Source organism: Chiloscyllium plagiosum, unplaced genomic scaffold (assembly GCF_037043375.1).
Source record: "Chiloscyllium plagiosum isolate Xiang-an unplaced genomic scaffold, Cpla_swu_hap1 HiC_scaffold_6, whole genome shotgun sequence".
Taxonomy (NCBI): domain Eukaryota; kingdom Metazoa; phylum Chordata; class Chondrichthyes; order Orectolobiformes; family Hemiscylliidae; genus Chiloscyllium; species Chiloscyllium plagiosum.
In genome coordinates, this window is record NW_028270144.1 from 11,377,655 (window position 1) to 11,449,743 (window position 72,089).

Consider the following 72,089-nt stretch of genomic DNA (forward strand, 5'->3'; position numbering starts at 1 on the left):
GCTCTATATTAGTTTACTTTGGTGGACAAGATTTTTAAATATTGTTCTTTTATTACCATTCTGTATTGTAGACTCTTCCTCTCCTAAAAGCTTTGTCTAGTAGCTACAGTGTGACTATTGTGTTAACAGGCATTCTCCGGTACCTTGCATAAGTGGCAGTTTGATGGATGTGGAGGAGATAGTGAGTACTGACATGCTATTTTACCAGGATGAGCATCATAATAAAGTCTCAGTTGGTCAACTTATAATGTTGACACACAAGCCCTTTCAGCGGTGTGTGTGTGTCTGTGTATACACACACATTTTGTAATCAGCTTGTACACAAATATTATCATGCAGACTTACAGACCTCCTGACCCAGAGTTGGGGACATTACCACTGTACCACAATAACGCTGCATGTGTTAGAATGTGGTCACTTGAATGGTAGTGAGGAACTAGGAGGTAGTGAAGACTGCAGATGCTGGAGATCTTCAACCACATCCTGAAATAATCCTGTTTCCACAGCCATGTCTCCTTTCTTAGCACCTGCCTATGAAAGTGACTTATTTATCATGGACTCCAGACAATATTCAGATTGTCTCAGTTTGAACCAAACTGAGATAACTTTGATAGTTAGGAACAAAATGTTGGATCATTTCCACCTGCGAAATCCAATGTTCAGAGACCCATTACATTTCCTGATTGAGATCAGCTAATCAACACAAGCTGGAGACCAAATTTGTGGGTTCTCTTGTCAGCATGGTACAGCCTTACACCAAATTTGTAAACCATTGTTTTCCCCCTAACTTTCTAGAATCACTGAAGGTATATGAAATAACTCAGCAGAGGCTGGTGTTCCATTACCAAGTCACCGTTTATGTATGCTTGCACTGTACATGGACTCACTAACTCAGACCCAGTTCCTACAATGAGACTCCTATCTATGACAGCCAGCCAAGCTTCTTGATTGACTCAGGTTAACAATTCCTCATTCGTGAAGAAGGGCTCATGCCCAAAATGTCGATTCTCCTGCTCCTTGGATGCTGCCTGTCCTGCTGCGCTTTTCCAGCAACACATTTTCAGCTCAGGTTAACAATCCCAATCAGGGATCTTGTACTCAACGAGATCCACTTGGCCTTCATTCCAATCACGACAGAATAGAAACCTGGGATAAAGATTGGGCGGCACGGTGGCACAGTGGTTAGCACTGCTGCCTCACAGCACCAGAGACCCGGGTTCAATTCCCGCCTCAGGCGACTGACTGTGTGGAGTTTGCACATTCTCCCTGTGTCTGCGTGGGTTTCCTCCCACAGTCCAAAGATGTGCAGGTCAGGTGAATTGGCCATGCTAAATTGTCCGTAGTGTTAGGTAAGCGGTAAATGCAGGGGTATGGGTGGGTTGCGCTTCGGCAGGTTGGTGTGGACTTGTTGGGCCGAAGGGCCTGTTTCCACACTGTAAAGTAATCTAATCTAATCTAAAAAATAATTGTACACCTGTTGTCTTTCACTGTGTCTCACACCTGCACACACAAAACATGGGTGCTCGGGAAAATATAAGCACTACTGCAGTTAAGTGGTAGTGTGTGGGGAGGGGGGTTAAAAAACAGAAAAAAAACTTTTAAAAAAGAAAAAAATATATAACCAGGCAATTTAGAGCCTCCTCAGGTTAGGGCACTGATTCTGCACTGGCTGGTGTTACAGAAAGCAGAAGAAGAAAAAGAGAGAGAAAAAAAGAACCCTCTGATATTTTTATTATCTGGCTCTGCCCTTGTTTCATTTTACAACAATAAGACTCACAAAATCTCTTTTAGAAAAAAAATTCTCCTCCTTTAGTAAGACTCATTTGGTCCCTAAGAAATTTGTTTTAAAGTAATGGCAAAAACAAATTCCATTCAGAAGAAATCCAGCAATCGATAAGTATTAAAACTAATTTGAATGAACTGGGTTTATGGGACGTGAGATAACATCAATCAAAATATTGTGCTTGCTTCATTCCTAGCAGTGTTAAATAACTAATATGAAAACCCAGCCTAACAAAAGGGACTTTGCATAAATTAAAATAAGCAAGGTTATACTTTGAAAATAATTCAGAGAAAACAGCAAACCTTCCATTAAAAAAAAGTATCTTCCTCCATGAGCTATTTTATTTTTCATGTAAAACGCTATTGCACTAGCCTGCCTTATGCTTGGAAAGTTGTGGAAGGCACTCAGTTGTTTAATTAATAGATCATTTCTAAACCTGGCCAAATTGGAATTCATAATTTATGCTTTTTGTCAACATGCAAATTGTAATTATTTATGATTAAAAACAGTAAATTGCAATATTTGTATTTAAACTATGTTCCTAAATTGAATGTAATTTATGCAACAAGATCATCTCAGTTGCAATACCTGAATGATCCCAATGTCACATTGACATTGTATACGTCTCTCACATACAGCACCAAGCCCAGAGGAATTCTGACACGTTCAGCTGGAGAAAAGGTAAAACAGATGGAGTAAAATTAGGTACTGGAGATTTGAGTTATCAGAAAATTGGTGACTGTGCCATTACTTCCTATCCTATTATTAACAGCAATATCTAGTTATACAATCATTACATAGCCCTGCCTGCTCTCAATGACTTTGTGATTTTGAACTTTGAGTTGTCCAAAATTGAGGGATTTTGTTCAGAATCTCTTAACTCATTGAATTTGATAAATTTGTTAAAATATTTATTTACAAAAAAAATGAAATTGAAGATACATAGCAACAGACCAGTTAGTACACTGTATGAAAAATAAAACACTCTCTCGGGAGTGAAGTTAAGCAGTACTTTTAAAAAAGATATTGCCATTATGCAATATTTCACAACATCGACCATTGCAAGTGAGATGATGAATTTTTCAGGTAACCTTTACTGGTCCAACTGCTAGAACTCATCTGTATAGTATTGAGAATCATACACATTAACTTACAATACAGCTGCCATCATAAGTTTCACTATAATACCAAAAGCAATCTAATTAAGCCAAGTTTGAATATACTTCCATCTCTGATCACTGGAAACAAAAAAGAACTTATTATCAATAAGCGCAACATTTTTTCTCAAAGTCATTTTTTGCGTTCTCCTCCTTTGTTTCATTACCAGCAGTCCCCAGTGTCCCGTAACATTTAACGGACTTCTGACTGCCTCAGAATAGCCTTGTTGTTCAGCAATTCACCCCCTACATTTTTAGATCTATTAAAATATTTTAATTAAATCAGTCATCAGGGTCCCATCTGCCACACACTGCCTCTGCACAGGGGTTGCATTTGGACTCCCCTCAGGGCAGTGACTGTACTTAGTTGCCTTCATGGCTGGCTGCGTAACATACACTGGAGAAGCTATCACAGATTCAGACATCAGTACCTGAATATCTTTCAGACTACTCAGTAAATCACCAGCACAAGATGGCTTTGATTTCTGCTTAGCTGAGAGGAGTCAGATGGTGCTTCTGAATATGAGACCCGATTTTCCTTTATCAAACAGAAAAATGAAATAGTAGTGCTCATTTATTTTCAAGTGTTCTTGTGAGTTAAGGTAAAATAACAATATTTTACACTGGGTTAGCAATAAGGTATAAATATCAGACTGCTCTTTAGGATAAAATGCACATCACATACACAGTCAATGCTATTTTCCAAAGGTGGAGCAGGTAGGGTGGCATCTTGACTCAATGGTTAGCACTGCTGCCTCACAGCGCCAGGGACCCATGCTCGATTCCACCCTTGGCTGACTGTCTGTGTGTAGAGTTTGCACATTCTCTCTGTGTCTGTGTGGGCTTCCTCGCAGTGCTCCAGTTTCCTCCCACATTTCAAAGATGTCTAAGTTAGGTAGATTGACCATGACCACTAAGTTGCCCATTGTTTCCAGGGATGTGCAGGCTAGGTGGGTTAGCTATGGGAAATGCAGGGATAGAGTGGGTTTGGGTGGGATGCTGTTTAGAGGGTGAGTGTAGACTTGTTGGGCCAAATGGCCTGCTTCCATACTCACGGGATTCTATGATTCTTACAAGGTATTGGAGCTGACATACTACTGAAGAACTAGCTCTTAGCTTACAATTGCATGCTAGTACAGGATAACCGTATATTATGTGAGGTTAGTAAGTTATCTCTCAGTCAAAGCACACTCACTTCTGAATTAATTGCATTCAATTACTATTCCATACAAATATCTGTGGCAATAGGGTCTGTTTAGCTGCAGGTTGCTCCTTCAACTGTATCACAACATCAGCAGCATTTAGGTACATGTTGTGTTTTAATCTAATCCAGAAATGAGCAGTACATTAAACAATACAAAATGGCCATATGCACTTGGGACTGGGATCCCAGCCACCAGAGGGCAGTAACATATAATTGCCTGACCTCTTTCTTAGGTGTGTGACAGGATTGTGATTGAGATAAAGCGAGAGCAGATTATCATCAAGTGAGGTGACTAATGGTTGCTCTCCTATGAGGGTCTTGGACTTCCAGCATAGATATAATGAACTGGATCAAACCAGTGTTTAGTCTTTAAAAAAACCTGTTGTTGGAGATGGACATCTGTACATTGACAAACTGCTCTCTCTTTCTCACTATTCATAGTTCCCTTGCAGAAATATTTTAGAAACAAAACTGAATGTGTTAGTGATAGACAGAGCCATGATTTATGGTGTATAAGCCCACCCACCTACCAGCTCCTGTAATGTTCTGTGCCACTGGGTATTTGTTTGGGGTCTTTATTTGCTATGCTTAGTTGCAATGCAGTGTTCATGATTCAGTGTATTTCCTCAGCATGTGAAAATCCCAGGGACAGGAGGAGTCCACATGAGCGTTAGGGTGCCATACCAAAACTAAAACCTGGTGCACAACCAGAGGGAAACACTTTAAAAGTTATAAAGCAGATATAATATACATAAAAAGAACTAAAACTAGTTCAGATAAATATAGGCCCCTTGCAGTCTGAAACAGGGGAATTGTTAGTAGAGAACAAATAAGAGGCAAATCAATTAAATAACTAATTTAGTTTGGTCATCACAGAAAAAGACATAAATAACTTCACAGAAATGTTGAAGAAGCAAAAATCTATTAGGGAAGGAGGAACTGAGGGAAATTAATATCAGCAAACAAAAAGGCTAAAGAAATTAATGGTCCTCAAAGGTGATGTATCCCTAGTGTCTGATATTCAACACCCAAGGAACTAAAGGAAATGGTCTTGAAATAATGCCTGTATGAGTTATTATCTGCAACAGTAGGAGACTCGTCAACTTTAAAGGCATTTGAATGCTCATTGGATAAACACATGGGTGAAAATGGAATAGTGCAGGATAGATAGGCTTCAGATTGGTTCCACAGGTTGGCACCATGTTATAGATATGTATTGATGGTCCTGATCTGGCAGAAAACTACATTTCCCAAGGAATTATTTAGCTGGTCGACAAGATGTTTACAAAATGAGAATGGCATGTATTGAATTGATTAAAGATCAGAATTACAAGTCTGATCTAGTTCGGTGAGGGTGAATGTGTCTGATGTCTCTGGAAGGAGGGAGTGGCAGCATAGAGAGCTTTAACAGATTCATGAATCTCAACTAACAGCAAATCCAATGCTTGCCAGATCACTGGCTTGATGGATGCCATGGTGCATGACCTGAGCTTGCTGTCCGGTCTCTGCTTCATTCAATGTAGTAGACTAGGATGTGTCAGTTCTAGCCAACATAATCAAATTTGAAATATAAGTGTTATGGACCAGGCCAGACTCTCTCAAAACATTTCAAGAAAGTTGCCCAGACCCTAATGTTGCTAATTGTTTTAAGCAGGTGTATAGTGGATATTCTAGGAGAGATGCAGCTGGTTAAACTACTTAGTTTCAAATAAAACAATTTATTTACATAATTACTGAATGAAGCACAAACAATAGAGAACACAATACCGAGTAACTTAACCTATTCAAAAGCCCAACAGATCATCTCAACTTAATAATGCTGTTCTGAATACTTGGAACAATCCCCATAAACACTACTTGGAACAAAAGGTAAAATAAAACACAGGTTCTTACAGGAGAGAGTGAGATGGCAGCAGGGAACACCTTCTTCCATGTAGCTGTTTCTTGGATCAGCATCCTCACAGCACTATTGCTTGCTAACCAAACCAAACCACCAGAGAAAAGCTGAGCTGGGAGAACTTGCCACAACCCTTTAATTGGACAAGTGTTTTTTTTTTTAACTTGAAAGCCTTTTTCCTGAGGCAGTATCTGTTAGCTATAATCAAATTGACCCTAAAGCCCATCCAAGCAGAACTTTTCAGAATCACTGCTTTTACGGCCCCTCTGAAAAAAAAAGCCAAAGACAACATACTCTTGTTAAAGGAGCATCATCATCATCACAAAAGATAGCCTGGAGGTATTGTAGTCTTTGCTTAACTGCCGGTGGAAGTTTGTATTGAGTACATTAATGAAACCTGAAGACAACTTTGATCAATTCTTTGTTCTCAAGTTTTAGATATTTACAGCATGAATTTTGACTCAAAGAAAAGACAAGTCTAACTTCTATGTTTGTTCCTCAAAACAGATAAGCCAATTCATTGCCAATGTAGTCAGCTTGTTGTGATAAACAGCCTGAACTCTCAGTGACAAACAAATTCAAGCCATACATTTCTTTCAAACATGAAAGATGCGAGGCTCCAAATGATGCTGTTTCTTCACTTGAAGATCTATTCCCCAGAAGGCACTCATTACTTACTCTGTAAGCTCTGACTGCTCTGAGAAAGTAATGGACAATCTTGAATAATTTATGTCCCAAACAACAAAGCGCCATTTCCCGTCTGAATGTTGTGGACCCATCTGTAGCTGACAGTTTTATTCTCAAAGAGATGGAATCCCCAAAGAACAGCAAATCCTCCCCATATAGGCACATAGAGTCTTGATGGTTATTGACCTATTGACCAGGATGGTTCAACAGCCTTGCAATACTATTTGTGCTGATAAATCCTTGCCCTAACAAGATTAAACAGCATTAACAATCACAACACAGCATGATCTAATCTTGCAAGATAAGTGGACTTGTTCAAGAGTTTATAATTATTCAGAGGGTGATCTTTAAATCTTATTCTACTTTTCAGCTGCATAGCCTTAAATGCAAGTTTTACTTGTTTGATACTTGTTTTCTTATCTTTCCTTTACTGTCTGTGCTCTGATATTGATTGCTCCTCATTTGTCCATTTTGCCTCTGGTGTAAGAATCTCATTCCAACATGTATACTTTAACAGCCTTCTTAAGAACCCTGTTGTCAGCTGTCATTTGACTCTTTCAATCCTTTAGTTACTCTACTCAATCCCTCATTTTCTCCTTTCTATGCTTTATGCACACCTTTACAATATTTTGAGATATCTCTCGATATAAGGGGAATACGACATAAATATAAAATGTTGCTAGTGCTGTTTCTTTTTGACTTGAATTTATTTGAAAGTCAAGGAACTTATATAGGCTGGTTGGATCCAAGTATACAAAAGGAAGTAGAGGAGGATATTGCAAATGCATTGACAATAATATTGAATTCCTCTTCAATATGAGCTGATGAACATTAGATGACAGACACAAATGTTAGATCATACTTCAAAAAACAAGTGTAATTATGAACCAAGAGCTAGCAAATCTGTCCATTTAACAACATGAAAGTAGGCAAGGCAGGGACACAGTGTTGTCATGGTGATATCACTAGACTAATACTCCAAAACCCCAGATTAATGCTCTGAGGATGTGGGTTTGAATCTACCATGGCAGTGGTGAAATTTTAATCCACTATAAAGAAAACGAGGAATTCAAAGCCAAACTAATGGTGACCATGTAACTATTCTTAACTAATATAAAAATTTGTTTGGTACAAAATAATGATGGCATTCTAAACAGCATGCAGCAACAGATGGACCTGGGCGGAACGGTGGTTTAGTGGTTAGCACTGCTGCCTCACAGTGCCAGGGACCCGGGTTCAATTCCAGCCTCAGTTGACTGCCTGTGTGGAGTTTGCATGTTCTCCCTGTGTCTGCTTGGGTTTTCTCTGGGTCCTCCAGTTTCCTCCCATAACCCAGAGGCATGCAGTTTAGGTGAATTGGCTGTGCTGAATTGCCCACAGTGTTCAGGGGTAACCAAGGGTAGGGGTAACCAAGGGTAGGGGAATAGGCCCAGGTGGGTTACTCTTTGGAGGGTCAGTGTGGATTTGTTGGGCTGAAGGGCCTGTTTCCATACTATAGGGATTTTGATTATAACTCTAATATACATGCACAAAGTGATGAAGGTGACAGGACAAGTTCACACTAAGATCAAAAAGACATGTTGGATCCTGAACTTTAGAAACAGAGGCATAGCTTACAGAAATAATTAGTTACAATGAATCTTTATAACTGCTGGTTTGGCCTCAACTGGAGTATTGTGTGAAATGCTGGTCACCATATTTAGGAATGCTGTTGGAGGTGGTATATTGGCGTGGATGGAGAATTGGCTAATGGCAGCAAACAGTGAGATTCTTTTTCAGTTTGACGACTTGCAACCAGTGGTTTCCACAGGAATCAGTGCTAGGACTGCAACTGCTTATAATATATATTAAAGACTCGGGGGGATGGATGTGAATGTACCGGTGCCAAATTTTCAGATGACACGAAAATAAGTGAAAGGGAAGTTATGAAGGGGGATACAAACTGTTTAGAGACTCATTATTTGGAGGTGCCAGTGTTGGACTGGGATGGACAAAGTTACAAATCACACAATGCCATGTTATAGTCCAACAGGTTTATTTGGAAGCACTAGCTTTCGGAGCACCGCTCCTTCATCAGGTGGTTGTGGAGGTCCTGTGAGCATGATCGTAACCTCCACAACAGCCTGATGAAAGAGTGGCGCTCTGAAAGCTAGTGCTTCCAAATTAACCTGTTGGACTATAACATGGTGTTATGTGAGTTTTAACTTTGTTTAGAGACTGACAGCGAATGACTAAGTAAATGGAGAAAACGTTGGCAAATAGTGTATAATGTGGGAAAATATGAAATTGTTCATTTGGGAAGGGAGAACAAAGGAAGAGAAATTTAGTAAATGGAGAAACAAAATGCAGAAAGCTGCAACACAAAAGTACTTGGATGTATTTACGCATGAAACACAGAAAGCTAGCACACAGGCCAGCAGGTAATCCAATAAGCCCAATGGAATGTTGGCCCTTATTTCAAAGGCATTGGAGTATAAGAGTAGGGACATGTTACTGCAACTGTACTTGGAGCTGGTGAAATCGTATCTGTAGTATTGTGAACAGTTTTGGTCCCCTTATTTAAGGAAATATATAATTTCACTGAGTTCAAAGAAGGTTTGCTAGGTTGATCCCTGGTATGGAGGGATGGTCTTATGAACAAAGGCTAAACAGTTTGGGACTCTACTCAATGAAGTTTAGGAGAATGAGATGTGATTTCACTGTAACATATAGGATTCTTCAGGGGTTGACAGATTAAATTCTGACTCATGCTGGGTCTTGGACCAGAGGGCATAGTCTCAGAATAAAGGGGCGTCAATGTAAGACTGAGGTGGGGAGGAATTTCTTCTCTCAGTGGGTTGTGAGTCTTTGAAACTCCTTGCCACAGAAAGCTGGAGGGGAAGAGTCCTTGTTAATATTTAAGGCTGAGATAGATAGAGTCTTGATCAGTTAAGGAATCAAGGGTTGCGGGGAAAAAGCAGGAAAGTGGACGCAGGAATGTCAGATCAGCCATGATCCTATTGAATGGTGAAGCAGACTTAAGGGGTCGAACAGACCTACTCCTGTTCCCATTTCTTATAGTCTCGTGGTTGTAGTAAGTGTTTACATGAATGGGTTGCATGGCTTTGAGAAGCTGTGTTTGCTTATTTTAAGGAAAAGAACTTTAGAAGAGATTTGATGCAGGTGTTCAAAATAATGTGTTGTCAATGAAATGAACACCTTTTTGTAGTAAGATATTGTCGACAGTGATGCAGAGGCAGATTCAGACATTGCTTTGAAATGGAGATTGGAAGAATGTCTAAAGAATAAAAGACAAATGCTGGACCATGGGGAACGGACAGGTGAGTGGGGTCAGCTGACTGCTTCATGTCTGTGCACGGTGCTATGCTATGGTTCAAGGTGATAACCATATTTGGTCTGATCCTGCTGAATTTTGGTTTATAAACCAGTTAATTTACCAGAATCCACATTTAATTCTAATTGGAGTTATGTTGGGGATAGAGACAAAAGAATTAAAATAATTTTAACTCAGTGTAAGTACAAGATATGGGAATATTACCATTGGTAAGTAAGTACATATATAATGAGTGTTCTCCAAATCACTGAGAGTGTGACTTTTAGTTAGGGAACTGAAAAAGACCTGATATACTTGTGCATTGTTCAATATACAAATTTTACAACTAAATCTCTGGGAAGGGAATGGAATCCATTCCACAATCACAACTCCTGGCCCATTAGATTGGCATGGTTGTTAGCTGCTCCAAGGAGGTCTAGAAGCACAGGGGGTACCTCCCTCTGAGCCAGAAGCTCTAAATTTGAGACCCACTCCAGGAGTTGATGGCCACAGAAAATGCATTCATGATGCAACTATTTAGCTTAATTAACCTGAAATTCCTTCCAGCATGTCTAAGAGTGGGAGAAACTCCCAATCAGCCATGTTTGTTATGGAGTGGTGACTCTCAAGCAATAGCCTCTGGCTTCAGGCTAATAGCCTATTCCATGGGAAAAAGAAACATGCTACAGAAAACAAAAATACACATGTTTCTTTTCTTCCTTCTGTATCCCTAGGTGCACAAAGTATTCCAAGTTTAAACACGTTGCTGTCATAATAAATTTGCAGGCAAACATTGACAAGATGAGAATTGTGTGGAACGGGTTTACAACTTGGAAAGCTGGTTGGAAGAGCAGATGTCTGATTATCACAGGTAGAAATACAGGTCTTTTTTTCAAGACTGACCTTGTGAATGAGGCAGCCTGACTTCCAGTAACTGAGAGAAGAATTGTAAAATCTTAAAGATGAATACAATTTTAAAGATACAGGTGCTTTTAATGTGCCATCAAAATTGAATGGATTAATAATTTTATTCAAGGGGAGGTGATGACTTGGTGAACTGTTCATCCAGAGACCCAGGTAGTGTTCCAGGGATCTGGCTTCCAAACCCACCTTGTTGTTGGTGGAATTTGAATGCCGTTAAAAAAATCTGGAATTAGGAGTTTAATGATGACCATGAAACCGTTGTTAATTGGTGGAAACCACAACTGCTTCACTAATACCCTTCAGGGAAGGAACCTGTCATCTTTACCTGGTCTGGCCTATCTGTGATCCCAGACTCACAGCAATATTGTAGACTCTGAACTGTCCTCTGGGCAATTAAGGATAGGCAATAGATGCATGAACAATTTTTAAAAAATCATTAGAAAGGAACAACTAATTAAAATCTAAGCACGACTTTCTATATTTGTAAATCTGTTTGACCATCCTTGATCCCAACCCCATTTGTGTGACAGAGTTGGATGTTTTGATGGATCAATTTATTACCCTTTTCTCCTCAGAGATCTAGACTTGAAGACCAAGCATCCGCTCTTTAATGACTCCAAAAAGACCCCACCTTTGAACTGTCTGAATTTAGTATCTGTCATGCAACAGTCCAAAATAAAATATTAATTGACCAATCTCATTCAAAGATAAGTGGAGAAAGATCACAGTCATACAAAGGTACTCTTTTGAAATTAGGGTTAATGCACATTACTTTGGAACAAAAGTCATATCTTCTTGGTCCCTGCTGTACAATACAGCTTTGTTTTCCATTACATCATGCGGTATAAGTTTCTGGATGTCAGTGGGTGAATTGATTTTAATTCTGAATGCAATGCGACAGTCTGCATTACATACACAAGTTCTTGCACGCAGCTTTGACTCTCCTGACTCAGTAATGAGAGGTACACTCACTGAGCCAAGTTAACACACATCACGTATTCGTGTCCCATTTCCAAAAGAGTGGGATGGTGCGCCTTGTGTGATTTAGCCATCTTGAGGAATCAAATGATCTGAGTTCTTTACTTTGCAGTGAAAGCCCTGTTCTTTTGTCATCCATTGCATCAGTTTTATGACTCTGAAAGAACAATTGTGGAATCCATATCTTCAAAGTCCAATCAATCAGAATGGTCACCTTGAGGGTTATTTTAATTATGAGAATTGACAATGCAGTCTTAATCTGTATTTGGGTTGGCTGAGCATTACCTCATTTACAGATTGTTGGCTGAAATCCGAGGGAAGACAAAATGTGAAAATGAGTATATTTTGACAATCATCGTACATCCAATTTTTTTTTCTTTTATGAGTCAAAATAAAATGCTGGTAATACTCTGACATTTTCTTTACATCTTAACTGATTTGCAAATTATTCTTACATTCAATTATTTGTCACAGGAGCACGAACAGAAATGGGATTAAAGAGGAGGCCTGAGATCGGGTACTGGGCTGAAACCCAGAGTAAGACTGGAACATGGGGTTGGGCTGCTCCTGATACCTCTGATGCAAAACTTAAGGCTGCATTAGGAGTGGGGGTGAGGGGGTGCGCTGTGCATGGAACAGAGTCATCTTTCTTCCTGTATGACTCTGTTCCATGCACAGCGCACCCCCTCACCCCCACTCCACAACACAACAAAGAGATGGCACTTGACAGGGGGGAGACTCCGATGTTGGTGGGACTGGAACAGGCAACGGAGGGGTGTTTACCCGAGTGTTGTTGGTCAGCGGCTCAGGGCTCATGGTGGAGGTGATGGAATAAAAATAGACTCTTCCAGCATTATCTTTATTCTTAAAATATTCAAATGGTGCTGAATTGTAGCAACAGTTGAAGCTTTTCATTGTACTTAACTGTGTTGTTCATTGTAGAGAACAAGGGACAATAAATCATCATTCATTCAGCTTGTCTCCCTCCTGCCCTGTGTATTCAGCCTCCAGCAGCAGAACTGTTGAAGAGACTCAGGTTGTATGCTGCCCTTGAGATGGAGAGCTGTGAGTGTTTAGGGCAAGGTATGCCCCTGCAGAATATTTCAGAATAGCTCCTGAAATGCTGTCACCATGAAACATGCTGCTGATCGTGCATTGGAGCCAATGACAATGACCAGACAGGACTGCACCACCTATGACAATCCTCTTTGTCTTTGCAGGAGAAGGATGCACGCAATTTCCAGGAAAGAGCTCAAAAGGGAATTGATGTTCCCTACTTTCAGGTCTTCACCCAGGGAGAATCATGCCATGTAAATAGCCAGGATTTCAGTCCAATAATAAATTACTCTGGCAAATAAGGGTCCATGGGGTCGAGGTGGTGATTACAAAAGGCAATTAATCAACTAAGGAAGTACACTAAACTCCACCTGGCCTGAACACTGACTGATCAATTGCCTCAGCACCACAGAGGCATTGGCTTTTCAAGGTGTCACAATCCTTTATTGCGTCACTCACAGGTGTAGATTTCCATCTCTGGAGACTGTTACACATATGAAATTTGAAAGAAAGTTATGTTTTGGGACCATGTAAATGCTCCACATGCCTTTGTTTGTATCATAGCTTGGCAACAATCCTGGGTGGTTTTGTTGCTATGTGAACAGTGAGGCCCTAATTGATTTACCGCAAGATTTTCACGATTGAAGCCAGGCAAACTGTGCCAACAGTGAATGACCTGGATTCTTAGGGGATGTTAAAGGTTAGGCAGGATGAGGGCCCTGTTGTGTTTAGTGGGAAGGGGTCACATCAAATTGGGTTGGGTCAGGTAGGGAGTGACTTTGTTTAGGGTGGGAGGCTGTCAGATTGGGTTGGGCTTGGTCTCGATTGGGTGAGGGTCCAGTCAGGTCAGGCAAAGAGGCTGGCGTCTAATCTGGTTGTGGCATGATATTGGTCCAGAAAATGGGGCAGTGGTTTGGGCGGGATGGTGGTGGTGGTTGGTGAAGGCATGGGTAGTTGGTAAATGTCAAGAGTCTTGTTGGAGTGTAGTTTTGGAGTCTGTGACAGGGATGTGTCAGGGATTCTATTAAATAATTAACCAGGAGTTGGAGCAGAGTTTTAGTCCTCTAGCCTTTCTAGGTAACCGTTAAGCTGAAGAGAGCTGAATTCCTCCAAATTTTTCTGACTTTAATTTCTCAGAGTGGGATCTCTGCATGGTTCCAATATGCAGCTCCAGTCTACATTCCAGGAATAATAATCTCCCCACGGCAATATTTAGGCTTTAATGTTTTGGGGTCAAAGTGTAAAACAGGGCTTTACCAGGAATTTGGCTTAATTCAGCAAAATTCATCACCATCAGTAAAGGAGGGACAAGTTAAGAAAAGACTTACATCTACACCTAAGAACTCTCTTTGGTGGAGTTGCATACAGTTTGACGTAACCTAATTTATCTTTGGTCTACCAGGACCAATTAGATGCCTTCTGTGCAGCATCATGAATCAGCAATTCGTAACTTCTTTATTTAAACTTTCATCCAAATAGATCAATTTTTATCTGGCTGTAAAGAAAGATGAGAATAAAGAAATATTATGCTACCTCAAAGCAACACTTTCTTTAAAGAAAAATCATTAGAATTGTTTTATCGTTGGAAGTTAAGAGGTACACAGTTATGATTAGTCTTGTTACATCTGTCACACACTAGTTTAAAGTTAGTTTACAATTACAGAGTAGGATGGAGATCACTCTGTTTCGGTTATTTAGTTGAATAATATACTCTCAATCTTGTTTCTATCTCAGCTGCCATCATCCATTATAGCGTAATTTTTAGGTTAGATATCTAAAGCAACTCTAGATGCATTTTATAAAATGGTGCAGGAACAACTGTTACTACCAGTTCCCCCAGAGCCATTTCATCAGTTGGAATTATGACTGTGATGTGTTTTGAGGTGCATTTCTCGAAAGTTGTGAGAAGTTTTGGCAACTGTTATTCAGTCATCTGTTTACATCTGAACATGAATATACCATTCCACATTCAATTTTATTTATTGATCTATAAATCAGAAAATTAGCACTAATAACAGCACATCTGCTAATCTTCTCCACTTTATGTTATAAGATTATAAAAGGAGACAGACACAGACTGCTCAGAAGGAATTGTGAAGCTGGTATTTCCTAATAGGCCTTACGAAGAGAAGATAAGCAGGAGTTGAGATGATCATATGGATTTAGTATCGATACAGCAGGATATCATTCATGGAAAAGAAGGTGATGCCTTGTAAATGTCAGAACAGACACACTCAGCTGACTCTCAGCACAGAGCTGAAAATATGTTGCTGGAAAAGCGCAGCAGGTCAGGCAACATCCAAGGAACAGGAGAATCGACGTTTCGGGCATAAGCCCTTCTTCAGGAATGAGGAAAGTGTGTTCAGCAGGCTAAGATAAAAGGTAAGGAGGAGGGACTTGGGGGAGGGGTTTTGGAAATGCGATAGGTGGAGGGAGGTCAAGGTGAGGGTGATAGGCCGGAGTGGGGTGGGGGCGGAGAGGTCAGGAAGACGATTGCAGGTCAGGAAGGCAGTTAGAGGAAGAGCGCCTCATCTTCTGCCTAGGAACCCTCCAACCACAAGGGATGAACTCAGATTTCTCCAGTTTCCTCATTTCCCCTCCCCCCACCTTATCTCAGTCAAATCCCTCGAACTCAGCACCGCCTTCCTGACCTGCAATCGTCTTCCTGACCTCTCCGCCCCCACCCCACTCCGGCCTATCACCCTCACCTTGACCTCCCTCCACCTATTGCATTTCCAAAACCCCTCCCCCCAGTCCCTCCTCCCTACCTTTTATCTTAGCCTGCTGGACACACTTTCCTCATTCCTGAAGAAGGGCTTATGCCCGAAACATCGATTCTCCTGCTCCTTGGATGCTGCCTGACCTGCTGCACTTTTCCAGCAACACATTTTCAGCTCTGATCTCCAGCATCTGCAGCCCTCACTTTGACTCTCAGCACACTCTACTGACCTTTGTAGAGAGCTCAAAATTTTACCAATGATGGTTGATCTAACTATCAGCATCACTCCTGCACAACTGGAATTCAGCATGCGTCCATCTTCTACCTTGAGTAATATCAATCAAAATAAATACAGGTACAGGTACAGGTACAGGTACAGGTACAGGTACAATCCTTTATCCAAAATGCTCAGGACCAGCTGTTTTTCAGAATTCAGAATTTTTTGAATTTCGGGATATGTGACAGCTCAACGGTGAAATTAAAAAAAAAACTTACCAAACAGCAGACTCAATGTGACTAACAGGCCCTAAGTCAGCATTGAGGCCTGCCAGTCTGGGCCACACATCCCCACGTCGCATCTCAGTGACACGCATCGAGTGGGTGAGAAGTTGGATTAACTGTCTGCACGCCAAACAACCTTGTTAATAAGATAAAAACTTCACAAAAAAACCTTCAGATTTTGGAGCTTTTTGGATTTCGGATAAAGGGTTGTCTACCTGTACTTGCTAAAATGGTCACGAGCAGAGCTCAATATGGTTATACTGTGTATAGCTGTATTGTAACTTTATTTTCTTTATCTCTCTGTTCTGTAACTAAGGATTGTACCAAGGTACTCTGTATCTAAGATGGTGAGATGTGATGGTGACATTGTTCCACTGTAACTAATCTGTAACTGGAGAAGCTGTATTTCAGTACCTTTATATCAAAGATGGCGCTGTAAATGGTGATGTACAAACTTCACACTGAATTCATTTGAGTACATGTGACAATAAAGATAATTCAATATATTTCATTATAAATGTTCCCCCGGTTCCAACATCAAAGAGAAATGTCCTGCCAAAGCAAGATTTCCCAATGACCTGTCAGCAAAAAATGGAAGATATGTAGTTCTGAAGTATTTTATAAAATGAAAGTATTTACAATTAATGTAAAGTTTTCAGTGCATATGAAGCTGGTTTCTCTTTGTTGGTCAGAGGCATTTTTGATTTGTCATTGTTGAGATGGTGTTATGACATTGCATGTTGGTCAATAACTCTTGACAGGACTCTTTCTAACAAGTGAATCAGCGCTAATTTCTACAATTTACACCCCACTTCCATTTCTGTTTGCTCAAGTTACACATTGCACAGAAGTTAGTGTGCCAATCTTCCAGGAATGTCCTGGGATTTCCAGGAATTAAAGATTAAATTTTAGGATACTCGTCTAAGCAACCTAGGAATAAAATCACTCAAAAAATTACGACTATTTTTTCTATTCTATTGAACACTTTTGTTTATTATTTATGAACATAATAGAGATTTAAACAAAAGACTGAGTGACAGTCAAGTATTATCTAAGCAGCTAAGAGTTTGACCTCATGAAGAGTCTGTTTCTGCTTAATGTGGCACAGGAACGTGGTGAAATAGCAGGGTAGTCACGGCAGGTACTATTGGCAAAGAACAGTTGGAGTCAGCAACATATAATAGAACTTCCCAGAATATGTCCAACAAGAGTTGATTTCTACTCTATTCTAGAGTAGATTTTATATAAAAGGGAGTAACATAACTTCTTTGTGAAGCAGAAGCAAAACTAAATGAAACATTATTAAAGGAAAGCTAAATATACAGAACCATACTGATAGCAGAAGTTGTTTTGTTGCATACATATTGTGGGATCTGTTTATTCTTTGATACACTTTCCATTGTGGCCAACTGGTGTGAGATTTCTATTATATTTTTGTGGATTTTGCTTCTGGCATCATCTTTAATTATTCAGGGATCACCAACCTATAGCTTATGCCAAGATTCTGACTATGTCCTGGTAGGGCCAGAGGTCAATTGTCAGTTTACTTCAGCTGGAACAGGTCTCAAAAGATTACATGGCCGACTAGGTGTGGGTTGGTATATAGGCTTGGTTTTGAGCACAGGCCAAATTAAAGGACAGGCCAAATTTTCTGTTTGCGACATTGAAGGGAATGAGAATGACTTGGAAATCTGGGGCAGAGCAGGTCACAACAATGTATTCATCTGCGAATTGTAGATAATGTATATCCATTATTGCCAGTTTATGTTTGGCACAAAATTGACTGAGGCTAGAGTTTTCCATCTAAATGTTATTTAGTGTTGACACCAGAGGCCAGTTAATCTTTAATGAGGTAAACAGCCCCTGTCAGGTGGATTGTAAATAATACAAGAGCTATTACACAGAAATGCTTGTCACCAGTGTGGATTTTTATTGTGTCGTTTTCATATCTCCCACTCAAGACATTTGCAGTCATATCATCATGAAGCAGCTGTATGATTATGAGGGGAGTTTCTTGGACATCAAAATCATTGTTGCCCAATCCACAGAGCCTTGCAATTTACTGAGTCAAGTGGTCAATGAGTGAAGCAAAGAGTTTCTAGTGTTGTTCTCCACATTTTTCTTGGATTTATTCAACAACAAATGGCATGCCAGAGTTTCCACGGAAAACCAAAACCCATAATGTACCTTGGAAGAATTTTTTTCATAATGGGAAATAGGTTATTGAGGAGTAAATAGGCCAGGATTTTCCCTGCTATGGACTAGAGGGAAATCATTCAATAATTTCTATGGCATGACTTACCACCCTGAGAGTCATTCAGTCACATAGTGTGGAAACTCTTCCTAAAGATAGTGGCAGTTGTCATATTCCTGAAATTGGCAGGCTGTGGAGGAGGGGATGGTAGATAGGGATAGGGGTGTAAGTTCTTTTTTGTCCTAAATCTGTAGGATAAGTGCATGGAGTCCAGATGTGAGCAAAAGCCCGGAGGTTTTGAAAGCCTCCATTGAAATACCTTTGACACAGAAGTTTTGTTGTTACCTATTTGGTTGCTTGATGTAACATTCCTATCAGTGGTAGTTCGCCTATGGATTCTAGCACAGGTCATTGAGAGATAGCCTGGAGAAAATCAGCTATCCCTGTGGATTCACAGTTGAGGAATTGTTAAAAATGTTTATTCCATCATTTTCAGCTGGCCTTGTCATCTTTAAAAGGGAAACACTATTGTGTGAGCAAAGGTGATCTTGCCCCCATTTGGGCGGCACAGTGGCTGTGTGGTTAGCACTGATCCCTCACAGTGCACAGTGCTCAATTCTACCCTCAAACGACTGTCTGTGTGGAGTTTGCACATTTTCCCTGCATCTGCGTGGGTTTCCGCCGGGTGCTCTGGTTTCCTCCCACAGTCCAAAAAGGTGCAGATTAGATGGACTGGCCTTGCTAAATTGTCCACGGTGCCCAGGGATATGCAGGCTAGGTGGATTTGCCATGGGAAATGCAGGGTTACGGGGATAAGGTAAGGGAGTGGGTCTGGGTGGGATGCTCTTTGGACGATCGGTGTAGATTTGATGTGCTAAATAGCCTGCTTCCACATTGTAGCAACTCCACGGTTCTACGTCCTTAGTCTTTCTGTAGCCATGGTGACTTCAAAAAGGTTCATATGTCACATATTGTGGGACCTGTTTATTCTTTGATATACTTTCCATTGTGGCCAACTGGTGTGAGATTTCTATTATATTTTTGTGGATTTTGCTTCTGGCATCATCTTTAATTATTCAGGGATCACCAACCTATAGCTTATGCCAAGACTCTGACTATGCCCTGGTGGGGCCAGAGGTCAATTGTCAGTTTACTTCAGCTGGAACAGGTCTCAAAACTGGTACTGTTCACATTATTTTTGAATCAAATGCTAGCTGCTTCACCAACTGAGCTAGCTATCCTTCAATGCAACTAATAATACATTCAAGAACAAATTAGTGCTGCCAACAATAAAGTATCTTAGTCCATGATACCTCTTTAAAGACTTGCATCAATGACAGACATTCAGAAGGGCAGCTAGTAACTAGTTAAGTACCGCTGGGATTGGTACTAGGATCCCAGCTATTCACGATATTTGTTAATGGTTTAGATGAGGGAACTATCTCAAAGTTTTCAGGTGACATAAAGCTGAGTGGAAGGATGGAGTGTGAAGAAGATTTGGAAATGGTGTGGTGTGATTTAGACAGACAATTGCATGACAGATGCAGTATAATATGTGAAGTGATCCAATTTGACAGCAAAAATAGGAAGGCAGATTATTAGAGTGGCTGTAAATTGAGAGAGGGAAATGTTTAATGAGGCCTGGGTGTCCTGATGCACCAGTCACTGAAGGTATGTCCAGCAGGCAGCAAAGAAGGCAATCTGTATGTTGGCTTTCACAGCCAGAGGATTTGGGCACAGGAATAAGGTTGTCTTGCTTCAATTAAACTGGGAATCAGAGTGGCCACACCTGAAACATTGTGTGCATTTTTTTATCTCCTGATCTGAGGAAGGATGATTTTGCTATAGAGGGAGTACTGCAAAGGTTTACCAAACTGATTTCTTGGATATCGGATGGTGCATGAGGAGGGATTGAGTCAATTAGGAGTGTATTCAATGGAGCTTGGAAGAATGAGGAGTGATCTCAATGAAACATGTAAAACCCTAACTGGACTAGGTTAGAAACAGGGAAGAATGTCCCAATGGTGGGGGAGTCCAGAACCAGGGGTCAAAGTTTAAGGAAAATAAGTAAACCTTATCCTTAAGGATTTCTCTTTGATAAAAAGACTAATTTCTTCACCCAGACAGCAGTGAACCTGTTGAATCCAGTGCCACAGAAAGTGGTTGAGACTAAAGCATTCTGTTTTCAAGAAGGAGGTAGATATACCTCTTGTGGCTAAAAGGATCAAGGGATATGAGGGCAGGATGAGGCTATTCAGCTCGATGATCAACCATGATCACATTGAATGGTGGAACAGGCTCAAGGGGCCAAATGGCCTTGTGCTGTTTCTACCTTCCATTTTTCACATCTGGCAAACTCTACACAGAAGTTTAAACTAACTATTTCCAACTTTTAAAACTTCCATCTGTTCTGTGAAATAATATGGACAGTTTGATTCCCTTATTGAGATAACTGCAGGCATTTGTCTCCATCAAGCAACTCACATAGATTACCCATTGTTCAGGTTCCAAACTTTCCCATTATGTCCTTGTTAAATAATCAAGGGACACTTTCCAATTTGTGATTACCCGATATTTGTCAATCAGCCTTTTAAACCAGATGCTTTCGTTCGTCCTATTTTTAAAATAATTAAATTCCAAAATTAAAAGTCATGATTCTAATATATATGAAACATAAAATTAGACATAAATGTGTATAATAAAAATATTCCTTGACATGTTTATGAGTTGTCATGTTGTAATGTTTTAGTAGGACAGCTAATGATGAGTTTATCGCAAAGAAATAAAATTTTAATGCGTGTCTAATGCACTGAAGGTGAAAAATCTGAGTTTAAATAATGAAAATTAGCTTTAAAGTAAAACCTATACAGAACAATTTATGAGTGTTTTTGTGTCCACTTGTCAGTTTCTCTAATTCTTTAAATGACAATGAATACACAATGTTGTTGAGAAGTCCCCATTCTAATAAATTCAATCTCAATGGCCAAGCAGCTTCTAACAGAATTGAATATTGCCAAAAAAAAAGGAAACTTGATCTGCATGAGCCATAATTAGCCCTTGAAATTCTTTTGCAAACCAACAAAAAGAATATGTTTGGGGAAAAGACTGTGGAAGACTCAGCACAGCCATGCAGACATTTAATCTGGCCTGCTTAAGAAAACAACATTTGATCATTTCTGAAGAAAAAATTTATTTTATCAAAACTTTTCATCTTGCTATTTGCAAGAATACCACTTCAAGGAGAAAATCAACATTTATACTGCATGAAAGAAGAGAATTAATTAGCTGGCAAGTGAATTGTGATTGGAAAAGACATTGCTGCGGACAATGGACTCAGTAACGATTGACAGCTAACTGCCAGGTTTTGCCTTCATTTTAAAACAAGGAGTTTGACTTTGCTTTCTTGGGGAATTACCCCAAGAAATGATCTAATCAAATGGTTATCACCCAATTGTTGACTTGAAACAGGCACAGTGTTTACAAATGTTCTCTGACTGAAAGGAAGAGGCACATATGGATCAATAATTTTGGTTTGCTTGTAATTGCACCAACTGATAATCCTAAATTAGTTGCCAGCGTAATTCATTACATAGTTGAGAATAACCAGAAAATGTTGTCCTATTGCCAGAATCACTTGTCAGTACCTGACTTATAGCAAAAAGCTGAAGAGACATGCTGGTTATTATGATCTATCATTGTTTGGAATGTACAATCTGGCATCTCACCAGCACTTGAATTTCTATACTACATCACTCATTTGTGCAATGGGAAAAATGTCTTTTTTGGCTTGACTGTAGCATTCTGTTAGAGGCAAATACCATTCATATTGTTATGGTACGGCAGCAGTGTGAAACAGTTAGAATTTAGCATTAGAATTCCTACAGTGTGGAAACAGGCCCTTTGGCCCAACAAATCTACACCGACCCTCCGAAGACCCATTCCCCATTCGTCTACACTTACTTCTGACTAATGCACCTAACTTACGTATACCCCTGAACACTATGGACAACTTTAGCATAGCCAATTCACCCAATCTGCACATCTTTGGAAAGTGGGAGGAAACTAGAGCACCCAGAGGAAACCCATGCAGACATTAGGAGAATGTGCAAACTCCACACAGACAGTCACCCAAGGCTGCGATCAAACCCGAGTCCCTAGTGCTGTGAGGCAGCAGTCCTAACCACTGAGCCAACAAGCTTCACTTGTTGCTCAAACTTAAGCATGATTGTTAGACAGACTCACAGTGTGGCACACTTGCTTGTACTATAAACTAAATATATTAATACACAGTTCCCTGTTTGTTGTAAACAGAAATCTGTCTACCTGAACATTGAAACAAGTCCTGGATGTTAACTGTCATTAAGCATTAATGGGTGCGTTCTCCATGGAAACATCACTACCAATCAGAGTCCAATTGCCAACCAATATACTCTCATGCAGTATAAACATAGGTTTTCTTCTTGAAATTGTATTTTTGCATTTCATACATATGAGTGCAAGATAAAAAAAGTTTCCACAAAATATGGCTTTTCTTCAGCAAAATACAAATGTGGAAGTATTTCATTGCTTAATGTAAGTTTTTGACATCTGAAGAAAGCAAAGATTTAATAAATCTGGCATAAATTTACAGTGGGTCAGAATTGCCTCATTTCTGAGGAATCGCTTTTGCTTGAAACATTGATTCTCCTGCTCCTTGGAAGATATTGTCATGGAAATTGAATTAGCTCAACTCAAATTGCTAGCAAGAGCAAAGAAAAAAATTATTTTTGACCTCTGCAGGGGACCCGATACATTGGCAAGAAGCCTTATGTTAGGGGCATCTGATAGCTTTCCCATATTCCCTTTATACTATAAGTCGCTTCTTCTTGTGCGAAGATTTGTAGCTCGGGTGCTCGTTGTTGTGGATCTGTTCGCCGAGCTGGAAGTTTTTGTTGCAAACGTTTCGTCCCCTGGCTAGGCGACATCATCAGTGCTTGGGAGCCTCCTGCGAAGCGCTTCTTTGATGTTTCCTCCGGTGTTTATAGTGGTCTGTCCCTGCCGCTTCCGGTTGTCAGTTTCAGCTGTCCGCTGTAGTGGTTGGTATATTGGGTCCAGGCCGTTATGAGTCCTAGGGGTCTCAGTAGTCTGGCAGTCAGTTCCACGGACCACGGAACGAGGACATACCACAACCAAAAGGACTAGCCACACTACCATACATCAGGAGCATCTCGGAACTGACTGCCAGACTACTGAGACCCCTAGGACTCATAACGGCACACAAACCAACAGCCACGCTCAGACAACAATTCACCAGAACAAAGGACCCGATACCTAACATGAGCAAGACGAATGTAGTGTACAAAATACCATGCAAGGACTGCACTAAACACTATATAGGACAAACAGGAAGACAGCTAACAATCCGCATACATGAACATCAACTAGCCACGAAACGACACGACCAGCTATCCTTAGTAGCCACACACGCAGACAACAAGCAACATGAATTCGACTGGGACAACACTACTATCATAGGGCAAGCCAGACAGAGAACAGCCAGGGAATTCCTAGAGGCATGGCATTCATCCACAAACTCCATCAACAAACCCATCGACCTGGACCCAATATACCAACCACTACAGCGGACAGCTGAAACTGACAACCGGAAGCGGCAGGGACAGACCACTATAAACACCGGAGGAAACATCAAAGAAGCGCTTCGCAGGAGGCGCCCAAGCACTGATGATGTCGCCTAGCCAGGGGACGAAACGTTTGCAACAAAAACTTCCAGCTCGGTGAACAGAACCACAACATCGCTTCTCCTTATCAACACCTCAAGACCAGGAGCCTGGAACATTCGAGTTCCTTTCCATATATGGAGTTGTTCTACTCATTCCTTGACTGTTGATATGGTAGTTTACTGGCCTTGTACATCTGCAGTTAGGCCAGTTTAACTTTCCATTTTTTCCTGTCTGTCTGCAATACTTTGCAAAGTCAGGCCCTTACTTCTTTGCTTCCCAATGCTTTTATAGATTTTACAATAAATGTTAATTTTCCATTACATAATCTGACCGGCTGTGCTTTTGCAGCATCACACTCTCGGCCTTGATAAAGAAGAAACCTTGCATTTCTGTTTTCATAAGAGGCAATGAACTAAGTGGGGCTTTGGCAAATAGGATTTGGCAGCAAGTGAAATAAATGAGGAAACATGCACACGGAGTGTTATTGTAAAATCAGCATTCCAGTGAATTTACCCATAGAAAAAGCCTGATGTAATTCTACACTCAGTGTTACTTATAGTTACACCGCAACCTTTCCAGGAAGTTCCAAGCTATTCAATACTAAAACAATAAAGGCTATTACATGTATTGATTAATATTCATAAGAATGAACTATAAATAATAGATTGCACTAACAAATGATTGGTCTCATCTGCGATGATAAAATAAAAGTTTAAATAGTTGCATTTTTAACATATTGCACTTTTAAAATGTGAGCAAAAACCTAGACATGATAGTCAAAACCTTTTGTCCATGAGTTGTCACTTGTTAATGTAATTCTTATTAGATTTCTGAATGATCCCAATCTATTTCACTGCTCCTCAGTTGGAATTATGGCTTAGGTTTTCTGCCAGATTTCAGTTCTTAACTAATTTAGATTCGGAATATCAAATAACACAAAGAGTTAATTCAAGCAGATCACATTAAATATTAAAAATTAAATCAATGTCAAATATCACCTCTGACCTAGAAGAAATTACTTTGGCAATGTTTTAAATAGTTCATTAATATGCCTTTGTGAGTTAGTTTGTACTCATTCCCTCTGTTAAAGCGAGACCATGTTAAATATTACAAGTCATTAAGAATATATAGTTTGTCTTTTAATAATCTGCAGGATTATATGAGAAGAAAGTATTTATTCAGCACTAACTACTTATCTTATTGGTTTCAGCAAACTTTGGCTCAGAAACTCACGTCAGATCCTGCAGAACATTTTTTGGAAAAGCCTGACCTTTACATGAAGCTTCCCATAAGATACGCAGATGCTTATTTATTTTCCAAAGTACTGCCTTAGCCTCCATCTCTTAGGAAAATGGATATAATGTGTCACAATCACAGCTAGACCAGCAATGGAAACATAAATCATAAGGAGTCCAAAGAATGCTAAGAGATTCCCCCTTCCCCTCAGTCCCTCTATTCTGTAAGCTGTAATATATAACATTGAAAACATTTGACAAACACTTCATGAATTGCTCACTTGAAAGGGAATACTTACTTATTGCAGTTTATAACTTGATGTTTCCAATGTCATTTCTATAATGGCTAATACTAAATCACAGGAACTCAATCATTATTAAGGTTGAACTTGTCCATTTGCAATTTGTGGTTTGTTGAGCGAGGCAGCAGTAGTTTCCACGCCCCTTTTTTAATAGAATTCTTCGCTCTTCACCTCATTAAATATCCAACTGGTTTCTTCACCGTGCCTCTTGAGGAATTGTGTGATCCAAGAGGAGGAAGTGCTCACCAATATTGGGACAATTCAGCTTTCACACCACTGCAAACATAAGTCCAAAGAATCCCTACAATGCGTAAAAAGGCCATGCGGCCCATTGAGTCTGCACCAACCATCCAAAAAGCATCCTGCCCTGACCCAGTCTTCAGTATTGCTTGCATCATGTCCGCTAAAGAGCTCTCATCCACCACATCCTCCCAAACTACTGTTACAACAATCCCAGACGAGCCCTTAAACTGTTATGACATGGCAATGAACCTTTCAGTGAATTAAATCAAACACCTGGAAAAGCTCACTTTGGCACATAGTCTGTTAAAGTATGAGTGACAAAGAATTCCCCAAATTCCACTATTTAAAGAAATATTTAAAGAAAATCAGTTAATTCCTTAATGCTAAAAATGAACATTAAGCAACAGCTATTTACAACTCTAAGCCTCTTTTCCCTTAAATATTTGTTATCTACCTTCAACTCTATAGCAATGTACTGTTCTGATAAAAACCCACATTAAAGTTAAATCAACTTAATTGCAAAACCACGCAACGGTTGTTGTTGTTAGTGTCTGTCTTCACCTGGCTGTAGATCTCTATGGGTCATCTTTGGTCTTTTGCTGCAAAGATGTTTCATATCGTCACAAAGCTGGTCCCTTTTTTCTAAAAGCTGTTCCTTTTCTCAAGGATTCTGTGTCCTTTTGTTTTCAGAGGGATCATAAACATCTCCCAGGGCTAATTAAACTGGTTTGGTACAGAGATTAATGGGGATTGAGAGGCCTTTCTGTTTATATGTAAACAGATGAGACTTCAGGACAAAGTAGTCATGTTTTAGAAGTGATCTGTATAATGAAAGGGGAGTGGTCAGCTCTCTAGCTGAGCAGTCAACAGCGACGTGTGTGAAAACAGGCTCGCTCCCTCTCCTCCTGCTCTTCTAACTTCAACCTGTAAGCATTTGTTCCATTTATACTGTTTTCAAGAGGATTTGCTTATAGGGACTGTTATGTATATTCAGAACAGTATAGTTAAGTCTAGTTTTAATAGATTGAGTTCTGTAGGAGTTCTTTATTCTGTTCTTTGTGTTTTATTGTGTAATCTTGTGAATAAATTTTTGTCTGATTTAAAACCTGGTAGTCAACCTAGTTATTTCACTCCGGATAATTTTCACTGTACTGAAACAAATTTCGAAGTTATGGTCTGGGCTGCCTGATTAAGAATGTTTTGAGTCATCTGACCGAGACAATAAGAATATGTAAAAGGTGAATTTGATAGAGAGTGTGTTGCTGGCAGTTACTATGGTGATGGTAGTTGTTCTTTCTGTTTAACTGGCAAAATTTCTGCTTCTTTATACCCCAAACATCGGATTGTCTCATTGGTTTGATGCTGGCAAAAATAATAAATTCAAACTTGATTGGGTTTTAGTATCCTGGGGCATAATTGAAACCAATTGGCTAAATTTGGATGGTGGTCAAAACAGCAACCAAAACTCAGGTATTTACTTCACAGCCAAATACTACATATTTTCATTTTTAATTTTCCAGTATACACTGAAATTGCGAGTCATTCACATGATATGTACCTGCAAGCTCTCAGTGCAAGTCAGCTTTCACTGTCTCTTAAAGATACAGTGTATGCCTTTAACTTCATAACACTACTAACCCTTCATGTCCTCTGCACTGGGAGCACCTCACCAGCTCACTTGCTTCAGCATCACCATTAACTGCTCTTCCGTTCATTTCCAACATTATCATCCCTCCCTTTACGTCACTGCTGGAAAATTTGGCCCAGCTTCCAGACTGATGGCTCATAACTAACCTGTGTGTAATCCCCTGACTAGTTACACTTGACCTGCAGGACTGACTGTGTCCCAATCCCTGGATTACAAGGGCATGGATGCTTGGACTGTGTGGGGACAGTGTACCTGACTGACAATACTAACATTTTGTACTGGAATCAGACCAGCACCTTGACTAATTGGAGCTGCATATCCTAACTGTCTGTTATCTGTCTTGACCAAAGTAACAATTGCTTCCTTTTGACTGTTGCCATGGTTATTTGCTTAAAGCAAATGCAGCATATTTGCTGCATAAACCGCGGGCACTAGCTGCAGGTATCATCTTGACGTAGCACAATGACATGTCCACCATCTTAACTGCTGAGTGTCCCTCCCATGACAGGTTGCTTGTCTCTCCCTCTGCAGTACAAGTCACAAAGGCTTGCAGCCTGCAACAGAGCACTAAAGGTTGGGTATACTGAAAAGCGATGAGTGTCGCAAAGAAACTGGCAGTCTCCAAGTAAGTACAGAGAATGAATGCTAAGAAAACTAGTTAAACGGCACCCTATGTAGATGCATATTTGTCCTTTGCTCAAAACTACCGAGCAGGAATGTGTAGGTCATGGGTACCCCGAACTCCAAAGTAAAATATTGAAGTGCTGAAGGAGTGTTTGAATTGTTATGAGAGCAGGGGAACATGCCGACGTTGACTTGTGTGGGAGAGGGCCAAGGAAGTTGATGACCTTTGAGTATGCAGTGACTTTGTATTGAGACATAGTTGGATGGTGGATAGGAGAAACAGCCAGCAAACTGCAGCAGCCAGATAGGCAAAAGTGAGGACTGGCTGGAGATCAGATTAGAGTGGTGCTGGAAAAGCACAGCAGGTCAGGCAACATCTGAGGAGCAGGAAGATCGATGTTTCGGGCAAACGCCCTTATTGATGTGTGTGTGTGTGTGTGTGTGTGTGTGTGTGTGTGTGTGTGTGTGTGTGTGTGTGTGTGTGTGTGTGTGTGTGTGTGTGTGTGTGTGTGTGTGTGTGTGTGTAATTTGCATTGTCTAGTTTCTTGGGGAAGGAAAGGAGAATTGGCAGTGTTATTAAAAAAGGGTGAGTTGGGCTATTAATCACTTGCATATGCAAGGAAGTAAAGTTATCACCATTCAATAATGAGAACCTAAGTTGCCATTTAAAGCGTGATGGGGAAATTACAAAACATTTTCCCAATTTCGCAATGCTGTTTCTTTCATTCCCGACATATTTTCTCAACTTTCTCACCATTGCTCATGTCACACTCAGGATGGGGAAATTTGACCCAATAGATCCTGGAAGTATTTCTCTGTGACTCGAAGACAGTAAGGACTGCAGATGCTGGAAGCCAGAGAATATAGATGTGAAGGTGGAAGAGCACAGCAGGTCAGACAGCATCTGAGGAGCAGGAGAGTCAACGTTTTGGTTCAAAACCCTTCATCAATATTCCCCTGTGTTCGTTCATGTTGTTATTAAATTACCTGTACTGTGAGTGCAGAAATTAATAGGCTAATCACTTAATCATGGTTGGCATTTCTTCAGCTTATTCTTTTTCATGGCTATTATTGCCTTTTGGTTGCCATTTTGTACACCTTCGAGGGAAAGAAAAAGTAACTGACATGTTCCCTGAAGTTTTCATAATCAGAACAAACATATCTGCAGTTCCAATGGCAACACCATTAGATAGAATTCCTAGGTTGTTATTGCCGCCATGACGTAAAGCACAGCAGAGAAATTACAATAAATATGTTCTGTGTTATTACTGTGATCATTGTTGACACATGGCTGGCTTTCTCAATGTTGCCAGCTCAATTACAGAATCATAGACTTCCTACAGTGTGGAAACAGGCCATCAGCCCATCCAGATCCACCCCCTACGACACTAACCCTGCATTTCCCATGGCTAATCCACTAAGCCTGCACATCCCTGGATACTATGGCAATTTATCATGGCCAATCCACCTTACCTGCACATTTTGGACTGTGGGAGAAAGCCAAAGCATCCAAAGGAAACCCATGCAAACACAGGGAGAACATGCAAACTCCACGCAGACAGTAACCTGAAGGTGGATTTGAACCCAGATCCCTGACACCTGTGAGGCAGCAGAGCTAATCACTGAGCCACCATGCAGTAGCATGTTTACTTTGAACTATAATCAACTAGCCTTTAAAAGATTCCCACATGACAAATTTGGATTAACCTGCAAGCTTATGTTTCAATGCCATACCAAACCAGCACCAGTGTAAGGGTGTGAATGTGAAATATGGTGAAATATGGCTACAAATCTCACTGTATCGCACAACACTGATGTGATACTACCTCATGGACAGTTTTTTTTAAAAAACATTACTTGACATGGTGAATGAATGAAAATAGAGCTATGGTGCATTTCAAATTTTTCATCACAAAATGATAATGCATTAAACATGATGCTATCAAACATGTATGAACTAGTTAATTTGTAAATTACAGTTCCTTATTTACAAATTTCTGAAATATTATAGCTGGTTATTATAATTGAATGATAGCCTTTTATGTTCAATTTTTATAGCATTAGTTTTTGTAAAGGCAGTAAATTACTTAAAATTATGGAAGTTTATAGCAGATAGTCCAATATAGCATTACTTATTTATTGACTAAATAATGAAAATAAATATAAAAACAATTTAATAAAGTCTCCCCATTGTCTCTCATCTGGATGCATGAATGAGTGGTATAGATATAATTACATAACGGAGCTGCATTAATGAAACATCTGTAGTTAAAAATAAGCATCTTCAAGCTAGTTGTTATGAAATGCTGTCATCATGTAAATGGGCAGATTAATTTTTCCCAAGTTGTCTCTCTGCCTTGATTGAAACATCAAATTGTATGAGAATGGATTCTGCAGCACTATGAAAGTACCACAATGTACAATTTTGTTTTTCGACTTGGTTTAGTCCAATTCAGCTACTTCAATACAATACACAAAGCAATGGCAAGTGCTGTTTTGTTTGCTGTTTCAGGAAGTAGTGCCACATTCCCAGCAGTGAGTCTGCCACAGGTGGTACATCTCAGGATATCACAGATACACAGCCGACTATTAGCTGCTGCACAGTAACAGCTTGTAGCTACTCCTGCCAGGAGCTCTACTGTCATGGCATGTCACACACGTTTGTCTTATGCCATTCACTGTGGCTTTTTTGCAATTGCTCTTTGACATCCATATCAAACTACACTATGGTCGACTCCTCTTTCTCCACTTTGCTCTGTGGAAGAGATCGCTCCAGCTTTTCAGCTCTGATTGAATGGCAGAAATATTGACATTTTCTTTTTCTGAATGCAATTGTTAACTTTTTTGTCAGCAATTTCAAGCAGCTCTTCATTTTCCTTCTGGCCTGTATATGGGATATTTAGCCCACGTGCAGTATCCAAGTTGCAAATGGGTTTGGTTCCTGAGTCCATTTATAAGGTGATTTATATGCAAGTTGGAACACAATGCAAGATCATATAAAGCAGCTGTTTATAACTACAGGAAATGTTTGAATGTTGAATAATTAAAATTACAACTCCCAAGTACATGAGTTTGTAAGTCAGGTGTTTGTAAATCAGGGATTCCCCCATACATTCGGGTAGCATGTTGGCTCACAACACCAAGGACCTGGGTTCAATTCCAGCCTTGGGTAACTGTCTGTGTAGAGTTTGTACATTCTCCCCGTGTCTGCGTGGGTTTCCACTAGGTGCTTCCCTTTCCTCCCACAGTCCAAAGATGTGCAGGTTAGGTGGATTGGTCATGCTAAATTGCCCATAGTGTTCAGGGATGTGTAGGTTAGGTGAATTAGCCATGGTAAATGTGTGGTTATGGGGATAGGATGAGGGTTATGTCTGGGTGGGATGTTCTTCAGATGGTGAATTATGATGGGTGCGTGAAAAGATTTTGTAGCATCCCATAATGGCCATAGCAGAACTCACTGTAAACTCAATGATACATAATCATGAATGAATCCCCAAAAACTAATTTCTTTAGCATCACATAATGTTAAAACCTTGTCTGAATGACTGTGGCTTTTTCTCCAGCTCACACTAGAATAGCCATTTCGTCATCCATGAGCGTGGGAACTGGAGATATTGAAGACCCTGTGAATATTTGTTGAAGGGAGCTATTATTGCACAACAGGAACAGTGAATACAGAACAAAGAAACAAAGGAGCTCAAGCAGAAATTGTGAGAGAAACTCAGCAGGTGTAGCAGCATCTCTGGAGAGAAAGCAGAGTTAATGTTTTGGAACCCTTCTTCATAACACTGAGTCTGCTTTCTCTCCACAGATGCTGACAGACCTGTTCAGTTCCTCCAGCAATTTCTGTTTCATTTCAGATTTCCAGCATACACAGTTTTGTTTTAAACAAAGAACCTACATTTGCTTTTGCAGCTAAACAGAGGGTTGCTTCCCTCTGCAATTATAAAAAAAAATCTACATTCACAGAATGACCTCAATGTCCAGCTCAGAGGTCTTGGAAGTGGTTTTCAATTAAGCTCTGTCTGACACTGCTCTGTTCTATCATGCTGTAAGTGACATTCCTTTCAGTCAATGTCTTTATCTTCTTCATTGGAAGACTTTAGATTAGATTAGATTACATTACATTACAGTGTGGAAACAGGCCCTTCGGCCCAACAAGTCCACACCAACCCGCCGAAGTGTAACCCACCCATACCCCTACATTTACCCCTTACCTAACACTACGGGCAATTTAGCATGGTCAATTCACCTGACCTGCACATCTTTGGTCTGTGGGAGGAAACCGGAGCACCCGGAGGAATCCCATGCAGACACGGGGAGAATGTGCAAACTCCACACAGTCAGTCGCCTGAGACGGGAATTGAACCCGGGTCTCAGGCGCTGTGAGGCAGCAGTGCTAACCACTGTGCCACCGTGTCGAACTTCTGCTGTTCTCCCAACTCTTCAGAATCTATAACATCAATTCTCTGCCTACTTCCATTGTGTAGAAGATTGTGTGCCTGGATTATACAATGTACACTTTCCGAAGTGTGTTACAAAGCACTTCCAGGTCAATCCAAGCATCAGAACCCCATCTTGAAGAGCCCCACCATCTGTTCCTGGTACAAAAGTGAATTGTATACTATCTGCACTCAGTCAGTAGGTTCTGTAATGGACTCATCCACTATGATTGGGGAGGGTAGCTTTTGTCTCATGAGAGTCCCAGCTTTCAGTTATTTGAGCAAGGCAGGAACTTGAAAGCTATTAAGAATATATGATTTGGATGTGCCAGTGCTGGACTGGGGTGTACAAAATTAAAAATCACAGAACACCAGGTTATAGTCCAACTGGTTTATTTGGAAGCACTAGCTTTCAGAGCACTGCTCCTTCATCAGGTCATCAAGAATATAGGTCTCATGATAGCCTAGAGGGTATCTGACAAATACCTCTAAAATGATCAAAGAAATTGCTGTAAAAACTCAGCAGGTCTGGCAGCATCTATGTAAAGAAAGAAGAGTTAATGACTCAGGTTCAGTGATGCTTCTTCAGAATTTAACATGTAGACATTGATTTGGACATTGACAGAACTGGGTTCTACTAGATCAATCAATTCATCAAGATGAGAGCCATGTGATGCATCCTTGTGAATGGATGACAGGTTTGTATCCCTTAGAATGACCCAGCTGAAGCATTGAATTATGCAGTATCCCTTAAAAGCATTATATTGAAGCCTTTTCCTCTTGTAGTCTGAGGTTGACCATAATGTTGTAGTTGGGCTGATGTGTCGCTGAGCCTGACTTCCATGGCTAGAGGCTGAAAGTGGTCACTGCCAGAATAGGTGAACAAGAAAGCCCCTGGGTCACCATGTATTAGATTATGCTCAGAGGTGTTGAAGAATGATGGTCAGACTAAAACTGGAAACAAATAAGGAGGAATAGAGCTCCCCCGTGTTCAACCTATACCTGAGCTGGAAACCTCGAAGGGATCATGGATAACACGGGGAACATGACCAACCAGTGGAATAACATCTCCAGCACTACCAAAGAGTGGTACAACATCAACAAGGTCACTAGCAATTGACATAACTTTAGGAACATCCACCAATGTTATTTATTGTATCCATTGCTCCTGATGCCGTCTCCTCTACATTGGGGAGACTGGATGCCTCCTAGCAGAGCGCTTTAGGGAACATCTCTGGGACACCTGCACCAATCACCCCCACGGCCCCGTGACCCAACATTTCAACTCCCCCTCCCACTCTGCCGAGGACATGCAGGTCTTAGGCCTCCTCCACCGCCGTTCCCTCACCACCCGACGCCTGGAGGAAGAACGCCTCATCTTCCGTCTCGGAACACTTCAACCCCAGGGCATCAATGTGACTTCACCAGTTTCCTCATTTCCCCTTCCCCCACCTCACCCCAGTTCCAACCTTCCAGCTCAGCACCGTCCCCATGACTTGTCCTACCTGCCTATCTTCCTTTCCACCTATCCACTCCACCCTCCCTCTGACCTATCACCTCCATCCCCACCACATTCACCTATTGTACTCTATGCTACTTACTCCCCACCCCCTCTCATTTATCTCTCCACCCTGGAGGCTTCCTGCCTCTATTCCTGATGAATGGCTTTTGCCTGAAACATCAATTTTCCTGCTCCTTGGATGCTGCCTGACCTGCTGTGCTTTTCCAGCACCACTCTGATCATAAATGCAGGAACATCAAGCATGGATACTGCAACACAAGGAGCAATATGCATGAACTCACTCCTGTGAGTGATGAATGCCACTTTCACAAGATGGCAGCACAATGTCCTACCATCTAAGCAACACTATGATTAACATCAAATTAAAACTGAATATGATGGAGAAACCCAGCAGGTCTTGACAGTATCTGTGGAGAGAAACAGGGTTGATTGTCTTGGTTTTGATATGATTCTTCTTCAGAGTTTCAGGTAGTTAACAGTTAACTCCATGGCATTTGTGGAGAAAGAAACTAGAGTTAACTGTTAACTGTTAAATATCTGATTCTCTGAAGAGTCATGTTAAACTCAAAACAATTAAGCCTGTGCCTCTCCACAGATGTTGCCAGAACCACTGAGTTTCTCCAACATTTTCTGTTTTTACTTCAGATGTCCTGAATCCACAGTTTATTTTTGACTGCGAATATATTTTTTTCTGAGTAAGGAAAGCAAGCTGTGAAACTTTTAAGACATTCAGTTTATTTGAAGAAGTCAATTATTAATCTGTTTTAAATTAGAAATTTTAAACCAGAAGGGGTGGCACAGTGGCTCAGTGGTTAGCACTGCTGCCTCACAGTACCAGGAACCCAGGTTCGATTCTATCCTCTAGTGACTATGTGGAGTTTGCACATTTGCCCCATGTCTGCGTGGGTTTCCTCCCACAAACCAAAGATGTACAGGTTAGGTAAATTGGTTATGCTAAATTGCCCATAGTGTTCAGGGATGTATCAGTTAGGTGCACTAGTCAGGGGTAAATGTTGATGAATGAGTTTGGGCGGGATATTCTTCAGAGGGTCAGTGTGGACTTGTTGGGCCAAAAGGCCTGTTTTCACACTGTGTGTATTCTAATTCTGAAAAAAATGTTTGTGAGTGGATGTGTTATATTGATATAAATAACCATTTTTTTTTAAAGGAAGTCAGTTGTCATATTGTTCTGCATTACTTACAAAAAGAAAGGAACAAATTGTTATATATTTTGAAGTTCTGCATTTATTGATACTGCAGTGAAGTACCAAGTGACCATATATCAGAATATTAGTTCACACTCTCCACGGAGAACAACCAGAAACATCATCAATCAGATTCCAGCATTTTAAGTCCAAAGTGTGATTCTGTTTAACCTAAAAGACTAGACGATAAAACAGTGAATAAGGCTCTAAACGGATGGAGACCCACTCCCCTACGATCGCCAGCCATCAGAGTTCTTCATTGCAGGCACTGCCCCCAATGGCTACCACTGGTAATGCTTTGATGCCTACATCAGGGATTATTGCTGGATGGTTGGAGAGAATTGACTGTGAAAGGATGGGGTTTGTAGGGAAGAGGTCACCGGCGAAAAGTAAGTCAAGAAATTGGTTACAAGGGTAAGGGAGGAATGGCTTTTGGCATGACTCCCCATCCCCTCAGCTTCCTGATGTTAGGGCTTTCAATTGTCACTGGTGCCTGTTAATGAGAGACACCCCTAGTAGGCCACAGGCAAACCCAATTTGCTGGTAGATTTGAGATGTACTTGTGAGTATTATTACACTCTGGAACCATGATTAAATCTCAGTCGACTCAGGGATAGTTGAGTTTATTTTTTCATTAATGGGTCTAATTGACAACCCACCATCAGTGAAGAAAATTCCCATGCCAGTCTTTTCTGACCTCCATCAAATGAAGAGTCACTGGACTCAAACTCTGCTTTCTTCTCACAGATGCTGCCAGACCTTTTGGGTTTCTCCAGCAATTTCTGTTCCTGTTTTTGTTTCAAATCTCCAGCTTTGTTTTAATGAGATTCATTTGCATTAACATCATTGGAGGAGAGCCTATTTAAGCTGGATTGTATTGATGTAAAATACTGTCAACAGCACAAAGAAGGTACTGTCAAAAAATATTTTGCTTTATCCTTGATTAGTAGTCAGGAAGTTTTCCTTTATTCAGGTAATTTGGATAGGGCCAACATTATTGCTCATTTCAAATTGTCCTTCAGAAAATGGTAGCAATCTACCCTCCTGAACCTTCAGTAGTCATATGGCAGTACTCTTATAGCGCTTTTGGAACAGGAGTTCCATGATTTTGACAAAACAACGATGAAGGAACAGCAATATATATCCAGCTTGGAATGGAGTGTGACTTGGAGGTGAAATTGCATGGGCAGTTATCCCCATGTGGCTATTGATTTTCTTTTGTAAACTCAGACACAACAGAATTTGCAAGAGGTGTAACTCATTTGTGGAGCATTGATATCAAGCATTATATTCCAACAACCATGAAGAAAAGAATTAAACACTAATAAACCTGAAACAATATCAGGAAAGTGCTTGACTCTATTCATACAGTGAAATCTTGCCCCCTGAAATACTTTAACAAACTCAATCTTCTTCCTTTTGCTTTTCACTTCCCAATTTGTTCATTGAGCTGCACACATGTATCATGGTTTTCATTAGAATCGCCCCAAATTGGTCAAACTGCTTTGTGGCTCCTTTAACCTAAAACTGAGTAGTTGTCAACTATTTCAAAAAATGCACTCTCCCACAAAGAAATATTTTGTGATGAGCTTTGCCTCAAAGCCAGTGTAAGAAATGCCTTTGTCATTACAAGTAAAGGTGAAAGGATGGAATGTTACTGCAATTTCAGACACACAATCTCGCATATAGATTTTTTAGTCATATCTTTTCTGAAGTGGGGGTGTGTAAAATTGTGTACCTTACTATTGTACAACAAAAGCGATTTAGGAACTATACTAAGTTATGTGTAACATTCATGCATTGTCTGTAATATACCTACAACATTTATTTTCCTTCCAACATTATATATTTACTTTTTTTTATGACTGCAAATTGCTTAATACTGGATATATAACATGCCAGGTTATTTAGCTGTCTTTCCATGTCTGCCAGATCTTGCCTAATATCCAACAGCTGATTTTTAACACTAACTTTTCTTCCAAAAACATAAAGCATATGTCTCCAACCCTTTTGTGAAATTTTTCAGATATTTAGCCTGCTTGCTTCCAAGCTTGCAAATCAATTGTGGGACAATCCAAACTCCACAGACAAACGTAACAAAGTTGCTCAGCCATTATATTTTTCCAGCTTGGAATTCATACAGATCCTCCCCCAGTCTCAATCTGTTCAGAGACCTGATAATTAATGATTAATTTAAGCATTAGTGTTCTCTGGAATGGAGCTGCTGTGGCCTTGTTTTTACCATGGCTATTGTTAAAAAGTACCAAAAAAAAGTGATTACGGGGGTGGGGGAGTGTCTGATTTATGGATGTCTGACTTACGAATATTTGTATGATCCCATACAGAGGTGTAACTTTAATGGTCCAACTTGGGAACATTTTCTGTACCTATAACACCTTGTCTTCTCACTTGGATACAAATTGACCTGTGAATGGACTCAAGAACAGAATCTGTTCACCATCCTGGGGCTACCAATAAAGTCAATAGGGGCACAAAGAAATCTTGCAGACACTCCAACTTTGATGTCCTCTCCTTTGTAAAGTACAGCCAGTCTCATTTTCTTGTGGGTAAATTCTAGAAATTGCTAGAAAATTGCACTTTAAACATCCAAGCACACAACTTAGTACTCAATATCTAAGGGGCTTTTAGAACTGAAATCAAAAGTAGTTTTTCCACAACATGGTTGATGGAGAACTGAACTGTTTCCTCCTTTATGCTGTTGATGCTGGCATACAGATGTTAAAGACCAAGGTGTTTGAGCTTTGCTGGAAAAAATAAAGTATTTTGCTGAAGCTTTTTGCCTTGCACTTATTGGAGTCCATTGGCCAAGCAATCAATATGCACTTCCCCTGCAGGATAAAATATTAGATTAGATTTTAGATTAGATTACAGTGTGGAAACAGGCCCTTCGGCCCAACAAGTCCACACCGACCCGCCGAAGCGAAACCCACCCATACCCCTACATTTACCCCTTACCGAACACTACGGGCAATTTAGCATGGTCAATTCACCTGACCCTGAGGAAACCCACGCAGACACGGGGAGAACGTGCAAACTCCACACAGTCAGTCGCCTGAGGCGGGAATTGAACCCGGGTCTCAGGCGCTGTGAGGCAGCAGTGCTAACCACTGTGCCACCGTGCCGCCCACTATTGTATCCCTTTACAGTAGCTTGCCCGACCTGATGTGTACAAGATAAAAAGCTTTGGTAAAATGTTTTCTTTTTCAGCAATACCCAAATTCTGGATTACAAACACAATTATGATAGTTTTGGAAAGTATGTGAAATGATGTAAAGCAACAACAAGGTAAACTTAAGCTGAAATAGGTCACTCATTGATTGGAAATGCAGTCCTCCTCCTTTTTTCCAAGGATAAACAAAAAAAGGGAGGGGTGAGTGGGGGTGGAGGGGGTTGCTAAAAAGGTAACATTCAATCAATAAAACCTTCCAGAATTAATTTGAGTTTTTACTCATTGAAGTCATCAATCCCCAGCTTTCTACTTTATCAAGCTATTCGTTTGACTCCTTTCATTTGGTAATTTATCTTGTGTCTAATTGCATTAATTGATTGAACATACTTTACAACTGCAGGGCAAACTCACTAGTATTATAGCTCTAGAATTAAGACTCAGAGGTTTAGAGTTCGTGCTAAAGTGTTTCTATATATTTTTAAATCACCATGTTCAAAGATATTATGATGCATCTCTGGAGTAGGTGGGACTTGAACATAGAGCCTCCAGGCACAAAGGCAAGAACACCTACTGCGTTTCTAGCCTTTATCCAACCACACGTTCCCTTTAAGTGAAACTTCACTGGAAGCACTGAATCAATGGATTAATCTCAGCAGGTCGTTTTGTGATCTAGGAGAAAGTGAGGACTGCAGATGCTGGACATTTTTTAGATTGGATTCCCTACAGTGTGGAAACAGGCCCTTCAGCCCAACAAGTCCACACCGACCCTCCAAAGAGTAACCCACCCAGACCCATTTCCCTCTGACTAATGTACCTAACACTATGGGCAATTTAGCATGGCCAATTCACCTGATCTGCACATCTTTGGGTTGTAGGAGGAAACTGGAGCACCCGAAGGAAACCCACGCAGACACAGGGAGAATGTACAAACTCCACACAGAAAGTCGCCCAAGGCTGGAATCAAACCTGGGACCCTGGTGCTGTGAGACCACTGAGCCACAATGTCAATCAGAATCAAAATGTGTGGTGCTGGAAAAGCACAGCCGGTCGGGCAGCATCTGAGGAGCAGGAGAGTTGATGTTTTGAGCTTAAGCTCTTCATCAGAAATGTCTTTGGCTGAAGAGCCTCAGGGCAGAGGAGGCAAACTGGGGCGCACGGGGGTGCAGTGAGAGGGAGAGATTCACTGAGATCCTTGTAGAGGGAGGAGGAGAACTGCTTCAAGGTGGGTATCCTTGGAAGAGGCTTCGCAGTAAGGTTATAATCAACTAGGAGAAAATGAGGACTGCAGATGCTGGAGATCAGAGTCAAAAGGTGTGGTTCTGGAAAAGCACAGCTGGTCAAGCAGCATCCGAGAGGCTGGAGAGTTGATGTTTTGAGCATAAGCCCTTCATTCCTGATGGGCTGTGCTTTTCCAGCACCACATGTTTTGACTCTGTTTTGTGATCTTACAGACTGGTATTCCCTTATTATAGCTAATGACAATTTTTATTATATCTGAGCTGTTGTGAAACAAATGTTGCAATGCAATTTGAAAACCACAGTGACTTGTCAATGAAATGGAAGAAACCCAGTGACTAGTCTTGTTTGGTTCTGATCTTCAATGACTGAATAATGAAGTTTCAAAACATTTCACTAATAAACCTCTTTGAGGCAGTAGAATCATAGTAAAGTAAAATGGGGCTAGTTAGATTTGGTTTAGCAAAAAGAATCCTTCCTTAAACTGATGTTGAATATTATAGGGACCTTTTGCACCTCCAGGCAGATTGAATCTTAAACAAAGTCTGGTGTGGTTCAAAGGGCACAGATAGAGATTGACTGGAAAAACAACATTGAATACATGTGGTTTGCTTTTATTGCATACCATATGAAAGCTTTCTATGACTCTGCAGTGTTCAGGTCCTCCATCATTCACCCTCTACAACGACATGTTTTCTTTTCCACTCTCCTGCAGCTTGTAGAATGTGCCTGGTCTTGGATTCTTTCAACAGCGGTGCCCATGCTGCTTCTCCATTGACTGAGAAGAAAGGACTTGTTACTATTTTTACACTAGGGGATAATTTTTTTCTTTCACCTGCCTATTAATTTTGATGAAAATTAGGTGGGCTACATAATGGCCAAAGATCCATTCTGATCAGATTTGTATCCAACAAGATGAGGAGAACTGACCTAAAATATTTTTCAGCAGTGCTTCTGATTAACTTCTCAGTTTCTACGTTATCTATTGTATTTTTCACTTCCACAAATTCTAGTGAACTTGTAGCAAGCCTGGGAATTTAACAGAAAATACTTGCTACATTATGTTTGGCTCATTGCTTATATCTCCCAATCTTCAAATGAGCTATGACATTCTGACATTTAGAAGATATTAAAAAAATGCATTTTCTCTACAAGAATTGCATGCCAATATATAGAGTAGATGGAGCTTGGATTTCAATCCATTAAATGGTTGTTTGCTGTTAACAAGCCATTCGTTTTCTGCTTCATTTCTCTCTTTTGCTTACATAAACACACCAAGTATTTCATTGGTTTTATGGCACTTTGCAACATCAGATCTTGAGAAAACACCATATCAGTGAAACAAAACCAAGAACGTGGAAATCTGAAGCACAAACAGAAATTGCTGGAGAAATTCAGCTGGTCTGGCAGCACCTGTGGTAGAAACTGCAGAGTCAAAATTTTGGGTCCACTGACGATTCTTCTGAACTATTAGTAATGAGGAAAAGGTGGTATATATGCAAAAGTCAGGGATTGGGATCAGTGTTGAAAATGAGTATGTTATAAGCGCAGATGGAGCTTAGAAAGAGGGAACGGAAGACAAAGGGATGGATAATGGTGTGCGAGTAAAGGAGAAGAGCTGATAATGAGGTCCTTAAGCAAGTGAAAATGGATTGGCTGTGCTGAAGGCAGCTCCTGTGATGACTAGGCCTGGGGTGAAGAGTCAGTAAAGGGCATGGAAAAAAGTGCTCAGGCCCTAAAAATATTGAAATTAATATTGAGTCCAGAAGGCTACAGTGTTCCCAGGGGGGAAATGAGGTGGTGTTCTTCCAGCTTATACTGACCTTCGCTGGAGCACCACAGCAAATGCGAGACAGAGATGTTGGCCAGGGAACATGGTGGTGTGATGCAGTAGCAGGCAACTGGAAGCTCAGTCTTTTTTTGTAGTCAAAGCATTGGTGTTCGTATGTCTCCCAGTTTGCGTTTTGTCTCCCTAGTGTAGAGGAGACCATATTGTGAGCAGTGAATACAGTATACTAGATTGAGTAAAGTGCAGGCTGCTTTACTCCAATAGTGTTTCTGGAGCCTTGCATGGTGAGGAGGGAAGAGCTAAAAGGCAACTGCATAGGAAGGTGCTGTGGGGTTATGGGAAGTTATAGGGAATGGAGGAGGAGTGGACTAAGGTATCCCGGAGGGAACAGTCCCGGTGGTTTACTGACAGAGGAGAAGGAGGGATACATCTGTGATGGTGGCATCCCACTGCATGTGGGGAAAGTTGCGGCTAATGATCCTTTGGATACAGATGCTGATGGGGTTGGGTATAAGTGAAAGCTCGCCTTTCATTTTTTGATAGATAATGTATTTTTTACAAGATAGATTGAAAAATTATTTTCAAAAATGTCAGGGATAAACACAAGTTAAATGTCTTTTTAATTCTGAAAAAGTTGTCAATAACAGTCAAAAATAAACCTCACACCAAATATCAGTTTGAATTGAATGGCTAGTACTTTCCAAAGTGATGATTTCCAACATACTATAAACAGTACAGATGACTTCAAAGTTGAACTCTAACCGTGGACAAGTTTTTTTTTGCATAGTTGCTGATGGTTTCTCAGTATCAGAGTATGCTGGGAGAGTGAAGGGAGAGAATATATTGCAAGTTTCTTCTAACATTTGGTGCCAGAAGCTTAATTTATCTCCAACTGATCAACCCATTAAGTGTTTGTCTTCATATTTAAGCTGCCCTTTCCATATTATAACATTTGATGGTATGGTCCAGCAGGAAACCCTTGCTTTCCATAGTTTTATAAATCAAATAATGGAAATTTATTGGATGGCATATTTCCATAATTTCAATATGTCCAACAAGATCCCTGAGATACTTATGCTGCCTGATCCAAACTGAGCTAAACATCTCAACGGCATAGTCATTGTCACAGTTGTTATCATAGTCAGAAATTTTTATGCAAAGCGTTCATTCAAAGATACCACTGAATGTTATTGTTTCAAATTTCCAGCGTCTACATTAATTTTATTTTGTATCGTTATAAGTACTGAGGCCATACACAAATAGGTTATAAATGGATGCACGTATAAAGCAAACTGAAAGAGTGGAAGCAGACTGAAAATCTAATTCTATTTTAAATGACACACTAAGCAATCCATACACCTAAATCTGAACAACAATTGTACAAAAGCTGCACAATGTATGGCTTATGCCTGAAACGTCGATTCTCCTTCTCCTTTGATGCTGCCTGACCTGCTGCGCTTTTCCAGCAACACATTTTTAAGCTCTGATCTCCAGCATCTGCAGTCCTCACTTTCTCCGCAATGTGAGGACTGCAGATGCTGGAGATCAGAGTCGAAAAGTGTGGTGCTGGAAAAGCACAGCAGGTCAGGCAGCATTCTGATGAAGAGCTCATACTCGGAACATTGACTCTCCTGCTCCTCTGATGCTGCCTGACCAGATGTGCTTTTCCAGTGCAACACTTTTCGACTTAATTCCAAACAAGTACAGTATGAGGACTTCACGTAGGCCAGTATATAATAAATACATCCATCTGAAGCTTTACCTTTCACTCCCTATTTGTGCTGGGTTGTGAGAATGAGCAAAACCCTGGTCAATCCTGACTGTCTTTCTGAATCCATCACCCTCTGTCATTTCCTTCATATTTTCATGTGTCATTTGCTTTATTGTGAGTCTTAATGTTTTCTATCAGTGGTCATAACAATATATACCCAAATATGGAAAATGAAGGAATGGAAACATTTCAAGAGAAAAAAAGACTCATTAAATTTCTTGAGTTGAGTTGAGTTGCAGCAGTATAGTGCACCAGAATGGTAAAATGACATAAAATATCAAAATTGAGCATGGACAAAGGCATGGCAAAAATGCCAATGCTCTCATTATTTAAGGAACCAACATCTACATGGTGTTTTTGGCAGAAATTGACACCAGTATATCAGCCTTTCTGCTTACCTGTGAGTTAAAAAGGTTCTGAGTTATTCCAAAGATTTGAATATACAATATAACTAACGGTACTGAAGGAATACTCAGCTGCCTTTTAGATCACATGGTGGCTGGAGGGAGGACATGGTGACGGAGAATGCAACAAGTAAAGTCAGAAAAAGGGAAGAAATAGGTTCACAATTTGAAGGTGTTGCACTCAATATTAAGTTCAGAACGTTGTAAAGCCTCTAGCCTGAAGATAAGTTGTTGTTCCTCCACCCCCCACACTCCACTCTTCACATTAACTCTGATAAAGAATCATGCAACTTTAAACATTAACTTGGTCTCTCCACGGATGTTGCCTGACCCGCAGTGATTTCCAGCATGTTTTTCTTTTCAGTACAGGTTCCAATATCTGCAGTAATTCGCTCCATCATTATCACATTGTTGTTAGTGGGAGCTTGTGAGCATATTGGCTGTTACATTTCCTACATCACATCAGTAACTACATTTGAATGCTATTAAATTAATGGTGAAATATCTCAAAATCTTGCAAAGTACTGTGCATATATAAGCACATTTTACTCTTGAATCACAAGGAAATGGTATAAATCTAAATAAAATATCTATATACTGATTTGAACTGTTGCAACAGCCCCATGTCCAATGTTTTGGACATTGAAAAAGTGCTGGGTCTGTCATTGGCTTATGTTGACGAATCGGGCTTCATGCAGTGCAACAATGGAAGTTGATTTGCTTCATATTAACAAAAATTGACCCGAGGTCCTACTTTTGCACTGCATTTTCACAAAATGTTTGTGTCTGGACAAGCGCAGCATTAATCATGGCTGTCCTCTGACAATCAGTTAATGTTTACAAGGCTTCACTTTCATGTTACTACAGAGTATTTCACTCTTGAGACAAAAGGCATGCTTGTCAAAGAGTGCTCAAGACACTGCTCCTTTAAAATACATTCATCAAAATTTAATTTCAATTTAGGCCTTGAAATTGAATTAACATTAAAAAAGATTTATACGTATGTATGATTAGAAATGTTGATGCTCCAATTTTATATGTAAATTTAATTTTAATTAATTTAGCTGTCTATCCAAGTGTGTGGATATGATAGATGTTTAGTAGGTTGTCATTAATACATGCTGATTATTTAAAAGGGTTTATTTTAATAATGTTGAATTGCATATTGAATCAACTCTGCATGTTTAATTAAAGCTAATGATAGGGAAAATTTCCATAGCAGCTCTTATTGGTGTAGGTTTTCTATATATCCTACGTCATAATTAATAACACTACCATAGAAACTACAACTATTTGCATTGGCTGAAAGTACATGCCACAAGGTAGAAATGTTGGTTCCAGTACAATGCAGTTAATAATTTTCATCAGGATAGTAAAAACGATGAGTTGATTGAACAAATAGCCATTAATGGCAGCAATAGTCTTGCCTCAGAGTACCAAGGTATCCAGAATACTGGAAAGGAGGATTCAACTGAGGATTGATGGAGAGTTGATTATTATAAGATATACCCAGATCTGGAACCAAAATGCTTGGAGCCTTTTGTTCAAGCTCAGGCGTGAAGGATGCAAGGCTGGATGTCCCCTCGGAATGAGAAAGGAGGCAAAGGCAGGAAAGGCAGAATGGGGGTGGGCCTTAGTGAAGTGTCAAGGTCTTGCTGTCAGCTGAAGACACAGTCAGAGATCTGAGCTGTCCCCTTTCAATGAAGGCCCATCAAAACCCCAGTCCAGTTGGTCAGTGGTGAGGCTCCTAGCTGTTCTTTCCCTGGAATCAAGATAGATCGAAGATCATGAGCTAGTGACTAAATCAAAGGTCTTCAACTGTTGTGCCCAGTGCCACTTGGGAGGTAGAGGTTACTATGGGAAGGACTAACATCCGAATCCCAGAATCAAGTAACGAGTCAGGACACAGAGAAGTAATATGAAGGGTTGAGGGCAGGGAGTTCAGCAGTAAGGGCAGAAGGATGATACTAAGGGCTTTTGATGAGAGGACTTAACCACATCATCCCCTGGTTATTTTCATTGTATGGTGGTATGCCTGACTATAGCTGGGTTAATAGCAGCGGTGATTCTATGAGACCCTTAATTAATCTCACAATGGGCACTTAAAGCCTCAATTGATAGTGGGCTGGGAAAACTGAGCAGAGACTTCTTCATTCAGATCGTGGGGATGGGAGCTCCACAGTGCTTGTGAGCACCAATAACCTGTTTCCAATCCTCCACCGAGAACCAGAAATCCACAGAGGCAGAGACTTCAATCCCTGTTAGAGTCAGGTTAAAACAGAGGTTGGTGCCTGGCTGGTAACTACCTGAACAATTTCAAATCATATTACATCTTTCACAATTTGATTACTATATTTCTTCACACAGGGCGTTCTACAATATTTTCTACTGTCTATAAGACACAAGTTAGGAGTGTGTTGTCACCCCATTTACCACCTTAAATGATCAGTCCTTCCACAACCAGTGTATACACACTATGAGCAAGAGGCAGTGCAGTAACTCAGCAAGTCTCTCACTACAATACCACTTCCAAATACACAACCTCAGGATGCCTATAGACCTTTTTGAGAAGCATTAACCTTGTCATGTTTTACAGAACTTGGAACTCCTTCTTTCCGATGTGGAAGTTCAATTGTCAACTCTGGTTTGGAGGGGATCATGATGCAGGATCTGATGGGGAACATTTCAGGTGGGCTATCTGTGCTTCTGAAATTTTGGCCCAGTATGATCCCACTTTAATGCCCCAGACTTTGTGCAATGCCCCCTCAAAGTGACAAAATAAAAACTGATGCTGCAAATCACAAACAAAAATGAAAGTTGCTGGAAAAATCTCAGCAGGTCTAGCAGCGTCTGTGAAGAGAAATCAGAGTTAATGTTTTGAATCCAGTTCTGAGGAATGGTCACCGGATCCAAAACGTTAACTTTGATTTCCTGCAGAGCTTTTCCAGCAGCTTCTGCTTTTGCCCCCAAAGTGACAATTTGGCGGGAGTAGGAATTGCTGAGTGGGGCAGGAAGAAGGGTGGATGTGGAGTTGGAAAGGGTGGGTGAGTGGTCTTCATTTATCGAGTAGGGTTGACAGGATGCCAAAATGTAATGTAGTAGCTGCACAATGACAAGTATTTCAATTATTGAAATGCACACATTATAATTTAAGCACACAAAAATCTGGATTATAAAATTTAAACTACCTTATGAAAACATTATCTTATTCACTGAGTCTAATGAGACTCATGGGCTTGCTGGAAATAAAAATCTGCATTTAAAAAAGAATTCCGTGCTGTGAGACACAAGTTACTTGTAATTCTTCCGTAATTACACCGACACCATTCTCCACCTCTTCCTCCGCTACATTGATGACTGCATTGGCACCACCTCGTGCTCTTGCGAGGAGGTTGAGCAATTCATCAACTTCACCAACACATTCCACTCTGACCTTAAATTTACCTGGACCATCTCTGACACCTCCCTGCCCTTCCTGGGCCTCTCCATCTCCATTAATGACGACCGACTTGACACTGACATTTTTTACAAACCCACTGACTCCCACAGCTACCTGGATTAGACCTCTTCCCACCCTACCTCTTGCGAAAGTGCCATCCTCTATTCCCAATTCCTCCGCCTCTGCTGTATCTGCTCCCAGGAGGACCAGTTCCACCACAGGACATACCAGATGGCCTCCTTCTTTAGAGACCGCAATTTCCCTTCCCACGTGGTTAAAGATGCCTCCAACGCATCTCGTCCACATCCCGCACCTCTGCCCTCAAACCCCACCCCTCCAACCGCAACAAGGACAGAACGCCCCTGGTGCTCACCTTCCACCCTACCAACCTTCGCATAAACCAAATCATCGGCCGACATTTCCGCCACCTCCAAATAGACCCCACCACCAGTGATATATTTCCCTCCCCACCCCTTTCCGCCTTCCGCAAAGACTGTTCCCTCTGTGACTACCTGGTCAGGTCCACGTCCCCCTACAACCCACCCTCCCATCCTGGCACTTTCCCCTGCCACCACAGGAACTGTAAAACTTGTGCCCACACCTCCTCCCTCACCTCCATCCAAGGCCCTAAAGGAGCCTTCCACATCCATCAAGGTTTTACCTGCACATCCAATATCATTTATTGTATCCGTTGCTCCCGATGTGGTCTCCTCTATATTGGGGAGACTGGGCGCCTCCTAGCAGAGCGTTTTAGGGAACATCTCCGGGACACCCACACCAATCAACCACACCGCCCCATAGCCCAACATTTCAACTCCCCCTCCTACTCTGCCGAGGACATGGAGGTCTTTGGCCTCCTTCACCGCTGCACCCTCACCACCAGACGCCTGGAGGAAAAACGCCTCATCTTCCGCCTCGGAACACTTCAACCCCAGGGCATCAATGTGGACTTCAACAGTTTCCTCATTTCCCCTTCCCCCACCTCACCCTAGTTCCAAACTTCCAGCTCAGCACTGTCCCCATGACTTGTCCGGATTTGTCCTACCTGCCCAGCTCCTTTTCCACCTATCCACTCCACCCTCTCCTCCCTGACCTATCACCTTCATCCCACCACCATCCACCCATTGTACTCTTTGCTACCTTCCCCCACCCTCCTCTCTGACCTATCACTCTCTTCCACACCCCAACTCACCTATTGTACTCTGTGCTACTTTCTCCCCACCCCCACCCTCCTCTAGCTTATCTCTCCACGCTTCAGGCGCTCTGTCTTTATTCCTGATGAAAGGCTTTTGCCCGAAACGTCGATTTCGCTACTCCTTGGATGCTGCCTGAACTGCTGTGCTCTTCCAGCACCACTAATCCAGAATTATAAAAGTGACTGTCAGACAAGCCAGCTCCAGCAACACTATGGAGGGTCTCAGGAACTTACAGCAGATGGAGGATTTTTCCTGGCCCCACACCTATCATCTCAAACCTATCATCTCTGGCCTCCCTTGCCCATTCACTGATCTATCAATCCGGATTCCCTTTAGCAGTTGTGAACCTGCATGTGTGAAGCATTCATTTCCCTCTCCTCCTATAGATCAACAAATGAGAAAAAACAATTGGGCCACACTCTGTGCAGACACTGAGCTCCCTCTGTCATGCCCTTTCACCCACTCCTCCCCCAGCAAACTGCGAGCTGGGAAAACAAAGTCAGGCACATGTTCCCTTGGGTTTTGGAGGACCAGAATTTCTGCTCAATGGCAATCATCGCGAGCCAGGAGAAAGTGAGGACTGCAGATGCTGGAGAGTCAGAGTTGATGAAGCGTAGCGCTGGAAAAGGCAATTAGTTCAGGCAGCATCCGAGGAGTAAGGGAATCAACATTTCGAACAGGACCCTTCATCAGGACTCCTTCAACCTATTGTGAGCCCGCAACCCCAAAATCTTGTCCCATAACTCCTGTCTGGGGACAGGTGACCCCTGGGTGAGGATCAATCGTCCTGAAAGTAAAGCAGCTCAAGCTCATCCTGAAAGAATATCCCCAGTCCTCCTCAATGAGATCCAGCAACCTTCCACCAGCCCTGCAACAGTCACTGAAACACTGCTGTATAGCAGCATTAGGTTTGGCAAAGGCACATAGAAGACAGGAATAAAGCAAATGCCTTAGGATGATTAATGAACATTTATGTGCACGGCTTATTAATAGAGTTGATTTTGAATGTTCCTTTAGTGGTGTCTTTTCATTTAGCAGTGTGACCAAGCATCATGGTAGCGAGTGATAGAAAGATTCTACAATGTGGGACTTTTGTTGACAGGAGAATTGGGGTTGCATTTACTGCTAATCATAGAATGCCTGCAGTGTGGAAGCAGGCCATTCAGCCCACTGAGTCCACACCCACCTGCGAAGAGAATCCCGCCCAGACCCACTCCCTATCTTATCCCTGTAACCCTACATTTCCCATGGCTAATCTATCTAGCATGCACATCCCTGGACACTGTGGGTGATTTAGCGCAGCCAATCCACTTAACCTGCATATCTTTGAAAGAAAACCAGAGCACCTGGAGAAAACCTGCACAGACGCAGGGAGAATGTGTAAATTCCACACGGACAATCGTCAAAGGGTGGAATCAAACTCAGATCCCTGGTCCTGTAAGGCAGCCGTGCTGCCCAAATGCAGATGAATGCAGATTGAAATCAAACTGCGAGAGTCAAATCGCTGTTCCAAGCTGACAGGCATCACAATCTGGCAACTTGGCATGTTTCCAAATGATACACCAGCTACTGCACTTAGGCCCACATAGAAGGTGTGTATGTTCTGAATGTGTACTGTTTTGAACAAAAAAAAATCAACAGCATCAAAAATATGTGCGCTGCGCAATCAAATTCTGTGGTGATAATGTTTTTAGCTGTGATATTGAAGACAGCAGGTTGGACTAAGATAATTGGAATACAGCATACTTTCTTCAGGTAATAGTTCAGAATCATGAACATTTATCCAAACAGGGTCTCAATTTATTTACATGACACCTCCAACACTGCAGCAATCCCTCAGTACTGCACTGAAATGAAAACCTGAGTTATGTACACAGACAATATTTTTATTTCATTATCAGTAAATGGTAAAATGTTGCTCTTTGTCCTGTTTTAGGGTCAAGGAAGATCAGGTGGAAACATAACTTTTTGATCAGAAGAAACTATACTTACTGTCCTGTTTCCTGAGCCAGAAACTCCTGAACACTATTAGGTTTTGGGGGCTTTGTGAGCACAACTATTTAATATATACCATTATTTGTAAACAAGTTCAGATAGTTTAACTGAGTTTGTTAAGAACCAGCAGTTCAGGTGCAATGCATTATTTATTTAGACAAAGAAAGGAAACTGATAATCCATGACCAAAGTTTCTGAATGTCTATTCAAATGGGAAAGCCATTTTGTAGACTTGAGGAATGTTACAGGATGAAAAAAAATGGATTTGGAATAAGTACTATTAAGGTTAGAATATTTAAAATTACGATTATGCATGAGATCATATTTTACTCACATTGACATCAATATGAGTGAGGATTAAATGCTCTGCTGATGCCTAATATTTAATTTTAACACCAAAATAGTGATTGGAACGAGGTCAGCTAGATGGACCTCAGAAAATATGAGTTCCTGGATTGGGGGTGTTAATCCGGTCCTTTTATGGAGTCCTGGCTGACAGTTAAAAACAGGCATATCTGGGTCTCTGTTCACTCTAGGAGCTGACCCTGAGCTAACTGGGTGTCATGTACTATGCATACTTTATTTACTATGTAAATAAAGGGTGACTTGTGTTATGAAGGTGTAGAGGTGCACTGTACCTTTCAGAGATTTGAAAAGCCAGCAAGGACTGACAAAGCACAGAGAGTCCTGAACAAAGTAAGGATTTAACACTTCAGAAATAAATAGCAGCAGATGAGTTGCCATGAAACAAAAACAAATTCAAATTCGGCCAATCAGTTTAAATTATGCCCCAAGATACCAAAATCCAATTAAATTTGAATTTAATATTTTGATATTGTTAAAACTAATGAAATGATCCAATGTTTTGGTTTATAAAAGCAGACATTTTTAACAGTTAGAAGATGAACTGCCAAGGACATCCACAAATAGGGCTGCCAGAGGAAGTGGTGGAGGCTAGTACAATTGCAACATTTAAAAGGCATCTGGATGGGGATATGAATAGGAATGCTATGGAGGGATATGTGCCGGGTGCTGGGAGATGCGACTGGATTAGGTTGGGATCTTTGTCAGCATGGACAAGTAGGACCGAAGGGTCTGTTTCTGTGCTGTACATCTCTATGATTCTATGACTCTAAATATAGACAAAAACAAGGACTGCAGATGCTGGAAACCAGAGTCTAGATTAGAGTGGTGCTGGAAAAGCACAGCAGGTCAGGCAACATCCAATGAGCAGGAAAATCAACGTTTCAGGCAAAAGCCCTTCATCAAGAATAGAGGCAGGGTGCCTGCAGAATGGAGAGATAAATGAGAGGGGGGTGGGGAGAAAGTAGCATAGAATACAATAGGTGAATGGGGGTGGGAATGGAGGTGATAGGTCAGAGAGGAGGGTGGGGGAAGGTAGCAAAGAGTACAAAAGCTGAATGGGGGTGGGGATGAAGGTGATAGGTCAGAAAGGAGGGTGGAGTGGATAGGTAGGAAGGAAGATAGGCAGGTAGGACAGGTCATGAGAGTGGTGGTGAGCTGGAAGGTTGGAGCTGGGGAGAGATGGGGGAAGTGGAAATGAGGAAACTAGTGAAATCCACATTGATGTCATGGGGTTGAAGTGTTGCGAGGCAGAAGATGAGGTGTTCTTCCTCCAGGCATCAGGTGGTGAGGGAGCGGCAGTGGAGGAGACCCAGGACCTGCATGTCCTCGGCAGAGTGGGAGGGGGAGTTGAAAGTTGGGCCACAGGGTGGTGTGGTTGATTGGTGTGGGTGTCCCGGAGATGTTCCCCAAAGCGCACTGCTAGGAGGCGTCCAGTCTCCCCAATGTAGAGGAGACCGCATCGGGAGCAACGGATACAATAAATGATATTGGTGGATGTGCAGGTAAAACTTTGATGGATGTGGAATGCTCCTTTGGGACCTTGGATGGAGGTGAGGGAGGAGTTCTGTGCGCTTCAACCCCATGACATTAATGTGGATTTCACTAGTTTCCTCATTTCCCCTTCCCCCATCTCTCCCCTGCTCCAACCTTCCAGCTCACCACCACCCTCATGACATGTCCTACCTGACTATCTTCCTTTCCACCTATACACTCCACCCTCTTCTCTGACCTATCACCTTCATCCCCACCCCCCATTCACCCATTGTACTCTTTGCTATCTACCTCCACCCTCCTCTCTGACCTATCACCTCCATCCCCATCCCCATTCACCTATTGTACTCTATGCTACCTTCTCCCCACCCCCACCCCCCTCTCATTTATCTCTCCACTCTACAGGCACCCTGCCTCTATTCCTAAAGAAGGGCTTTTGCCCGAAATGTCGATTTTCATGCTCCTTGGATGCTGCCTGACCTGCTGTGCTTTTCCAGCACCACTCTAATCTAGACTCTAAATATAGACTGCTAGTTGAAGAGCTCTCTGTAGGATACCTGTCTGTAAGATGTTTGTGCAGCAGAACATCGAAACCAACATGGAGAAAATCTACAGAGAAAAATCTGCAATGGAGAATTGACAAAGCTGACCGGTTTTTGAAACATGATTTTTTTTTGTAAATCTTAATCAGGATTTTTTTATTGGACTAATATTGTAGAGAGGGAGGTAAAAGATAGGTTGAAGAGAAAGGAGTTGCAAATAGTTGTTGGTTTTAATATTCTCTGTTGGACTTAAAGAATAAAATTGTTAATTTTGACTTTAAATAGCGACCTCTGGGATAGTTCTTTGCCTCTTGAATTTTAACAGACTACGGTGCGAGGTGAACTTTTTCTGTGTGGCTGGTTTAAATTAGCAGAGGGGTTTACCCTATGTCGTAACTCTTGGTGACAACCTTTTGTAGAGTTATTTCAACCAAGGTCCTGATTTATTTTGCCTCAGTGCACAAAGATGGGCGACTTAACAGCTCTACAAAAGACATTTTAAAATGTCTGCCCAAATTCTTCTTGCAGGGATAGAACTGGATTGGGTTAGATAATCCAGAAGGATTCCAATCTGTCAATGCTTTCACTGGGGCTTATATTTCAAATTTGATCCAAATAGAAGCTTGGCTGTCCCTTGAAATATGAGAGTACAAGAGTTGAATCCCCTAACAAAGGTCTTGATTTTGCCCAATGATGCTAAATGCCTTAAAAATGCCGAAATCACATAGAATTGCAGTTGCACACGTACTGAAAAACAGGCTGTATGTGCTGTACCAGAAACTCCTGAACACTGTTAGATTTTAGGGCCTTCATGAGTACAACTATTTAATATATGCCATTACTGTAAGCAATTTTCAGATAGCTTATTGAGCTTGTTAAGAACCAGCAATGCATTATTTAATTAGACAAAGAAAGGAAATTGATAATCCACGACCAAAAGAACACTTCACTGATCCCAGACTTGTTTTGGGAAATAGAGAAACGCAGGCAGTAAACCACTACAGGGAGAAAGTGAGGACTGCAGATTTTGGAGATCAGAGTCGAGAGTGTGGTGCCAGAAAAGCACAGCAGGTCAGGTAGCATCCGAGGAACAGGAGAATTGATGTTTTGGGCATATTCCTGATGAAGTACTTATGCCCGAAATGTTGATCCTCTTGCTCCTCGGATGCTGACCTGCTGTGCTTTTCCTGCACCACACTCTCGACAGTAAACTTTCACTACAGTTTGGGATAATGAGGTGTTCATCCTTGATGCTTTGCAATATTTGATGGTAACAGCCATAGATTCATTCCAGTGCAGACAGAGGTCACACCAACCCTCTGAAGATCATCCCACCCAATTGCCGTAACCCTCAAATTTATTCTGGACAATGCATCCAACCTGCACATCATTGGACTGTGCGAGGAAACCAGAGCATTTGGAGAAAATCCACGCAGACACAGGGAGAATGTGCAAACCTCACACGTCTCCCAAGGTTGGAATCAAATACAGGTCCCTGGCACTGTGAAGCAGAAGTGTTAACCACTGAGCCACTGTGCCATCCAATAGTTATTTATCTGAACTCCTAGTTTATCCCAAAAAAGGTGATGACTCATTCCTCTGAATCCTCCTCTCTAACTCACTTCTTATTTACCTATGTGGAGGTTGACCATCCCCACTGTCAATCACCTGTCTGGACCCATTTGACCAATAACCACAGGCTGCTGCTCATGATGTCAGGAGTGACCATTGTTCACTTCTCCACTTCTATTTTACAGTTAGGTGTTATTCCTTGTAGGACCAACGCATTCCAGTTCCCTAAACATTGAATTAAAAGCAAAGTAACACAGCATCTGATAAACCTTTGGCATCATTCCAATGGAACATCATGGACTTTGAACAACTTTTGATTCCTGTGTCCTTTTGGTTTCATTACCAATAGGTTTGTCTATATTTGTAAAAGTCTACTGGATCACAGTTTATTTGAGGTCTTCCTACACATGGCACATGAAATACAAAATCCTGAAAGAATTCAGCATTAAAGTGGACCCCAATTCCCACATGCCTCACCCCACCCTTTGCAGTCTTGTTTACTCAGCTCTCAGTGCATTGTAAAGTGCATATACAACCCTGAGTGTCAACATCCAACAGCAGCGTTTTGCTGGTCAGTCCAAAATTGTGTTATATTTAACTCCTCATTTCAATAGTTTCAGCCTGGCTTTCACACACTGATGTGAACTCTTACATTATGCAGCATACAGTGAAGTTCACTGCCATTCAGTCTGGCATGAGACCAATATAAAATAGCTATGACTCAGGGTACGGGGGAGGCCTTCATTTGACTCTCTAGTTGTAGTCTCACACATTATACAGTTTGACGGTTTAGTGCTTTCACCACATGTTTGAAAATTAGGTGCTTTTAGCACTTTTGGGTCATAGCTCTGGGAAATTTAAAATAGAATAATAACAAAGTGTTTGAAATTCCTGTCATTATAACTGCCCTACACTGTCTGTGCAATGAAAAAGCTGAATGCTGTTAAAAGCCACAAGGTATTATTTCTGTGATGTGCAGGCAATTAGTATGCCATACATGAATCAGAAGTACTCTCTACTAACCACCATTGTGATAAAAAAGTGTCTACTTGGTATGGAGAAAGGGTTCATCTGCCAAAATCTGGTCTTGATTTGACTCTCCATTTGAAATAATGGGAGGGGTAAGGACAATGATTCTTTTCAAACAGGAAGCATGCAAGCTTATAATGATGGTCTGTGGAAGAGCTGGAATAATTGGAGTCATATGAACACATTCGCTGTTGCAAATGTTTCTCTACGGTGCATTTTGGACCAGCTAGTGCACAACAGTATCCTTTCTATGCACTGAATCAATGTTTAAAAGTGTACATGTAAATATTCTAAGCATGTATACTGTACATGTTATGAAATGGTATTGCTCACTGAAAAATAAAACAATGAAAAAGTCATTTAACTTATAGTCAGCACCCTGGGGTGTGCGGGGTCTGAAAGTCTCACTATGCTAGAGGACCTTTTATAGGTTTGATATCCTTCACCAAGGAAACTATTCTTGCAAAAACACATGGTCAGTGCATTACCTTGAATATCCTTGAACTCTTGATCCTTTTTCATTGTTGTTATCCCGTAAGATCAACTGGAGGGTCTTTGATCTCATGATTTCCCTGCATGGACAATAGTTGTTCAATTGAAACCATTATTTTCTTTCATTTTTGCAGAATCTGGGTTTTCTGGTCCAGGCAATTTCTTTCTGATTATATCCTGAATCTGTGGACATTAATCATTGCAACTCAGTGTTGGCTTCCATGGAGTTGTATTCAGCCCATCTCAATCTATGTCGGCAAATCTTTATTCTCACTCTGAAACATCTGTGCTGAAATATGTAAACTCTTGAACCTCCAGATTAGGTGAACATCTTCATTCACTCTCTGTCATTGTCTTACTGGTAAGTCAGCATGCTCACATCCTCAGATCAAATGAAGAATTGCAGACGCTGAAGATCAGAAACAGAAATAGAAATTGCTGGAGAATCTCAGCAGGTCTGGCAGCATTTGTGGAAAAAATTGCAGGATTCAGTCCTGAAGAAGGGTCACTGGACTTGAAACATTACCTTTGCTTTGTCTCCACAGATGCTGCCAGACCTACTGGGTTTCTCTGGCAACTTCTGTTCATGTCCTCAGCTTAAGGATTGCTGCTTACTGCGCTATATCTTTGGTATTAATAATTCTTTAATTAAAATATTCCCCCTGAGTTTGTGTTCTCTTATCATCTGACATCAAATTCCAATCCACTATGAACTAGTTTGATAAATGGGCTCAACTGATTTGTACTGCTCATTCTTTTTCTCCGTGATTGCATCTCATCACAAATTATGTTAGCTTCTGTCACTTGCGTTTCTTCAGTGATGATAGGAATGTTCTCCAGTCCTGATAACGTTGTCTAATCACAGATTGCATAATAAGCTATGACATCTTCAATCTCTCTTGATAGCTCTGGCTATCGCACTGCTAGCCCAATCGTGGATTCACACTTGGTAATTCCTCAGTGTCCTCGATTACCCTCCTGAATGGAAAATAGCTAAACTAGACTTTCCTTATGCATTATTAGGTCACCTATGATTGCAAAATGCTGTTAGTGTGACAAGTGTGTGTTCTTGGCCAACTGACTGGATTTAGGTCTGGCCATCCTGCAGTATGTTTTGGGCAAATGGTAGCATGTTCTTTATCAGTCTGCTGCCCTGTTACTGTGTCCTACTTCTATATATCTTCTGGAAGTGACCTAAAGACCGAGAGGTATAATAATGTTTTTGTTTTAGTAGCCGGTCCTGCTGTGTGCTTGACACTGACTCTTAGTATTTGCTGTATGCTCTACTCTTCATATTGAATCATTAGATTTATTATATCTAATTAACCAAATGGATTCTGTTTAGGCTTTTAAATTGCATTTTTGTCATATTAATTGTGATGTTATCGGTGTTGCAACCTTGGTTTAAATTATCGCTATAGGCATTTGATTTCCTTTCTCTAGCTGTGCCTCACAGTATCTGCTGGTTATAACAGCAGTGCTTGGTTTGAGTTGTAGTTAACGTCTTTTAATTCTAACCTTCTCAGCAGGTTCTAGGCCATTAATTTAAAGGTTTTCTGTGTCCAACAGAGAAATTTTACATTACTGATGGAGCTCTGATGCCTATTCACTTCCTGAATGAACTTTAAATGAGGACTGCTCCTACAGATCCTCATTTCCAATTGGAATCTGTAATTGGTAGGTTTAGCTAGTTCATTGTTCACCCTGGCTTCAACATTTTCACAGCCATTCTTCAAGCCTTATAATCTTTGAAGTTGTAAATGTCCAATACTGCTCCTGGTCCACAAGTATTTTCCCCATTTTACCTTACTGTATTAAGCAATAGTGCCCACCACTGATACCGTGTGTATAATGAAACTAAATTGAATTCTCATCTGCAACACTATTCACTATGTTCTTTGGGCCCTTTGGGTCTAAGGGCCTATTTGGTTTTGAGAAGTCTATGAGCCTTAAGAAGGAAAGAGTCTTGTCTTAAACAAGATGCAGTTTATTGCATTATAGCAATCAGATAGACACTATTATGTTCGATATTGTTATGAAGAATAATGGGAGATATGTGGATATAGGTCTTCATTTGACATGATTCTAAAGCATTCTGCCTTTCTCCACCCAATTCCTGATGACATCATCAAATTGGCTAGAATGTAATGCACCCCTCAACATTAATTCTTTCAGAATCATAACCTTATACAAGATAGAGCAACAAGTATATTATAACAGTATTAGCACATTTCATTTCCAGTTGAATTAATGAAAACTAATACTTTAAATGGGATAATATCTAGAAGGGACAGGGGACAAAGAGCTTCCTCACATCAAGGATGTACTTTGGAAATCTATTACTTATAATTTCTGTGCCATTTGGAAACATTTCATGTGTCCTGGGTTTTTGTTTGTGAGGGGGACATGGAGTCACTGAAGAGCAGCAAGGAGGATGAGAGATTCCTGGATCATATGCTAGGAAGTTAAAGGGTATGAATGTATGTTGGTGGCCATCCAGGAGGAGGCTGCTAGTGCAAAGGAATGTGCAACATTCTCAAACAGATACAGGGCATTCTGCTATACCATGCATTTTGTCAATGAGAATTCACTGTAAAGCGATTGATGAATTGGGAACATTGTTTCTAAAGCATGAACTGTTAAAACATATGTTGGCTGTAAAATGATTACAGTGCCAACACTTTAAGTACAGATCCTAAAGTACGATTTTTTAATGCGGTTTTGTACAAGAGCACAACCAGTGTGTTATAGAAGAATTGACTGTAATTGTTAACAGAGGAGGCTCGGAGTGATGAGACCCTGAAAGAGCGCACTCTCAACTGTGCACTGGTAGACAGGAGTCAGTACAGAAGGGAACAGTAAAGTAGAGAAATGCAGGATATGACTTTCCCCTCCCTGAAGGTGATGATAAAGATGGCAAGTAGGGTAAATAATTAGGCAAGTTGGCTTCCTGGAGATACTGACCTTCTTTATGCCACCTCAGCAATTAGGTGCTGGCTGAGAAGGTCCCTTGTCCATCTTGAAATGTCTATGATTAAATAATGCCCTTAAGGAGTCAATTCTCAGCTACCTGGGGATCTCAAGTCACCACTGGCCCAATTACTATAAGAAAAATGGTTGATTTCCTCTGGGAATCCAGGGTGACCTTCTTGCTGAGTTGGACAGAACATTCAATTGCTCCAATCTGGGGGAAACTGGGGGCAGATGATACAGGGAAGTCACTGAAAGTCATCCTTGCCTCTAACCCCCAACACCCTTCCACCTTGCAATAGTTCCCAAAATACTTCCCTTCTTGAAGTTTGGTTCTCTCATGGATTCATGGCCTGGAGCTCCAGTGGTGATCTCTAAGACCCAGAAGTTGCTATCCTTTGACATTTGTTGGTAGCCTCAGGCAGATCGCGACTTCAGCAGCAAGGCAACTAATTGGACATGAAGCACAAAATAGGGTTGGGGGATGAATATCTAAATAGTTAAGGGTTAGAATGAAAGACTTGAAGGGAGGTAAGGCAAAAAGGTTGTAAACAATTAATCTAATAGCTACAGTGTACCATCAGTGATGTCGGATCATCAGTAACCATTGGGAAGATATTGGCCCTGTTTAGGCATGTCTTTGTTAACAGTGTAAATTGGACTTGTATGGTTGCTGGTCCTCATTTGTCAAAAGCATCCAGAATCCATCCACTGCTGCCCCAGCAATCTGTAGGTCAGATTAATTCTCCTTACCTTCTTATTTTTCTGTTCAATGTATTTGATACCAATGAATGTCACAACTTCTGGCTATGAAGATACCATTCATGATATCACTTCCACAGACTCTTGAGACTGCTTCTCTGCAGATATCTTGGGGACTCCAGCAATCAGTAAGATTTATCTGTCATTTCCAGTAGAAGAAGTTGAAGATTCTAAAGAATTAGATCCTCTTGGATATTTATAACAGGATTAAGGTTTATGGGAAATTCCTCCATAATGTTCTGAGCTTCAGCCTTGATTGTAGGTTGTGCATTAGAGTCAGGTTTTTCCTGGGCAATAGCTATGCTGGTGTTAAAGTCAGAAGTCACGCAACAGCAGGTGATGATCCTACAGGACAAATCTAATGGACTATAACATGGTGTTGTGTGACTTCTGACTTTGGCTACCCCGGTTCAACACCGGAACCTCCACACCGTGCTGGTGTTTGGGAAGGGCATTTGTATCAGTAGCACTTCATATTCTCCTGTTGTCCTTTTGAACTCTTTGGATATGCATTGTGCACATTTCATTCCATTGTGTAAACTCTTTTCTGTTGCTTGATATTGCTGTTATAGTGCCGTCTTCATGTTCTAGGCAATCTTGTTGTGAGACAGAGCATGCCTTTTCCTACGGTCATGCACAGATGCTCCAGGCTTCCATGCATAGCAATTGGCATCGACACATTGAGTATGGCATTAACTTCTTGTTCCAGAACTCGCTGTCACACATGGACCTCAGAGGTCTAAACAGCTGTAGAGAAAATTAAAGGGAACATTGCCTAGGTACGGAGTTTTTTTCAAGGAAAATTAGTTCACAGTTTTTTGAATCAACTCGAATTTCTTCTGCAGTCAGCAAACAAAGAACATGTGAACGCTCGCATGCTTTGTGCTTAAAGAAAAACATTTTTTTTAGGAATGACATATAAAGCATAGGTGATTTCTCTCCCATTGTACCAAAATGTTGCATGCATCTGCCCTTGCATCTTGAGTGGAATATCCACTTCACTACAAATTCACTTTTTGGACCAAGGTTATGCTGAACCTACGGAAATCTCTGCTTCAGCCCTGAATAGAGTATTGCATCCAGTTTTGGCAGCATATCAGAAGAGTGAAGGGAAAGTTCTTGAGAGAGTACAGAGGAGATTGACCAGAATGCTTCCAGTGCCTAGATTTTGTTTTAGTTTACTTAACCAAAGATTGTCTTTGTATAAGTTATTCAAAAAGGTGACCTTTAAATCTGATGAAGGCTCTGAGGAAGGTACACCAGACCTGAAATGTTAACTCTGATTTCTCTTCACAGATGCAGTCAAACCTGTTAAACATTTCCAGCAACTTCTGTTTTTGTTTCTGATTTACATCATCTACAGTTCTTTCAGTTTTTATTTTTGAAACAATGCTCCTTATAAATATCAAACACGGGAAAAAAAGTTACAATTAAGTTTAAATGCTGGTGAAATTATTTAAAATGTAAGCCTGGATTTTGCACAGTACAGAATAATCACATGAAATACTTGTTTGTTGACATCAGCTTGCTTTATTTGCAGATTTAATCCTTCTAAAATAAAGCAGTCAGTGCATTCATTCAAATAACAATAACAACATTTAATTGATTGAGAAAAGGCTTTAGGACATTGTGATAAAATGTAAGGTATCTTGAATGCCTAATTTGAAGTTATTTCTTTTTTTTGTCTGAGTGAATACTTCTTTTGTACAAAATGATTCTATTTGTATCTATTAATGACTTAGTTTCAGGCATTGAGAGTCACATCCCCAAGCTCACTGATGATACAAAGATATTCAGCATGTTAGGTAAAATGGAAGCAGATGGAAGCATAAAATTACAAAGCAATATTAACATGTTAAGTAATGAGAGGCCAATTAATTTCAATATAGGAAAGTGTGAAGTCATCCACTTTGAAGACAAAATAGATAGCTCATTATACTTGCCCAATGTTGAAAACTTAAAAGCAGTGCAGGTCCAACCAAACAAAATGCTTCCTAAACCCAGATATTTCATGGATAGGCACAAATGAAACAATCAAAATAGTTGATAGAATGCTGATCTTTATATCTATGGCATTAGAATAAAAGGGATTAGAAGTCATGGTACAATTGTGGTTTAAATTAAGAGGAGAGATAACATGAACTGGGATTGCAGACCCGAGAATTTAAAAGATTAAGGAGTGATTCAATTGAAGTTTTCAAGATAGTATGCAGAACAGATGGCATAGATAAAGAGAAACTATTTCCACTGTTAGCCAGTGTAAGACTAGAGGGCACAGTCAAAAATTAGATCCAGGACTTTTAGCAAAAAAATTAAGGAACATTTCTATATATAAACGGGTGGTGAAAGTTTGAAGCTCTCTTCTGCTGAATCAATTGTAAATCTGAGATTGTGAGATTTTAGGAGATTTGTTTTAAGGGATTTGCACCAAAGTCAGCTGTATTGAATTAGGTTGTAAATCAATTAAGCAGAACAGTTTTGAGTTCATAAATGGAAAATTTTAATAGTACTGAGCATGGCATCTTTCAGCCAAGTTACCAATATACTCAAACCACTGTTTCAATTACATTGAATTATGCAAACATACAGCACAGAATTAGGCCAATCAATGCAATCAGTCCATGTCAGCATTTCTGTTCCAGTCAAAACTCCCCAAATCCTTCCACATCTAACTATATCAACGTAGCTCTCCACTCTTTTTTTTTAAACTCATACCTTTATCGACTTCCTTTAAAACATATCTAACCTCAACTGTTCCCCAAGGTATCGAGTGATTCAAAGTTTGGGAGAAGATTTGTAGCTTGGGTGCTCGTTGTGGTTGTGTTCCCCTGAGCTGGGAATTTGTGTTGCAGATGTTTCGTCCCCTGTCTAGGTGACATCCTCAGTGCTTGGGAGCCTCCTGTGAAGCGCTTCTGTGATGTTTCCTCCGGCATTTATAGTGGTTTGTCTCTGCCACTTCCGGTTGTCACACTATCCTTAGTAGCCACACACTCAGATGACAAGCAACATGAGTTCGACTGGGACAACATTACTATTATAGGACAAGCCAAACAGAGAACAGCCAGGGAATTCCTAGAGGCATGGCATTCATCCACAGATTCAATCAATAAGCACATCGACATAGATTTTTTTAGATTAGATTAGATTACTAACAGTGTGGAAACAGGCCCTTCGGCCCAACAAGTCCACACCGCCCCGCCGAAGCGCAACCCACCCATACCCCTACATGTACCCCTTACCTAACACTACGGGCAATTTAGCCTGGACCCAATATATTGGCCACTGCAGTGGACAGCTGGAACTGACAACCGGAAGCGGCAGAGACAAACCACTATAAATGCCGGAGGAAACATGACAGAAGCACTTCACAGGAGGCTCCCAAGCACTGAGGATGTCACCTAGAGAGGGGACGAAACGTTGCACACAAATTCCCAGCTCGGCGAACACAACCACAACGAGCACCCAAGCTACAAATCTTCTCCCAAACTTTGAATCACTCTCATAAGCTGCAAACCCATTCTCTTCCTTTCTCTTAATAATTCCATGAATTCAGTCATGCCAAAATCAGGCTCTTTGTTCCCCTAATCTAATTGCTGAGTTCCTCATGGCAGATTTCCCCAAGGCTAAGAAAGCAATGAAGACTCTACTGAAGACCACCCCACCTGTATCTATACTAGGGACAATCTCAGCTCCAGGATGTGAGACCAGCATTTAGGGTTGCAACGGGAGATCCCAAAGACTGTCTATTCTCAATAAGCCACAAGTCAGGAGCTTAAAGGAATACTCTCCACTTGTGTGAAAATACTTGAGACACTTTATGCCACCCAGAAAAAAGCAAATTATTTGGTCTTGCACTCCATTCAGCAACTTAACCATATACTTCCATTACCATTGGAAAAAACTCATCAAAGATGTTTCAGCACCACCCATCTTCCAAATCTACAACCCCTTGCAGCTTAAAAGACAAAGGAAGAACATGCACAGCATAACCAGTTTCTTGAGTTTTACCTGCAAGCCTCATACCATTCTGACTTGGAGTGGCATGGTAGCTCAGTGATTAGCACTGCTGCCTCACAGAGCCCAGAATCCAGGTTCAATTCCACCCTCTGCAGACTGTATGCATGTGTGGAGTTTGCACATTCTCCCTGTGTCTGTGTGAGTTTCCTCCTACAGTCTAAAGGTGTGCAAGTTATGTGGATTGGTCGTGGATAATGCAGGATTACAGAGATGGGGTGGGTCTGGTGGGCTGCTCTTCAGAGGGTTGGTGTGGATTCAATGGGCTGAATGGCCTGCTTCCACACTGTAGGGATTTTATGGTTCTATATCATCAATCCTTCAATGTTGCTGGGTCAAAAAAATGGAACTCCCTTCCTCACATTGCAGTCTTTGCACTAAATGGACTGCATTCGTCCAAAAGGGTGACTCATAAGACCATAAGCCATAGGAGCAGAATTAGGCTATTCAGCCCATCGGATATGCATCCGCCATTCAATCATGGCTGATTAGCTTCTCAACTCAATTTTTCTGCCTTCTTCTTGTAACACTTGATCCCGTTATTAATCAAGAAACTATCTATCTCTGTCTTAAATATACTTAATGATTTGGCCTCCACAGTCTTCTGCAGGAATGAGTTCCACAGATTAATTACCTTTTGGCTGAAGAAATTCCTCCTGATCTCAGTTCTAAAGGATCATCCTTTCACTGTGAGATTGTGCCTTCAGGTTCTAATCTCTCCTCCTAGTGGAAACATCTTCTCCATATCCACTCTATCCAGGCCTCTCAGTATTCTGTAAGTTTCAATTAAATCCCCCCCCTCATCCTTCTAAACTTCATTGAGTCCAAACCCAGAGAACTCAACCATTCATCATATGACAAACTCTTCACATCCAGATAATACTTGTAAACCTCCTCTGGATCCTTCCAACACTAAAATGTCCTTCTTCAGATATCAGGCCCAAAACTGTTCACAATATTCCAAAGGCGGTCTGACCAAAGCCTTATAAAGTCTCAGCAGTACATCTCAGCTCTAATATTCTAGCTCTCTTAAAATAAATGTTACTGCCCCTTTCTCTGCAGTAATTAAAAATGGGCAACAAATATTGGAAAATCCAGAGATTTTCACATCTCGTAGAAGACTATAAGTCATCTTAAAGTCACAGATGACCACTTTTCAAATTCTGGTAGCATCTGGTCAATACCATGCACTTTTTAGTTCTTTGAAATTTAATCCTATCACCGTGTATCTGGGAGATCCGATGTCCATGGATTTAGTTGATGTGCTGATCTCCTTCACCTTCTCCTCTGGAGCAATTTGGAGTTAAGACTAGAGTACCTTCCCTGGTTCATTCCTCTCTCTCTGGATTTCTATGCTCTCTTCTCTAGCAAGGAGGGAAAGCGGAGCATGATGAGTGTGTGAATTGGGATGCTTTGCGAATAGAGAACGTCAACATTTTTGGATAGTGACTTTAATGAATGGATAAGAATAGTAAGAAGATGAAAATTAGTCCAGGTGTAGTTCCTTAGTGGAGAATTTAAGAAGGTGCTTCAGTAGAGAGGAATGTATGGAACAGAAGATACATTGCTTTGAGAAGTTCTGAGAAACAGAAAGCTGGAGAAATCCAAGTGAAGAGTTTGGCCCATATATCTGGCCCATGTCTCACATGCCCTGGGGAGGTCATTAAAACTCATGTTCATGAGTGAGATCCAATACCCCTGCTCACCTCCTCAGAAAGCTGAGACCATGCTTACATAGCCTGAGTGATCAGGGTCATTTCCCCATCCACTGGAAATAATATTTTCCTGCAGAACTTGCTATCCACAGCACTGTCTCCAGAGTCCTTTCAGAGAATGAGTCCAAGATTCCAACATTGTATTTCAATCTTGCCTCGGTCTTGTCTGTAGATTGGATCCATTCTGACTCCTATAAGGGATTCCTTTAATCAGTCAAACTCAGATAGTCAGGTACAAGATCATAAACAGAAATTGCTGTAAAAGCTCAGCAGATCTGGCATCATCTGTGGAGAGAAACAAAAGTTAACGTTTCAGGTTGAGTGACCTTTCTTCGGAACTGAGCGATGCTTGCATTGGTGGCTCAGTGGTGGAATTCTTGCCTGCCATGTGGGAGACCTGGTTTTGATACCTAACAAATTTATGGTGCTCCTTTTCATCCCTCAGTTCTGAGGAAGGGTCACTTGATGCGAAACGTTCACTCTGATTTCTCTCTGCCGAACCTGCTGAGCTTTTCCAGCAATTCTTGCTTCTGTTTCTGACTTACAATATCAGCATTCCTTTCAGTTTTATTTAGATACAAGATCATGCCTTCTTTCTCCAATTGTTCAGGAAACTTCGGGGCAGGTTGGTAAAGCTGTGACTTATGAGACCATTCATGCTGTGATTATGTTACCTGTGTTCATTGAGATCTGATATAAGTGTATGGATACTCACTGCACAAAAATAGGCATGTTCTTGACATGTCTTTGGTTGAACAACCTGCCAAAATTCAGGTTTGAGGAATAGGCAAACAGGTAAGACTACAGATGACAGCCATATAAATGTACATCAGTGAGGAGTCCCCGAGGTACATTTTCAGTCTTTTTAACGGGATTCTGTAAAACTGACATTGCAAGTTGGGCACCTTGAATCGAAACGATGGAAATGTAAGTCACAACTCCTGAATGGGCAGCCAATCCACAGAACTGGTTTTAATGCAGGCTGGTTAATTGATGAAATAATTGGAACCTATGGACTCTATTTCAATGACCAGCAGGAGAATGGCTTTTACATATCAGCCTGCCATGAACAAATTGATGAAACAAGACATGATTTTCACCTGTAGGCCATACTGCTATGTGCTTTTAATGCTTTTATAGTTTGCTGTGTAAAACACATCAGAAATTTGGTTCTAAGGCAAGGACACGCGACTGGAATGTTAAACTCTGCTGTCTCTCCATAGATGCTGCCAAACCTGCTGAGCTTTTCCAGCAATTTCTACTTTTGTCTCAGAAATTTACCTCATAACATTGGCATTATTTCATCATCTGGGTATCTATTGGCTGAAAAGTTGGACTGAAACATCTTTTTTGGCAAAGTTTCAAAGGTAAGAGTCAAGATTAGAGTGGTGCTGGAAAAGCACAGCAGATCAGGCAGCATCCAAGGAGCAGGAAAATCTACATTTCAGGCAAAAAAGCCCTTCATCGGGATTCCTCATGACCGAAACGTCGATTTTCCTGCTCCTCAGATGCTGCCTGACCTTCTGTGCTTTTCCAGCACTACTCTAATCTTGACTCTACTCTCCAGCATCTGCAGTCCTCACTTTTGCCTCGGGAAGATAAGAGTCAGGTGGTTGAAAAACATAGATTTGAAGGTGTATTTTACAGACAGAAAATGTGTGTCTCTACATTTAGTGCAAAGGCTTGGTGAGGCTGCTTTTGACTGTCTCCATTCATATCTGTTCAGTCATAGGTAGATAACTATCTGCAATATTTTACTCTCTCTACTCCTTTACCTCTGAAGTCCTCCAACGATCTATACTCAATCCTTCTATTTCTTGTCTATGTGCTACTCCTCTGAGTCATAATGCATAAATGCAATGTCATGCTGCACATTTGTGCCTATGGCTGGGAGTTCTATCTCATTATCCTCTGCTCATGCCTCTGATTGCCAACTGAATGTTGTGAGTTATTCGCAGGTTTGAATTAGTTTACTGAAATCCCTGACTGAAGCACACTTACATTAAGAATGAATGGAACACTGTGAATCCACATTTTTAAATACAACACTCAGGAGAGAAATTTAAATCTAAACGTATTCCTATTATCATAAACCAGATGAGCAAAAGGATCTGATCCAAAGCCTTAAACTTCCAATTTAAGGACAGATATTTGTCAATTATTTAGTTTTGCTCCTGGCTGTAAATTGAATTTTATAATCTGAACTAGAAGGACACTTTGAGGGCTGTTTGTAACAGGTTTATAATATCCAATAGATACTTCACCCAGAAAATAATCACCAACTCGGGACTAATAACATCATTTAAGCCAATTGTCAGGGATAGATACAATTAACTTAAGTAACGGTATATTCTGACATTGGTTCTAGTTGCTACATAAGACATATGTAAGACAAGCTTTATTACACTAACTTGACTTCAGATACTTAATGGCTATTTTGTATTATAGAGCAGTTTTTTCCAAAAAAGGAACATTTAAAGTATAAAGATATGTTATAAACACCTTTAAGCAAATCAAATGGATTTCTTTCAACTTTACTGTCTTATGCCGAAGTGTGAGAAAAGAACCTACTCAACCCGAGGTCATGTGAATATATTATTCTGAATGAACAGCAGAAAAAGTTACAATTCTAGTATACTGCATATTTTTTCTCCATGGTAACATATAAAGTAATGTGCAACAGCGGGAATATTACTTAAGAAACTGCATTGTATAAAAGGAAGAAGACTCTTGCTTGGTATTCCTTTGAGGACAGAAGGTTGAGTGATGATCTAATTGAAGGACTTAAAATGATTCAGCAGAGAATTTCAATGATAACTGTTTCCTTTGGTGGGGGAGTCCAGACCCAGTGGATATATAACTAATGCTTTTTTATTGTTCTGTAAGCGCATTGAGGGATATGGAACAAAAGGTAGCAAATGGCTTTGTGGTACAGATCGGCTATGATCTAATTGTTTCGAAGAGGTGCATGGTAAATGTTCCCAGACAACATACTTCAGGCTTCTGATAAAACTGAATTCAGGATCTGATATGGGAGAAAAAAGAAGAAAGCGCACAAGGGAACAAAGAAGTTCTGGAATAATCTCTTACCATCCTTTAATAAATTCTCATTTTACATCAGTGTCCTTTTGAAGTAAAGTGCCTGACGTACTGTGTTAAATTTCATTTGGAGTATACTGTATTCTAAAGGTTATATTTTTAAAGGTAAGATACAGTTCCAGCACTTGTTGTCAGGAGCTCTGTTTATAGTGATTGTGTGGCAGAGAGGTGTTGTCACAATGCCCACAGTGCCATCTCTGGACTGCACTCTTTTGAATCCCAACTCCTCATTGAACTACAGGCTGGGTGATCATTGTGCCTTATGGCCTAGGGTGATTTGGTGTCTGTTCTCTGGCTGTCTGAGGGTTTAAAGGCCCCCAACATGCAGAGGCCTGTTCTGTCATCATAGCAAATTGAGGCACTGACGTCATTGGCAGAGGGATGAAGAGCCGCTGTCCATAGCTGGAGCATCCTGAGAGGAACTTCCAAAATGTGAAAAGTAGTTGCTCCTGCCCCTCTGCAAAATTGCCTCTCCAAGCTGACCCAAGCTGGATAAGTTGCTGGTACAGATGTAAGGTTGCTTCATCACCTCTCGGCTTCCCACAACGTTATTGAGTTCCATGGGCAAGGTGATAGTATGTTGATTTGTTCTTCTCTCGGTCATCCACCAACACATTTACCAACCTAAAATGGTATGAAAATTTCCAATCTTGCGATGAGCAAGTCATGTGCACAAATGAAAGCAAAAAGGCACCAGTTATGATTTGGATGACCCCTTCACTGTCCAGGACTAGGATGTAGATAGCATCTGGAACCCTGATCTTCACGCAAGCAAGTCCTGCTTAAGCTGCAGGACTTGCCCCTTTCCTGGCAGTCCCAGTGGCTCATCATCTGGCAGGGACTCAGATAGACTGGACGTTTCACGCTTCTCTAAGTATCATTGTATGTGGCAGGCAGAGCTTCCAACAACTCGCCAGGTGAATGTATGATGCTCTTATCAGATTGTGACCTCTCACCTAAATGGCAATGAATATCCACCGACATGAGAGCATCAGTGTTGCTAGAGGTTGCAGGACAATGGTCAGTCTCCTGGCCATTAATTAACTGGCCAGCAAGAGATGGGTGGTCAATGCCAGTGTCATGGTGTCCAGGCCATAGGCGCGCTTTGCACATAAAGTCCCAGCTCATATTTCCTTTGCAGGGGAATCTAGAACTTGGTTGGTGTAGTTTCAGCTTTAGGGTTGATGATTTGATATGCAAGTGAGAAGGAACTTCTTCATTCAAACAGTTACAAATCTTTGGAAATCTTGATATCAAAGAAATGTGGAGGCTGAAGATTAATGTAGACAGAGTTTGAGCTCCAGAGGAATCAGGTATTATGGGAGATACATAGGAAAATGATTTGAGGACAAGATCAAATCGATCATAATTTTATTGAAAGGCTCAATGGGCAGTTTGGAATTCCCCTCCTCCTATTTATCATATAACAGCTGCTGCATCTCTGGAAGACCTTGATTCCCTGTGTAATAGCATCTCCAGACCTACCCCCTCTGAGGATGACTCCAGACCTACCCCTCTCTGAGGATGAACTCCAGACCTACCCCTCTCTGAGGATGAACTCCAGACCTACCCCTCTCTGAGGATGAAATCACCACGCCCAACCCCGCCCCCACGCCGATCCCCGTCCCCGCCCCCAGACCTAATCCCGCCCCCACACCCACCTCCAGCCCCACACCAGGTCCTAGCTCCCAGCCCTGCCATGTTTTCACTATCCCTCCAGACCTACCCCTCTCTGAGGATGAAAGATCAGTCCTCAGCAGAGGCCTCACCTTCATTCCCCTACGCTCCCGGATTAATGAGTTCAACACGCGGCGTGACATCGAACAATTCTTCCGCCGCCTTCGCCTCCGTGCCTACTTCTTTAACCAAGACTCTCGCCCACCCTCTGACGACCCCTTCTCCCGCCTCCAACACACCCCATCCACCTGGACACCCCGTGCTGGCCTCCTACCTGCCCTCGACCTCTTCATAGCCAACTGCCGCCGCGATATTAACCGCCACCTGAACTCCCCCACCCCTCTCACCCACTCCAACCTCTCACCCTCGGAACGCGCAGCCCTCCACTCACTCCGTTGCAACCCCAACCTCACTATCAAACCAGCAGAAAAGGGAGGCGCGGTAGTAGTTTGGCGCACCGACCTCTACACCGCTGAGGCCAAACGCCAGCTCGCAGATACCTCCTCCTACTGCCCCCTTGACCATGACCCCACCCCCCACCACCAAACCATCATCTCCCAGACCGTCCATAACCTCATCACCTCGGGGGATCTCCCATCCACCGCCTCCAACCTCATAGTCCAACAACCCCGCACCTCCCGCTTCTACCTCCTGCCCTAAATCCACAAACCTGACTGCCCCGGCTGACCCATTGTCTCCGCCTGCTCCTGCCCCACCGAACTCATCTCCGCATACCTTGACACCGTCCTGTCCCCCTTAGTCCAAGAACTCCCCACCTACGTTCAGGACACCACCCATGCCCTCCACCTGCTCCATGATTTTCGCTTCCCCGGTCCCCAACGCCTTATTTTCACCATGGACCTCCATCCCCCATCACGAAGGACTCAAAGCCCTCCGCTTCTTTCTTTCCCGCCATACCGACCAGTACCCTTCCACTGACACCCTCCTTCGACTGACTGAACTGGTCCTCACCCTGAACAACTTCTCTTTCCAATCCTCCCACTTCCTCCAAACGAAAGGAGTAGCCATGGGCACCCGCATGGGCCCCAGCTATGCCTGCCTCTTCGTAGGATATGTGGAACAATCCATCTTCCGCAACTACACTGGCCCCACCCCCCACCTTTTCCTCCGTTACATCAATGACTGTATCGGCGCCGCCTCGTGCTCCCACGAGGAGGTTGAACAGTTCATCCACTTCACCAACACCTTCCACCCTGACCTCAAATTCACCTGGACAGTCTCAGATTCCTCCCTCCCCTTCCTCGGCCTTTCTATTTCTATCTCAGGCGACCGAATCAACACGGACATCTACTACAAACCGACCGACTCCCACAGCTACCTGGACTACACCTCCTCCCATCCTGCCCCCTGTAAAAACGCCATCCCATTCTCCCAATTCCTTCGACTCCGCCGCATCTGCTCCCAGGAGGACCAGTTCCAAAAACGCACAATCCAGATGGCCTCCTTCTTTAAGGACCGCAATTTCCCCCCCGATGTGGTCGATGATGCCCTCCACCGCATTTCTTCCACTTCCCACTCCTCCGCCCTTGAGCCCCCCCCCTCCAACCGCCTCCAGGACAAAACCCCACTGGTCCTCACCTACCACCCCACCAATCTCCATGTACAGCGCATCATCCGCCGTCATTTCCGCTACTTCCAAACGGAACCCACCACCAAGGATATATTTCCCTCCCCTCAGCTATCAGTATTCCGTAAAGACCACTCCCTCCGTGACCTCCCTCGTCTGATCCACACCCCCCACCAACCCAACCTCCACTCCCGGCACCTTCCCCTGCAACCGCAGGAGGTGCAAGACTTGCGCCCACACCTCCCCCCTCACCTCCCTCCAAGGCCCCAAAGGAAACTTCCATATCCGCCACAGATTCACCTGCACCTCCACACACATCATCTATTGCATCCTCTGCACCCGATGTGGCCTCCTCTATACTGGGGAGATAGGCCGGCTACTTGCGGAGCGTTTCAGAG